The 59877-nt window shown below is 41.0% G+C and overlaps 1 protein-coding gene and 1 long non-coding RNA gene across 2 annotated transcripts; both read right to left on the bottom strand.

Annotated features, from left to right (window-relative positions):
- Positions 1 to 7999: 7999 nt before the first annotated feature.
- On the bottom strand, positions 8000 to 21549 carry LOC109205483. The gene is made up of 11 exons (XM_019368201.1): positions 21498 to 21549; positions 21296 to 21420; positions 20074 to 20157; positions 14311 to 14533; positions 14034 to 14094; positions 12721 to 12869; positions 12539 to 12609; positions 12287 to 12453; positions 12131 to 12202; positions 10280 to 10384; positions 8000 to 8471 (listed from the first exon to the last, which is right to left on the bottom strand). The coding sequence occupies exons 1-8, from the start codon at positions 21547 to 21549 to the stop codon at positions 12322 to 12324; spliced, it is 897 nt and encodes a 298-aa protein (XP_019223746.1). The 3' UTR covers positions 8000 to 8471; positions 10280 to 10384; positions 12131 to 12202; positions 12287 to 12321.
- A 9776-nt stretch (positions 21550 to 31325) lies between these two features.
- On the bottom strand, positions 31326 to 39669 carry LOC109205486. Its single transcript, XR_002064684.1, has 3 exons — positions 39587 to 39669; positions 32883 to 33030; positions 31326 to 32549 (listed from the first exon to the last, which is right to left on the bottom strand). It is a non-coding gene; the product is annotated as an uncharacterized LOC109205486 (long non-coding RNA).
- Positions 39670 to 59877: the final 20208 nt, after the last annotated feature.

Raw genomic sequence — 59877 nt, 5'->3', positions numbered from 1 at the left:
TCATGATTACGACCGTTAATCTTTCTAGTTGTGCAAAGTATAGAAAACATACCTGAGCTTTCATATGAGCCTATACTGATGAACCAGGTTCTTCATTTAGAATTCTCTTGAACATGCCTCAAATACCATAATAGAGAAAATTTTGTAAGAGATCAGTGAGTCATATAAACACATGTCATAGGAGTATACTAGTTAAAGTACGAAGCTGAGTAAAAATTAATCTAGATATTTACACAAGTTCAGAATTCCTAGCCAAATTTTTTTTTTCATTTTTCAATTTTTTTTTCATTGTGCATTCTGAACTGGACCTATTAGGTGATCTTAATCATCCCTAATTCCAACCTGTTCCTCTCAAAGTTTTCTCTACTTAGTGCTTTAGTGAAGATGTCAGCAATTTGTTTATCAGTAGCACAGAATTCTATGGAGATCAATCCTTTCTCATAGTTATCTCTTAAGAAGTGGTGCCTAACATCTATGTGCTTAGTCCTCTTATGATGAACAGGGTTCTTTGTCATATTTATAGCACCAGTGTTATCATAGAATATAGGAATGCAACCAACTTCAATACCAAAATCTACCAGCTGCTGTTTGATCCATAGCAATTGAGCACAACAAGAAGCAGCAGCAACATATTCAGCTTCAGCAGTAGACAAGGCCACTGAATTTTGCTTTTTAGTAGCCCATGACACAAGACATGAACCAAGGAAGTGTGCCATACCTGAGGTGCTCTTCCTATCCACTAGAAAACCTGCATAATCAGCATCAGCATATCCTACTAGATTGAAATTGCTACCTTTGGGATACCAAAGACATAGATCAGTGGTTCCTTTCAAATATCTTAGTATCCTCTTGACAGCAATCAGGTGAGACTCTTTAGGATTAGCCTTAAAGCGAGCACAAAGCCCTCTTTTGTAGCCATGTTCAAGCAGGAATTTGGACATTCGTTCAGACCATGCTCTTGGGGCCTGCTTGAGTCCATAGAGAGCCTTGTCTAGCTTGTACACATGCTCAGGACATTCCTTGCTCTCAAACCCTGGAGGTTGTTTCACAAACACTTCTTCTTTCAGGTAGCCATTCAGGAAGGCACTTTTGACATCCATCTGATGAAGAGTGAATTCCATGTGTACTGCAAAGGCTATGAGAAGTCTGATTGCCTCTAGTCTTGCAACTTGAGCAAAAGTCTCATCATAATTTATGCCCTCCTCTTCGCTGTAACCTTGGACCACCAGTCTTGCCTTGTTTCTTGTAACAGTTCCATCTTCATCAAGTTTGTTTCTAAAGACCCATTTTGTACCAATAACTGATCTATCCTTGGGCCTTGGAACTAGATGCCAAACTTGACTTCTCTCAAATTGATTGAGTTCATCTTGCATTGCATTGACCCAATCTGCATCCTGCAAAGCTTCAACAACATTTTTAGGTTCAATAAGAGATAAAAAGGCATCAAAGGCACACAGATTCTTCAGTTGTGATCTAGTTTTGATTCCAGATGTTGGATCAGTGATAATGTTCTCAATGGGATGAGAACTTTGATACTTGTGAGGTTTTACAACCAGCTGGTTTTTACTCTATGCTTCTCCCATGATCTGTTGCTGAGGAACAGGGTCATGAACAGGTTCTTTTAGGGGATTTATTTCAATTCCTCTTTGACAAGTTCCCCCTGTCAGGTTGCCCTGGATGGAAGAACATGTTCCATCACCTGTTCCTTCTTTTGGAGCCACTTTGACTTGTGCTGAGGCTTTAGTCAAATCCTTTACCAATCCAATGGCTTCATCTTCATGTTCCTGTCTCTCAGAAAGAATGTTAGTTTCATCAAATACTACATGTACACTTTCTTCTACACACAAAGTTCTTTTATTGAACACTTTATATGCTTTGCTATGTGAAGAATATCCCAAGAATACTCCCTCATCACTTCTGGGATCAAACTTATCTAGGGAGTCTTTTCCATTATTGTGCATAAAGCACTTGCATCCAAATGCCCTAAGATGGGATATATTTGGTTTTCTCCTTTAAGTAACTCATAGGGAGTCTTCTCTACAAGAGGTCTAGTCATGCATCTATTGATAATGTAACATGCAGTGTTTACAGCCTCTGCCTAGAAGCTATGGGGCAGCTTACTAGAAAGAAGCATAGTCCTAGCCATGTCTTCAAGAGTCTTGTTCTTTCTTTCAACTACTCCATTTTGTTGAGGAGTCCTAGGGGCAGAGAAATTATGATCTATACCATTTTCAAATTCAGTTCCATGATCAGACCTAATGGATGCAAGTTGATTTCCTAATTGTTTCTGAATTTTTCTAACAAAGGCAGTAAACATGTCAAATGCTTCATCTTTAGATGTTAGAAATAGAACCCAGGTAAATTTAGAATAATCATCAACAAGCACCATTACATATTTCTTTCCACCTCTGCTCATGGTTCTCATTGGACCACAGAGATCCATATGGACCAGTTCCAACGACTTGGTTGTGCTTACCATTTTCTTGCTTTTGAAGGATGATCTTACCTGCTTCCCCCTTGCACAGGCCTCACAAACTTTGTCTTCCTTGAACTTGATGTTGGGTAACCCTATCACCAAGTCCTTAGAGACTAATTTGTTTAGCTGATTCAGACTGTCATGACCAAGTCTTTTGTGCCACAGGAGGGGATCATTAACCAACACACTTAGGCAAGTGAGTTCATTTTCTGTGAGAGTGGACAAATCTACAATGTAAATATTGTTAACTCTCTTTCCCTGCAAAACAATCTTGTCAGTGGTAAGATTAATCACAAAGCATTTAGTAGAGGTGAATGCTACAAGGTTACCTCTGTCACATAGTTGTGACACACTGATCAGGCCATATTTCAAGCCATCTATCAAGTAGACATTCTAAATGGAGTGAGAGTCTATCTTACCTACCTTTCCAACCCCAATGATCTCACCTTTCTTTCCATTACCAAAGGAGACATTACCTCATTTTAAGTCCTCAAGTGAAAGGACTGGTCCTTGCTCCCAGTCATATGTTTTGAGCAGCCACTATCCATATACCATATTTGGCTACTTCCTTTCACTTGGACCTGCAAAAAGAAATCAGGGGTTAGTCTTAGGAACCCAAACTAGTTTGGGTCCCTTTCTATGGGCAAAAGGATGAATCAAATTCCTTCTTGCCCACCCAGGCAGCTTACTTTTCTCTTGAACAAAGGCTTTGTTCTTTTGACTGGCCTTTACTTTTGCATTACATTCATTTTTGTAATGACCTGTCTTGCCACAGTGTGTGCAGATTTTGTTCTCGGGAAGAGTGAGGTACTTGATTTTAGGGTCCCACTTTGGTGCTTGAGTCCCATAGCCAAGTCCTCTTTTGTTGCTACTATGATGTTCTTGTAGCCAGGATAGTGCATCAGAAGCCTTGTTCCATTTGCAAGTTCTGTCTAGTTCATATTTCACTTTTCCTAGATCTTCTTTTAGGACTTTAATCAATTCATCCTTCTTATACAACTCATCCTTCATTTTTCCTAAGTTTTCCTCTAGAGTGAGATATGTGTGATCAGCTTTCTTCTTTCCTGTTCCTAGTTTCAATTTTAAGTTTTCAGATCTAAGTTCTAGGACACTGGTGTCAAGTTCAAGAACCTGGTTCTTCAACTCGGCATTTTTGCTATCACTCTCATTAGCCCTAGACTCTAGACTTTTGCATTTTGCTTTTAGGATCACACATTCCCTGGACAGATCGTCCTTCTCATTGTTAATTATCTCAGACTCATCAATGAAGTCTAGTAATAGCTCAGCCAGCCTTCCTTTAGACAGAAATTTAATCTTGTCTTTGGGATGAAGAATACTTACCTCTTGTTCATCATCTGATTCTCCGATGGCCATAAGGGCATGTTCATCTCCAGCTTCATCCTCTGAGTCCTCGTCTGATATTTCTCCCCAGGCAGAAACCATAGCCTTTGTTGATCCTTTGTTCTTTTTTGGTGGAACCTGTTCCTTCTTCATGTTCCTTCGTTCAGCCCTTTCTTTCTTCCACTCAATTTCCCATTGAGGGCAGTTCTTGATCATGTGATCAGTCTTACCATACTTGTAGCAACCCTCATTGGTCTGTTTCTCAGGAGCCCTGGGTTTGTTGAAGGTTGTACCTCTTGAAGAACCCTTTCCTCTCATCAGGTACTTTTTGAAATCTCTTGTGATCATAGCCATTTCATCATCCTCCAGATCTGAACCTTCACCAATTCTGAGAGCCAGACTTCTTTCCTTTTTGGGTGTATCCATCATCATGGTTTGCCTTCTCAGTTCATAGGCAGTAAGATTTCCAATTAGTTCATCCAGCTTGAGAGTAGCAACATTCTTAGATTCCTGAATAGCAGTGATTTTGCTTTCCCATGATACTGGTAGAACCCTTGTCAAGATTTTCTCAACCTATTCTTCTTCAAGAATAATCCTTCCAAGAGACTTAAGTTCATTTGTCAGTGTAGTGAACCTAGTATACATCTCTTGGATAGTTTCTCCTTCCTCATAGTAAAATTCTCATATTGAGAATACAACAGTGTTCCTCTAGACCTCTTCACTTGAGGTGTTCCTTCATAAGCCACTTGCAAAGTATCCCAGATTTCCTTAGCAGTGGTACAGCTTTGGATCCTGCTGTACTCATCTGGACCTAGTCCACACACAAGCCATTTCTTGGCCTTAGCATTTTTCTCCCACTTCTTCAGGTCTTCAGCAGTGCAGTCGGCCCTTGTCTTTGGCACATCCACTCCTTCAGCATTCTTCTTTGTAGTTGCTAGAGGACCATCAGTGACTATGTCCCAGAGTTCATAATCTTCTCCTATGATGTGATCCCTCATCCTGTTCTTCCACCAAGAATAGTATTGTCCATTGAAGAGTGGAGGCCTAGCAGTGGATTGCCCTTCCCAGTTCCCAGGTGGTGCACTCATGTTGATCTTTTCCTAAGGTGTTATCCTCTTCAAGGATAACCTGCTCTGATACCAATTGATGTTTTATACGTCAATATCACACAAGAGGGGGGGTGATTTGTGTGGTACCCAATTTTCGCTCTAGAAGAATCAGGTTCTTCTAGGTGTACTTACTACTACTGTTTGCGTAATTAAAAGTACATGAAATAAAGAACACAGAGATTTTTACGTGGAAAACACCTGGCTCAAAAGGTAAAAAAACCACGACCTACTACTCAGTAGGATTTCCCAAACTTCCACTAAAATCACTGAGCCAAAACAGCATTTACAAAACTCTTGTAAACCTAAGGATTAAACTCTAATCCCGTTGTGGCACACAGCCTCAACTGTTGCGACAACTTCAAGTTAACTCTAACTTGAATACTCAAAGTACCTAATACAATTGCTTCTGTACAAGTTTAAATCACCTACTACAATTGAACTAAAATAAAAGAAAGACACAATGGAATTGGTTCTTCTATCTCGTCCAAGTAGCTTCAGGAATGCACACTCAAATCTCACATAAATTGCTTGCAAAATTGCCTCGCTCTTTTGCTCTCAATTTAGTTTTACTTCTGCGTTTGTGCAATGCCTGTAAAAGAGAAAAATCACTGTTATTTAATGAGTTAGTAATTAGAGTTTGATTGAGACTCAATTGCTAATCTTCCATCGAAGTTGAGTCCTTGAACAACACAAACTCCAACCCTATCCTTTATCCGGATTGTGTTCTCTTCTCATAAGGAGACTTTTTCTCCTTAACCCATATGCAACCTTTTCGATCAGTTCAGGAGATATTGCTGCTGGATCAATGGAACTTATCTCCTTCACGTGCATCTCACATGTATAGGTTGACAAGCACTGTGCTTCACATGATGGACCTGGTCCATGACTGAGTTCATTTGTCATTCTTCAAAACTTCACTTGTTCTTGGGCCAACAAAACACTATAATTATTTCACACAAGTAATTTTAATGTAGAATATAGAACTTCGTGGAAATATTTCGATTGGTCAACCCCTTTATTACAGGCAGATTTTGTGGTTGTATTTAACCGATTTTTAAGTCACGTTAGGAAGGAGATGTACGCATTTGCTTAATATTATCTTAGAAAATAATTTTTAGAGACTTTGATTAAGTTTTTCAGTTTTACTTAATTAAAATATTTCATCTTTTATTTGAGATTTGATATGATTAGCACAAAAAAAGAGTTGAAGAGATAATGAAAAAAAACGCATACAATGAAAGAGGAAGAGACCAAATTTAATGGTTGATTTTCTTGTTGAAAAGAAGAGGTACTTTTGTAAATGAAAGTTATAGATAAGAATATTTTTTATTTTGAAGAATAAATTTTTTACTTCTGCTTCTAGCTTTTTTCAACGACAGAATAACTACAGTTCAAAAATACTTTTTTGTTGGCCAAATAACCTCAAATTTTCACAAAAAATATTTTCTTGTTTGTTTTTCATTTGGTGTCTAGTATCCGTATTGACTGGCATCCAATAAAATGCAAATATGCACCGAAATGTTCCACATTCTGAGTAAAGCGCAACCTATCAAAGATAAACTCCATGCTTAGGCCGAAACTCGAGATTCTAGTTAAGGATAAAATATATTTATCACTCCACCACAATCCTTATTCGATCACAAACAAGTGCTTTTAGCTTGCCAAAAACTTGGTCAAACAACTCTATTATGACCTACGTGAAAGGAAATAGACACAAACTCTGGTAATTTCTTCTTATCCCAAAAAAATTAACCGTCGTGGCATTACTCCGCAATAGAAATATGAAGAATTAACCTCAAATAGTAGTCCACCTAATTTCTTAAACTAAAAATAATCCGGCAGATATATAATATATGTAAAATTCATATATAATATGTGTACAATCTTTGTACACCGAAAAAGTAAACAGTAAATCTGGCCTGCTATTTGTGTAATGCCAAGAGGTATTCTACTTCATCAGACAAATTAACCTAAAAGCCCTTGGGAGTTGAGAAAAGTCAGGTGGCTAAATACAACAATTACAACTATACTGGTAATCACAAGTTGTAACCTAAAGGTCCTTTTGCTCACTGCTAAATCAGGTTGGCATAAAGGCCAAATTTCAGACTCGACTTTAGTCCTCTTCTTCGACCGCACTGAATCATCTTAGTTTGTGACTTGTGAAGTTTTGTACTTTTCTTTTACTTTCCCCATTGTTTACTTAGTTTCCAATACGATTTCTAATTTCTGTTTAGCTCCGCCATGATCGTTGAGATCTTTATTCATCTATAAGTAGTGAATATGGCATCAAGAAAACTATACACTTTAGAAAACAGAGAATACTTTCCCTTGAAATATCAACATTTTCCGTACTTTATGCAAACATTGGTGCTGAAGACATTACTAAGTAATTAAATTGCACCCTCTAATAACCAAAGCTTTTAAATGAAGTAGTCACAAAATTCTAACAAGATATAAAACTTAACTGCAAGCTCTCTAATTGCTTACACTGATAACCTTGGAAAATTTAAGTAGAATTACAATTGTCAACAGTAACATTAAGAAAGGAAGAGGAAAAGCTACACAAATATAACAAAAAAATATAATAAAAACAGCATTAAATAAGCGTAGCTTAAGATCTATTGGTCAAAGCAGAGAGCTAGCTGATACTGATACAACAAAATGAAACCACGCAAATCCAGCTAGACAATGTCAGTTTGACTGTGACAAGTCAGTATCAGTTATGAAATTTATGGTCATGACAACCACCAAGAGGAGAAACAATGACCAAAAACAATGACCAACTGGGAATGAGTGGGGAACCATAATAAAATCCCACCTAACAATTAATAGGAGAGAGTTTCACACAGGCTCCTAAATAGTTGTCCCAGTAATACAAACACAAATTAACTTAAGCACTAGCTTTAGTCCATGGATGTCGATGACCTTATGCCAAGACGTGACCACAATTCGCAGATGAAAGCATTTGCGGGCAATCCCGTGAGAGAGACTAGTTATTGAGGTGGTGGAAGTACTCAACAAAGCCAAAATATTATCCAGAGTAAATAAAAACATTCAACGGAACAGACATATGGAGGCCAATAAAATAGTCTGTATTTACTCCTCCAGTTAACCCCAACAAGTTTGCCCGCTTCATCATAAGAATTCATACTATACAATATTCAATACAGAAAAAGAATATTAGAATACGGTTATTGAATTAGTCAACTCGTATATACAGAGAAGAGACCTACACAGGAGAAAATTGGATAAGACAAGATTTGAGAGATTCACTAAGACTAGCAATTGCTAAGATAAAATCCTATGAACTAATATGATACACAAGGGCCTTAGGGGAACCTGAAATGGATTATCCATGCAGGGACCACTGCCATCTCGGGCTGCAGAACAGGAAAATAAATAAACCAATGGTATATAGTTACATATCTCCTCTACATGAAGTAGCTGAGAGATGTTTTCTTCCTTGATCCACCTTCTCCATATAAGTCATTCCACTGGAGAAGCTCATTCATGTTTGAAGATTCCGAGGATACACTAGCACATACCTGCATTCATTGACACATAAACAAGTCATGAATCAACTAAATGCGCACACACTTACACACTATACCAAACTATACTCCACAGTGATGATAAAGCAAGAAAAACACACAAGGGCCCAAGAATGTAGTAGTACTTAAACATTTTTCCCCACGCTAACAAGAAACAATTTCATTTGCACAAATTGGTACAAAACCATCAAAGATTCCTGGTTGGTCATCCAGGTAGGTCAAATACAAAAGCTTGCAATAAGAATATGATATCTACATCGCCTATGCAGCAACATTTCAAGGACATGATATTTAGATTGAGGTTATCAATTTAGCTGCTATCTATTCCATCTGAAATAAAGTAGCTGCTATATATGGAGTCACCAATTGTGATGGTCATCTCATAGCATGAACTCAACTTTAGTTCTTCATTACAGATACAGGGTCTACTGAAGTGTGCAAGCATAACAACAAAGATAAGAGATGATCATAGATTTATGTAAGTGGACCCGCTAGAATTTACTGAAATGAGGCACCAAACAAGATCAGCTGCCTAAAGACTGGAATTTGAGCTCACAAGACTAAGAGCCCAAGTTCCTCGGACCCCCAACAGTGGCTTTACCCAGTGGACATCCTCCTACCACATTATTAGCAGTCATGCACCACCGTGGAGATGGTGTTTTTTCTGTATATGGGCCAAAGCAATTAGCTGATGAACTAAGACACTCACCGCATATAATTAGGCACCGTAAAATTTAAAAAACCACTGTGTATACCAGACTAGAAGAGAAGACTAGTAGAATTTGAGACTATATTTGATCATCAGATTGAAGCTTGGTGGCTTAAAAGCAAAGGCCAGCCAGTGAAGGTACAAGTACCTATACTAGTGGCTGACTAGGAGATACCAGCATAAATAGAGAATCATTTCTCCATGAAACAGGGACGAAAGAAAGCCACTCGCTAAGAGAGGATTATATCAGTTTGAGGAGCTATTGATCTTTCAAGTTACATATATAGACTAGCTGATCGAAACCCCGAAATGTTGTGGTGGTCTCTTGTGCAATCACATGAACAAAATTCCTTTTTGAACTACTTCACAGTAGCATATAGAAGACATGAGAGGCCGACAACATTCAACCAGTCAATGTGATTTGTTGTGTTAACTGGTTGAATGTTGTTGATCTCTCATGTCTTCTGCATGCTGATGAGAAGTAGTTCAACAAACCAGTCAACATGATTTACCCCATAATTTTATGACAACAGCTCTCAAATCACAAATCTGTATCTCGCACCATCGAATAAATAAATAAAAACTAATCACTTGAGTACATATATATCTGACGTTACGAGAGATGTTCGATTCCTCCCTCTATGATCCCTGCATTCTCTTTCTTTGTTGTGAAGTGGATGTGGATTTGGAGCCCAAGTCCACTGAAGGAACTGGATGAAAGAGCTACCTTCCTGGAGCTGCCTCCTTATTGTAGATTGTTAGTTCACCAATTCAAACTCAGATTAGTTGGCTAGTGGATTTGTGCCTGGGTACGAACTACAAACTAGAAATTCGATCTTGAAAGTGTATCTAAGGCGGATTAGTTGTTTATTTTCAAAAGAGAATTTGATTAGAAAATCTGCAACAGTGTGATATCAGAAAGATCCATGAGAAAGTCCCAAACTTTTCTTGACAGTAAATAAAGCCTACTAAAAACTTTTCTTGGCAGTAAATAAAGCCTACTAACATTTCTCCTGAACCCCAAATACTCTGCAGAGAAAGTAGAATGCATGGCACAAAAATCAGATTAACCACAGTACGTGCAATTGTGTACCTGTTCATGTGCATACTTAAAATCATCCATGTTAAGTGGACGGATGTCTACACTACTATGCAACGCCGGAGTTGGCCTGTTCTCTGCAACTGCCGATGTTTTCTCCTGAAATCATGCCCCAAAAATAAAGAATAATAAGTCAATAAATATGAGATTTGATAATAATGAAAAGGTATATCTAGTACAAGATGAATAAGATAGAGATATTTGTGTAGTATAAGAAGAAAGAATACGGATATGGGTTAAATGAGCGTGGGTAGGTTGGGTAAGGCCTGTGTAGATTACTTTCGACAAGCATACATTCAGATAACTAATGTGTACACATCATACACACATTAGTTTTGGTGGGTGATAGTAGTTTTGGTGATTGAAATATATGAGATTTGGTAATAGTGGAAACAGGGGTGGATCTGTGTAGACAAGAAGGGGTGGTCCGCCACCCGGTTGCTCGGGTAAAATTTCCTGTGTATACTGACATTTCATGCAAAAGAACATAGATAAACAACAAGTGGCACCCGGATTAACAAAAGTTGTTGTGGGTGCCATGGTTTGAGGGCCAGCTTTTCAGCCAAAATACCTGTGATCGACACTCATTTCACGCTTTTAGCATTCCAATTCTACTTACCCCTTTTTATCTTCCTTTTTCTTGTCTTTTTCTTAATTTCTTTTACTTTTTTCACCTTTGTAACTCTCTTTGTGCAATTATATTTTTATTATTTTCTTAAATTATAAGTTATATCTGTTTTTTTTCTAGTATCTAGATCACAAAAATTTTATTTGTATTTAATTTTAGTTATTTTTCTTTTTTATCCATCTAATTTATTTTTCCTTGATAAAAAAAGACAAACTTTTTTAGTATGGTTACCATCTAGGTATTTATGCATCAAAATTTTTGTAAAGAAAACCGAAGTAATTTCAAAATGGATCGAATCGAAAGGAAGTGAATTAATACAAAATGAGTCGATCAAATTTACATCCCAATTTAATCCCTTTGATTAGTGATAAGTTTACATTAAATCCGGTGGCACCCGCAGCCATCAAATTCTGGATCCGCCTCTGTGGAAAGGTATATCTGGTACAAAATGAATAAGATAGAGATATTTGTGTAGTATAAGAAGAAAGAATAAGGATATGGGTTAAATGAGCGTGGGTAGGTTGGGTAAGGCCTGTGTAGATTACTTCCGACAAGTATACATTCAGATAACTAATGTGTACACATCATACACACACACACAAAAAAAAATTGCCATCAGAAAGTTATTTTTCAGACACACACACACAAATATAAGAGACATGGATGGGTAAAAGTAGTTTGGGAAATTAAAAGATGAGAAAAATGGATAGGAATAGGACCCCCGGGGTAAGAACACAAGAACACAACATGTGATGTGTGGGTTAGGCGCATGTTACAGGTTCAAACCAACCGCAAACAAAAGCCTAGTATTTAAGTGGACAAGGGTAGAGGGATAGCCCCATCATCCACCATGTTTCGAGCCACGCATTAGCTGGCCCTTGGGGACATTGTATAAGAACAAAGTATGAGGAAATCAATTAAATGGGTTTTGGTAGGTTGGGTAAGTCCGGTAGCCATTTTCTGAAAACCCAATTGACACCCACCTTTGAAACCCTAGACCATAACATATTATATCATGAGGAAAAAAGTTTGTTTTGTATTGTATGCTCCCAAACTATACAATTCTTAATGACCAATTGGAAAGACTTAGGGAATCCATAGTGTCAGCCCCCTCAGACGTGGATATTTACATTCCATCGAAATTCTTAGGTACAACACCGAGAACAAGAAATAGAAAAACCAAAAGAAAAGGCAATGGGAAAGAAAGTTGTACATACTGGGAAGGCAAGGTCAAGCAATGCCGTTTGGTTACTTCCAAATTTCGTAAATAGCAGGCCACCAGGATGCGACTGTAAAGCATAAGGTAAGGCAATCAGAATCACAAGCCAATTTCTTTATCCTGAAGGAATGCGAAAATAACCGTCACTACATACTTTCTCCTTTCGGTTGTCGGACTGGGTAAGGGATGCTATGGCAACAACATTATCTGGCAAATGTTCGAGCTTAATCTTGAAAGCAGCATAGGGTTTCCCACCATAGACTTCTCAATGTCTTTGATGAACAAAACTAGAGGACTGCTTTTACTTTCATTTGAAACAACCTACATATATAAAACATAGTAAATAAACTAAGGACACTCGACTCTGAAATGGAATAGTATCACCGAGAGGTATATTAGCAAATACCTCAAAGAGTTCATTGATAGCAAGTTTATCAATTTCATCAGTACTTGAGCTATCAAGGCGGAGCAAGTTAGCTGTGGAAGAAAAAAAGATCAGGCCACCGAAAAGACATGCTCTGTTATTCGTCATAACTGAGCCGGGCAACAAAAGCGGACCATGAGTTAAATGAGGCAGTAGAGTATTACCAGCACATAAGAACCCATGATCTTCATCGCACAGACCACCAAGATCATTACCCTCTGGGATTGATTTATCAAATCTGACACCAATTTTAGAGGACCCATTTTCCTCAAATGCAAGAACCACTTTGCCCCTATAACCATATGTTGGACCCCTGCAATCATGTGTGTTGATGACGTGATTTTGAAAATAAAGGAGTTACTGACAAATCCAATAGAGACATAGAGCATTCTGTTCACAATGAATAAAGGGAATATTAACTAAACAAGTCAATCCATTATGTGCACAAAGAATAACAAGAAAAAACCATTTTAATCCCTATAGTAGTATTGCCATATAAAGCACAAAGGAGTCATAATTAAGAATCCTTGGTGCAGAAAAAAACCTCATTAAAGAAATACAGCATTAAGTGCTCATATATACCGATATTATCCAAAACATTTAAATTTTATTGTTTTTCAATAAGGTACTTTCAAAACTATTTATAAGCCTTTCATGACTAAAATGTTTATACCCATGTTCCTATTTTATTTTCACATTTAGAGAAAGGATAAGGCTAAGGTAAGGAATCAAAAGATTTCAAATGTTTTAACCTGTTCACAGCACTTTAAATTACATAAATCAAACAGAAATTATGATTTAAGCGTGTTATAAGAGAAGTTCAAATTTTTATCTCTAATTGGACCTTCTGAATAAAATTTGGCCCATAATGGTTCCATGAAACTTTTGAAGATATTACAGATTATACAGAGTCGTAATTTCAGAAAGTGGACTATGGAAGATCTTTCATAGGCACATAAGACCACTTAATTCATACAAATAAATAGATAGAGTACTAGGGCTAATAAGCAACCACTAACTCAATTACAAAATTGACTAAATTAAAACCAGCAATAATAATGCCTTACCAGTTGCAGAACTTATGATCTTTTTTGCTAAAACTCGCCCTTCTTTAATAACTGACAATCAGTATGTAATCATCTCATATCCTTATTTCTGAAATTTGTAGATATCATGCCTATAGGGTTTTTCGTCTAACACTTAGGCAAGCCATAGGATAAACTTATAAACTGAATCAGATTTTATCAGCTACAACCAGCAGGCAGGCCTGATTCGAGCTTCTATCTAAACTATGTATTAAATCAGTCTACCTCAANTCCATATGAAGACTTGAATAAGACATCACAATTAAACAGTAAGTTAACAGATGGAAATGATTCAAAATGCAACCTCAAGCATAGCATATATAAGAATCAATGAGAGAACTGAACTAACATCTCACAGGAAAAAGATTTTTAACAGAACTTATTGCACTTACCTTAAAGGTGTTTGCAGCAGAGAAAAGCCTGATGAAGATCCAACATACTTCACTCTGTCACCTCTCAAAATGACAGGTCCTAGCATTAACTTCCACCACAACAGGATATTTTCTAACCCAACATATATAAAATATGAAATGATGTTTTGTGTCATTGTCAAAGGGAGGGAGGGAGGGAGGGAGAGAGAGAGAGAGAGAGAGAGAGAGAGAGAGAGAGAGAGAGAGAGAGAGAGAGAGAGACCTTAAAAAGCATTCTCGCTATGAGAGCAACAATTACCTTTTCTGAAAGTGTAGTTTTTTGACGAGGCAGTAGATGCCTCCTGCTTGGGCTGAGCATGAGAACTAATCGTTGAACCGCCAGTTATATCGGCCTCAACACTTGAAGCTGGCTTCTTATTAAGATGCAGTGCCGCTGCTTGTGCACCACGTTTAGCAAATACACTAGATCTCCCTGGCTTTGAACTTTCTTTGACAGGGTCGACATCTTTGGCAATTGAACCCTAGATGGTATATTAAAGAGGAAAAAATTTACTGCAGGATAAAGAAAGTTCAATTACATTAACCTCGTACATCAACAATAACAAAAATGTTCTGAGTACTCGTCCCTCCCATTTCACATAATACTGCAAAGTCACTCTCAGGTGACTATAGCCAGCAGTGAAGTTGATAGATTACTCTTTAAATATTCTGACCACCCTCCATATGATGATTGAAAATTTTGCAAAAGTTTAGATTGGATTCCCCTGAGCGGCTGAGCCTGCCATCAAGCACCTCCCTATTTACTTCTGATTTGGCTTGCGGTAGGTCTACACAAGCAAACTAACAAAATCCCTAAGGAACGAGGTAAAGGGTAGAGGGACATCCCAGCTAAGATTGAAAATTTGCAACCAAGTTTCCATCCCATTCTCTATTTCCCCATCGAAATGATATCTCTGTTGTTCTTGAGGTCGAGGCTCAACCAAAAATGTTTTCCTTTCTGTCACCCACCTCGAGTCATATCTTCAGTTTGACATAGGCGGGGTTATTTAGACTTCATTTCTTCCTCCGCTTCCCATGTCATCTCTTCCACATTCTTGCTTCTCCATAAGACCTTCATGGAAGCTACCTCTTTATTCTGTAGCTTGCCGATTTGTCGGTCTAGGATTGCAATCGGAATTTCCTTGTATGATAAGTCCTCTGTAATCTGTACATCATCCGTGGGCACCACTCGGGTAGGATCGCCAATGCACTTTCGTAACATAGATATGTGAAAAACGGATGGACAGATTCCAATTTCGAGGGCAATTATAACTTATAAGCTACTTGGCCCACTCTCCGAATGATCCTATAAGGCCCAATACATGGGCTAAGTTTGCATTTCTTACAAAACCTCATCACACCCTTCCTAGGTGACACCTTTAAGAATACCCAATTATTAACCCCGAACTCTAAATACGACTTCTGAAAAGCAGATTTGGTTATAACCACTGAAAACTTGTTTAAATGTCAATGTTTTCTATATGGAAAGATTGACCATTGGGAAGTAATTAAGACGGGATTGGAAAATGTGGGAGAGAGGGAAGGAAGAATGAATACAACAAAGAGGCAACAGAGCGGTAAGACAAATTCATAAATAATTATGAAAGGACCGTAACAAAAATTCATAAATAATTCGTATCAAAACTCATAAAATATTCATGAAAGGACCGTAAAATTGACATTTAAACAAGTTTTCATCCCGTCTTGATTGAGCTCTGGAAATTCGTATTAGAATTTGGACTTTTGGGGTATGGGCTTAAGGTTATTGGGCTAAAAAAAAAAGTTGGGCTTGGAGTAAACTATTTCGGTATTTCGGTATACCAAAATACCGAAATATCAAAAAACCAATACCGTATACCGAACCGAATTAACAAAATACCGAAATTTCTGTACCGAAATAAATTGAAATATCGAAATACCAAATTAATTCGGTTCGGTTCGTAATTCGATTTTTCGGATTTTATGCCCACCCCTATGTCTAAGCCAGGATTTCACAGCCACAATCTTCTGAGTGTCTGCCTTTATACCTCCATCGGATACAACGTGCCCTAAGAATGTTACAAACTTCAACCAGAACTCACACTTAGAAAACTTAGCATATAATTTACTATCACGGAGGGTTTGGAGTACCGCTTGCAGGTGGTCCACATGCTCATCCTCTTAACGTGAATAAACCAGAATATCATCAATAAAGACTATCACGAACAGATCTAAATATGGCCGGAATAGGCTATTCATCAAGTCCATAAATATGGCAGGTTCATTCGTCAACCCAAAGGACATGACAAGGAACTCGAAGTGGCCATATCGGGTCCTGAAAGCTGTCTTGGAATATTTTTCTCCCGAACTCTGACCTGGTGGTAACCCGACCTCAGATCTATCTTTGAAAAGCATCTAGCTCCCTGCAACTGCTCAAACAAGTCGTCTATCCTTGGAAGTGGATACTTATTCTTAATAGTTACCTTGTTCAGTTGCCTATAATCGATACACATCCTCAGCAAGCCGTCTTTCTTCCGTACAAATAGTACCGGTGCACCCCAAGATGAGGTACTGGGTCTCATGAAACCTTTCTCCAGCAAATCTTTTAATTGCTCCTTCAACTCCTATTCGGCAGATGCCATTCTATACAGAGGGATGGATATTGGTTGCATTCCCGGAAGCAAATCGATGCCAAAATCAATTTCTCGCTCTGGAGGAATACCTGGAAGTTCATCTGGAAATACATCTGTGTACTCTTTGACTGCTGTAATTGACTGAAGTGTAGGTATCTCAGCATCTGCATCTTTAACTCGCACAATATGATAAATGCACACTTTTGCGATCATTTTCCTCGCCTTCAGATAGGAAATAAACCTACCTCTAGGTGTCGCTGTATTACCTACCCATTCAAGGACGGGCTCACCTGGAAAATGAAATCTAGCTATCTTTGCTCGACAATCAACTGTGGCATAGCAAGCTGCCAACTAGTCCATGCCCATGATAACACCAAAATCCAACATCTCTAGCTCAACTAGGTCGGCCGAGGTCTGACGACCACAAACTGACACCGTACAACCTCGGTAAACCCGTCTAGCAATAATAGATTCTCCGACCCCAGAATGACTTCATTGACTGATCACCGAGCAAGAAAGACGCTTTACGCAGCATTTCAGGTCGTAAAACTCTATAAGTGTGTAATCAAGTTAGGTTAGGCCAACCTCGAAACTAGATGTGGTCACCTTTCTGATCTAACACCACAGGTGATGGCCAGGGATCATCCTCTCAATAGGATAGAAAGAAGGAATCTTCCTAGGAAGAACCTAGACGGTTTCTGGAAGCATCCTTTACTTTGGAACCAACCACTAGAGATTGGACATATATATAATCTTTCTTCTAAAAAAGGGATTCTTATATATATATATATATATATATATATATATATATATATATATATATATTTTAAAAATAGCTGCAAGACCAAAACGGGGTGCAAAAAACCGAAAGCCCTTCTTTTATTTAAGTTCCTCCCAGATACATGGCTTACATACCCGGCTCAGCATTCTTGGAAAACAATCGAATCGAGCGGGGATTCGAATTCCCCTAGGGGTATGGGTACTACGAAAGGAAGTTGATCACGGAGAGAAGGGCCTTTGTCTGGTTCATTTTCACTCTGAAGAATGCCCTTTTATCTTCGTGCACCTGTCCCCAATGGAAGAATGAGTGATCTGTTCCCCTGCGGATCATGGCGGCGAAGGTTTTTCTATGCTACATGCCCTAGAATAAGGCAGCATTGACATTGAATGAGAATGCTTGAATGGGAATCATCTTAGCAACTGACTATAGACATGAGGCTTTTTTCATTCGCTATGTGCTGACTGGATGCGTACTCCGCCTTATGAGCCACAACTCAAAATGAGCCTTGCGACAAGACGCGGACATTCCCCATGCTGCGGTTCCCTCCGGTTCGTTCCCGGGTTGGGCTAGGGGTATAGATACCGCAAAAGGATCACTTAGTATTTCACGCACTATGCCAAATTTCCTCGCGACAAATGGGGTAATACACGATAAAGTAGATGCTGGGTCTAACAAGGTATAAGCATCAAGAGATCAAATGGTCAACGTACCTGTCACAACGTCTGGTGAAGACTCATGGTCCTGTCGACCCGCTAACGCATAGCTACGATTCTGGTTACCACCTGAACTGGAACCTCTACCTCTGCCTCAACCTCTACCAGTCGAAGACTGAGACTCGCGCCCTGAAGGATGCACTGACATAGATGATCCTATTGCTGAATTCGCTGGTTGCGACACCCCCCAAAATCTCTATTTGGGCAATCTCGCATCAAATGCACCGGACGTCCACATGTATAACAAGCATCTAAACCAGCTCGACATTGGCCCAAGTGTCCTCTACCGCAGATGGCACACCGCGGAGAAAATGGCCATATCTACCCCGAACCTCGTTATCGCTGCAAACTTGATGCCTGGGAGCTCTCACCTGGTCCTGACTGAATATAACGGCCATACCTGTAACCCTGTGACTGGGGTGGCGGAGGCCTAGGTGGCCGTTCGAAGTACTGGGGCCTATAACTACCCTGAGACTGCTCCTGAGATCTGGCAAATCTCATCCTGTTACATTGCGCTGACTCAATCCTCTCCGTACTCTACTGCCGACGCCTACCCCTTTCTACATTCTAGGAAAATGCATGAATCCGGGAGATATGCATACTATCCTGTAATGCAGCGGTGGCATATGCCTCGGTCAAATCTGGGGCCAACCCTGCTATAAACCTGTGGATCCTGTCCCGCATAGTAGCAACTATGGATGGTGCATATCTGGCCAATGAGTCAAAACGGAGACTATACTCTCGAACACTCATATTGCCCGGCTTGAGGGCTAGAAACTGATCGACTCGGGCCTGTTGGATCTCCCACGGTAAGTACTGGTCAAGGAAGGCATCTGAAAAATTCTCCCAAATAGCGAGAGGTGCATCACGTCCCCTGGATCTTTCCCATCCCTCGTACCAAAGGATGGCTATATCTTTGAGTCAAAAAACTGCTAGCTCAACTGCCTCTTTCTCCGTAACATGCATAACCCGAAAGATCCTGTGAAGCTGATCTATGAAATCCTGCGAGTCATACCTCTGATCTGTCCCAGTGAACTCTGGGCGACCCAAAGCAATAAACTCTCGGACCCTTGAACTCTCAGATCCCTCAGAAGGTCCTGCACTAGCGGATGCCCTAGCCTGTTGCTGGGTAGCTACCAACCGTGCCAACAAATACACCGCTCTCCTCAAGTCCTGATCTGATAGAAGCGAAGGGAGAACTGGATGTACGGTCTCCCTAGGAATCTCCTCAGGTGACGGAGGAGCCGGTATTGTTGTCTCTCTCCTCTGGCCAGACGTAGCCTTCCTAGTTATCGTCATTTGTGCATGCAAACGCCAACACGTAAGTTTAACTCAAATTTCCAATAACTCAGTTCTACAACACGATTTAGATTTGAAAGAAGGGTAACCAAGCCTAAATGCCTTGTAGTCCCCTACTTATATAATGTGGTGCACCACACATCTATAAACAAGACCCTACAAGACACGGCTTGTAAACTCCCTAGGAAAGAACTGCTCTGATACCACTTTTGTCACGCCCCGAGCTTGGGGGGCAAAACCGGCACCCGGTGCCTCATCTATCCTTGCGTACCAACTTGCGACTCAAGAATTCTGGACATATAATGTCATACTTTGGCCAGGGGCCACATTGCAAGACAATTTGCGAAGCAAAATATAAAACTGAATAGAGACTAACGCTAACTATTAACATAAAGCTGGGTCGGTAACTACTATAACTGACAAGCCAACAAAATATACGTACAGGGCCTACAAGCCCAATATACTGCACTAACTGACAGGATATGTCTACAAGCCTCTACTGATGGATGTACGGTGACCGGAACAGGGCCCCGACCTACCCATAACCTATCTACATACATAAACAAGATATACACAAAACTTATAGACCCGACAACTCCGAAGGACGGGGAGCTTACCAATAAAGTTGAACTCCGGAAACACCTACTGAGGAGGTCTACCCGTCTGTCTGTCTGAACCTGCACGCATGAAATGCGGTGCCCCTAGAAAGGGATGCCAGTACAAAATAATGTACCGAGTATGTAAGGCAATATATAGAAAGCTGAAACTGAACTGATAATTTGAACATATGCTTACCTGGTGATACTGACTCAACTCTCTCAATATAGCAAGCAAAATAGTTGTCCGGCCCTATAAGGCTCGGGATATATATATATATATATAACTGCTCTGTCGTAGTAGGCTCGCTCATAGGCACTCGGCCATATTAGGCTATGTATCTCGACCAACTGGGCTCGCTCATAGGCGCTCAGCCACAGTAGGCTCGGTATATAACTTACCATCTGATCAAAGGTTGCCCAATAGGGGCCTGCCCATCGATTATAGCTTGATGGTAATGAAAATACTGTAATACTGTATAAATAAATTCTCTGCTCTCATGACTGAAAAAAAAAAAGAAATACTCAATTGAATATGAAGTCCCGATAAGGAGAATATTATAACTTACAAGACTAGGAAAATATACGTAAATTTCGGGATATGAATTTTTCTTTATGCGTCATTATCAAACTCGTGTAATTACGAGATCATGCCAAAATGAAGAAAGGGCTTAGCCTTAACATACTTGGAGGAGGGAAAAATCCGTATGATATTCTTGAAAAAGGTTGCACTGTACTCCTTTAGAACCGCAAAATTTTACGTTGCTATTATTTCAATAATTCTTGTTGGAATTGTTTTGTTGCAAGAAATTTTGTTGAAACTTGCTAGATTATTGCGTCTGCTTGAATGTTTGAATTAGGAAGGTGTTATAAGATTTCTTACAGAAACTTGCTAGATTGAGGGACGTCAGCTTGAAATGTTTGAATTAGGAAAAATGTTATAAGATCTCTTACTTTGTTTCTTTAAGTCCAATGAAGCCAAATACTACATGACTTACTTTGTTACTTATGATGCCACCTTTCAATTAAGATCATTAGTCACTTACTTTAAATGGAGGGGCTGCCACATTTAGTCACTATCACATATACCCCTAATTAATTAGTAATATCCCATTACCCAATAATTAACCAATTACCCACATAATTAAGAATTGTCTCAACTTACTTAAAATACTACTCATTTTTAATACACCTTATTTTTTTATTTTTTTTAACCATGGTTTCCGGGCATCGCTTTGCGAACCTGACTAGCTGTACCCACCGGGTCCCGCTGTTTCAATGCGGGTGCACGGTTAGTTCCACGGGGCCTTGGAGACGCGGCCGATTTGTAATGCCTCCAGTGGCCCTGCGGGGGCTCGAACTGGCGACCTGAAGGACTTTGTTCTCAGGCCTTTACCAGCTAAGCTATCCCTAATCTTCTATATTAACCTCCCACTACTCCTTACCATTATGGTTGTAACTCCCACCTCCATAACCTCCTCCATCATCTTTCCCCATTATCTCAAAATTTACCATGACATCCCTTTGTATTACCTAAATATCATCCTATAAATAGAGGGTTTGGGCATCACATTGTACATATTTCAATAAGAATCTCTCATCTCCTGCTCCCTACATTCTTGTCTATTTTCTTGTTTTATATTATTATCTTAACAGATTTTAATTAATTTAAGATCAAGGCTTTGGTTCATTGACTCTTCATATGACTGTTGACGCAATAAATTCTCTTTCTGGCAAGAATTTTGGCACAGTATTTCAGCCTTCCATACTCGCGCATTTCAAGGAAGTGTAACTTGAGAATCCACTCAATCAGTTAATTAAACCTCCTGCTCATTGTGGAAATGGAGAAAATCGAACAAACAAAGAAATAAACACCGTTAAAGGAACAAGATAAAGTGTTTGCAAGAAAGGTAAGTAATAAAGATCGTTCTTTAAACAAAAACGAAAAAAGGAATGTATAAAACTGTTAGATAATGAATGTAGACATAATCTGAATATAGACATAATCTTATGTAATATACATAGCTAGTATAATTATAGGGATTCACGGCAGATTTATAGGATTTCCTTTTTGATTCTTTCCATAGTTAAGGCTCTATGTACTTGTATATATACTTGTTACTTCTTGAATACAACACAAGAGAGATTTCTCTATTGTCTCTATACTTTACATGGTATCAGAGCCGAGCTTGTAGCTCGCCGGAATTTGTCCGCTGCCTAGCCGGAGTTTGTCTGGCGCTTTACCGGAACTTGTTCACTGCCACGCCGAAATTTCTGCAAACTTTTGAAGTAACAGTTCACGCGCCACTGATAACTTTCTGGCAGAATTTCGTCGGCAAACACGTGGAGTCAAATTTTTTGTCCAGCTGATTTCGTTGGCCAAACCTGGTTAGACCATTCCTTTCTACTTCCTTTCTTTGACTAGTTGTCTGATTTGGTAAGTGCTGTTGTTTGGAGAGTTTCCTCTTGGATCAGACTACTTCTCTGATTTGTTGGAGCATATTTTTGGGTCTGTTTAGTTATCTGAGTAATTGACTGGTGAGAAGCTTGCATAATAGATTGTTGATTTCGTATCTACCAGGATCTGTTTGAGTATCTTTTAGCTTCGGGAACCTCTGTTAGTTTAGTCAGTTTGTTATTGAAAGAAAAAAAATGATGGTAAAGAATAATAATGAAACAACTCCTAGTCCAACAATCTTGGTTTCGGATGAGTTTCTAAAATTCCTTCAATATCATAAATCAGTTAAGGAATCTTCTTCAGTTACTGCCTTTGCTGGGTCAGATAAAACATATCTTATCACCTCTTCCAATAAATGGGTGATCGATTCTAGTGCTACAAATCACATGACAGGTAATCCAAATATTTTTTCTAGCTTTCGCTCACATAAAGCACCCTCTCCGGTTACTGTAGCTGATGGATCAACTTGTAGCAGTGTTGGATCTGGGACTATTAAACCAACTTCCTCCTGTCATCTGTATTAAGTCTACCAAGCTTGGCCTTTAACTTGATTTCTGTTAGTAAAATTACCAAAGACCTTAATTATTGTGTTGCATTCTTTCCCGATCATTGTTTGTTTTTAGATCTTAAGACGATGCAGGTTATTGGTAAAGGATATATATCTGGTGATCTCTACATTCTTGATGAATGGGAGCCATGGTCTGTTGCATGCTCTAGTATTGTGTCTCCTTTTGAAGCACATTGTCGACTTGGACATCCCTCTTTGCCTTTGTTAAAGAAGCTCTGTCCTTAGTTTTAGAATATTTCATCATTGGATTGTGAGTCATGTCGATTTGCAAAACACCATCGCATCTCGTTAAGTCCAAGGGTTAATAAGCGAGCTGAGTCAGCTTTTGAGTTGGTCCATTCTGATGTTTGGGGACCATGTCCGGTCGTTTCTAAAACTGGGCATAAGTATTTTGTCACTTTTATAGATGATTTTTCTCGAATGACTTGGATTTACTTTATGAAGAGCCGCTCTGAAGTGTTTACTCATTTTTCTGCCTTTTGTGCTGAAGTCAAAACTCAATTCAATGCTTCAGTACGTACTCTAAGGAGTGATAACGCTAAAGAATACATGTCAGAGTTATTTCAGTCCTACATGAGACAACATGGTATATTACATCAGTCTTCATGTGTTGATACACCCTCTCAAAATGTAGTTGCTGAGAGCAAGAATAGGCATCTACTTGAGACAGCTCGAGCACTTTTGTTCCAAATGAAGGTTCCTAAACAGTTCTGGGCTGATGCGGTTTCTACGGCTTGTTTTCTGAATAATCGCATGCAATCTAGTATACTCGATGGTAATGTGCCTTATAGTGTTCTTTTTCCGAATAAGTCATTATTTTCGGTGGAACCTAAGGTGTTTGGAAGCACATGTTATGTTCGAGATGTTCGACCATCTCTTACCAAGTTGGATCCCAAGGCTGTGAAGTGTGTTTTCCTGGGCTATTCTCGCCTTCAGAAGGGGTATCGATGTTATTCTACTGAGCTTGAAAATATTTAGTGTCAACTGATGTGGTATTTTCAAAGACTACACCATTCTTCTATGCACCTCCCATTTCTACAAGCCAGGGGGAGGAAGATGAGTGGCTAGTATATCAGGTTACCCGTACTTTGACAGAACAATCAGATGATACTCTTCGATCTCCCAGTTCTTCTATTGAGCACCAATCCACTATTATTCCTTTAGTACCTGCTCCAACAAGACCTCCAATTGTTCAAGTTTATTCGCGGAGGCGAGAGACAAATGATACATGTCCCGTACCAGTTCCTGCATCATCTGATTCTTCTTTGTCTGATCCTCCAAATAACCTTGATCTTCCTATTTCTCTTCGCAAAGGTACACGTACTTGCAAATCGACATATTCTGTTGCTAACTTTGTTTCCTATGACCACTTATCCTCTACGTCTAGATCTATGATTGCTTCTCTAGACTCCATCTCCGTACCCAAAACAGTGCATGAGGCTTTGAATCATCCCGGATGGTCTGATGCAATGCTTGAGGAAATACATGCTTTAGAGGACAACCACACATGGGATTTGGTAGATTTACCAAAGGGAAAGAAACCAGTGGGATGCAAGTGGGTCTTTACAGTTAAAGTTAATCCAGATGGTTCTGTAGCAAGACTTAAGGCCAGACTTGTGGCGAAAGGGTATGCTCAGACTTATGGGGTGGATTATTCTGACACCTTCTCCCCGGTTGCCAAACTCACTTCTGTCCGCTTATTTATTTCTCTAGCTGCGTCCGAGAATTGACCTTTACATCAGTTGGATATCAAGAATGCGTTCCTTCATGGTGATCTTCAGGAGGAAGTGTATATGGAGCAACCACCCGGTTTTGTTGCTCAGGGGGAGTATGGGAAAGTCTATCATTTGAAGAAGTCCTTGTATGGATTGAAGCAGAGTCCACGAGCTTGGTTTGGCAAGTTCAGTGAGGTAGTTCAGGAGTTTGGGTTGAAAATGAGTAAGTGCGATCACTCAGTCTTCTGTCGGAAATCAGTAACTGCCACTATTCTCCTTGTTGTATATGTTGATGATATTGTTATCACAGGAAGTGACTATGCGGGGATTTTTTCTCTCAAGTCTTTTCTGCATACTAGGTTTCATACAAAGGACTTGGGCCAGTTAAAATACTTTTTGGGAGTAGAAGTAAATAGAAGCAAGAAGGGAATTCTTTTGTCTCAGAGAAAGTACATTCTTCACTTGCTTGCAGAAACTGGAAAGTTGGCAGCTAAACCTTGCAGTACTCCAATGGTTCCTAGTGTGCATCTTATGAAAGATGATGGTGATCCTTTTGACGATCCAGAGAGATACAGGAGGTTAGTTGGGAAATTAAACTACCTCACTGTGACTCGTCCAGATATTGCTTTTGCGGTAAGTGTTGTTAGCCAGTTCATGTCTGCACAAACGGTCAAACATTGGGCAGCTTTGGAACAGATTTTGTGTTACTTGAAAGGAGCTCCTGGACTTGGCATATTATATAGCAATCACAATCATACTCGTATTGAGTGTTTTGCAGATGCTGACTGGGCTGGATCGAAAATTGATAGAAGATCTACTACAGGTTATTGTGTCTTTGTTGGAGGAAACCTGGTATNTCTCACCGAATGTGAGATACGTAGGCAACCCTCATCGGGTCCAACCACCCTTTTGCAAAAATAGCCAAAATGTCAAATCTTTAATTTTTGTCATAAATAAGTCGGGTGATGCCATTCTTGTCTAAACTAAGCCGAATGTCCCTAAAAGGACGCCGGAAGGCTGTTTTTGCAAGAACAGCCACCCTGAGTCATTTTTAAATGGTTTGCGGGCACAGCCTTAAAATCTTCCTCCCAGAAGTGCTGAAAGGCTGTATTTAAAAATCCAAGTCCTTGTTTTCTAAATAAAGAATTTTTGCACAAATAGCCATTTTTCAAAATAAATCATTAAATTCCCCTAAATAAATGTGCAGGATGAATTCAAGTAACATCGAAACCTTCTCAGTCCTGAGCGAGATCCCTTTGAAACTCCATATGTGGTGGCATGATTTGGGAAAAGGAAGCAAAGATACTGTGGTCAAAAGTTTGGGCGGCCTCGTAGATTTATTGAACATCAAACCGAGGAAGGATATCATTGAGGCACTAATACCATTTTGGGACCCGACCCCTAATGTATTCCGGTTTTCAGATTTTGAACTCACACCTACATTAGAAGAGATTGCGAGATACGCGGGTCTTAACGGGAACCTCCGAGGTAGATACCCATTGGCCCCACGACCGGTAACCCTTCATAGGTTCTTGGATTTGTTGAACATCAGCCGGGATATTCAAGACCCGCACCTGGCGGAAGGGTGTTGTACATTGCATTTCTTATATCACCGGTATGGTAACCCCAAAGGTTTCGAGGAACCCAACACAGGATTGACACATGCCGGAAATAAAGACAAATGGGAAGACCGACGGGGATTAGCCTTCATGGTAGCCTTTTTGGGAGTGGTGATTTGTCCGAGAAAAGATGGTCACATAGACCTCGGCCTAGTAGGGAAGCTAGACGTTGCCATGAAAAAACCTACTAGCACAGTGGTTCCCCTGATTGTAGCAGAAATGTACCGAGCTTTGACCAAATGTCGGGAAGGTGTGAAATTCTTTCAAGGTTGCAATTTGCTCTTACAGTTGTCGATGCAGGAACACCTCTGTCACCGCACAGGCTATATGAACTACGGTTTAACCGGGTTGAGTTGTATTGCAGAATTCGAGACTCGGGTGACGGGTATTGAGTTCCCTGAGGGTACTGAGGCCTGGTCGTCATGCTTAAGATCCCTGACCGCAGACAAAGTTGAATGGGCTTATGGATGGCTTCCTGCTACTGAAGCTGTATACACATCAGCAGAGGTCTCTTATATTCTTTTGATGGGTATTCGAAGCATACAACCTTATGCTCCTTACCGAGTCTTGCGATAATTTGGAAGATTCCAAACAGTGCACAATGATGAAGACCTGAGTGGGCAAGTCATCGAGTTAGGCCCGAAGGCTGTATTCCCTGAAGGCAGCATCCGAAAGATATGGAATGAGTGCAGGTACCTTGAGCCTAAGACTATAGTACAGGACCGAGCCAGAGGCGAGGTAGATACCAAATACTTGCTCTAATTTGGTAAAAGATTTCAAATTCCTGAGAGACCTGCCAAAAGGTCACATGTACAACAATTCACTAACGACGCCCAGGTGCAATGGGATTGGTTAGCCAAAGAAAAGGAGTACAGGGCCCGAATAGGAGCATTGGAAAAACAGGTTCAGGAGCTTCGGTTTGAAAACAGCTTGCAAGCCGCAACCGATGAAGGTGATAAAAGAAATTGGCCAGGAGAATGAAGCTCTCAAGGCCCAAATTCAACAAATGAAAATAGATGCCAGGAATCAAGAAAGAAGTCTATCCGACGAGAGATTGATAAAAGGGTTAAAGAAGCAAGTCTTGGACTGTCAGGAAGAATTGGAGAAATCCGAGGGGAACATGGAAAAACTTCGAGCACAATGGGCAAAGAAGACTGAGGAAAAAGCCCAGTTTGTACAACAAATGAAGAGAAACTACGAGGGAACCATTGCTAAAATGAAAAGAAAAATGAATACTCTTGAAGAAAAGGCAGCCCGGCGGGACAAAGAATTTCAGGCCGAGAGGGAACAATGCTATGGGTTAATCGCTGAGATGGAAAAGGAAATAAAATTGTTACAAGACCTTCACTTCCAGGATTCTCAGGTGCTAGAGGCTCATACCCAACAGATAAGTCGACTACTCCAAGAAAAGGGCCAAATCAGGGAAAGAATCAGAGCATTGCCAACTATATTGTCGTGAAGTGTCAGGCCGGTGAGCGGATGGGTCGTACCACGTTCTTTGCCTCTGTGATGATATTTGTTCACCGGGTCATGAATGATTTAGATCGGTTGCAAAAAGGTCTTGCACGCAGGCCCGCGGCTATGCCGAGTGATGCCCCGCGGGCCCCAGGATTTGAAGCTTTGATGTATTCTTAGTTAATCGAGTCTGTATTTTTGCTTTTGAGTCTGGTTTTTGTAATTTCCTTTTTCCAAGAAAAGAAAAACAAATATTCTAGTAGCTTTGTAATCTCAGTTGTTATTAATGAAAATTGAAAATCCCAAAATTTGTTTTCTTACTTTTTGCATTTATTTTCAAGAACTACGCTTGGTCTGATTCATGCGGGGTCATGATACATAGGCAATCTACATAAGATTCGAGCGTAATCCTAAGAAAAAGAGAAAAAGAGAAACGCGAGGGAAATAAATGAAAGAAAAACAAGAGAAAAAAGAAACGCAAAAGAAGAAATAAGGCATTGAGAGAAAAACCATGGCCAAAGAGAAGAAAAGCAGAAAATGAAAACAAAGAGAGATGAGGAAAAGAAAAGGAGAGAAAATAAAAAAAAGAGAAAGAAAAGAAACAAGAGAAAAGCCGGGATGACGCATGCAACCGAAGCTAACATGTAGATATTCATTTAACTATATAGGTGCATCACACTCCAATGTGCGGTTACCTATCTGTTATTTGTTTCAAAACTAACCGTTGTTGCTGTCCATTTCCAGCTGAGCATTTTAGAAACAGTGGTTGGTTTGTGGTAAGCTGGCCTCGCATCGCTATTTCACCAGATCCAAAGGAAATACAGAGATGTCGTCCGAAATGACTCTGCCTGCAATCCCCATACCCGAAGACAGCCCCATCTCGGGGGTCCCGGCTTCTGAGTCTTTTACTGCTGAAGAAAACCGGATCTTGCGCCTGCGATTGATGGAAACGTGGGATGCTTGGAACAACGGAAAAGAACCTCCAAGTACCATTCCCGGATTCCCGGAGTTATTCCCTAGATCTGGAGGTGCTACTACTGTCCCCATCAGCCACCCAAACACTCATTTGCGGCAACCTACCATAACTGCTCATTTCTTCGGAACACCATCTGAGGTTCGCCCCCAGGTGTTCCCGTCTGGACCTGCTCCTAAAATCTTCACGGCTCCACCCTGCTCAGTAACCACACAACCATCACTACCCAAGCATAATGTTAACTCTTCAGTCTTCACATTCCAAAATCCCGTCTTTCAGGCTGACCTTACTCATTATACTCAATATACCTACTCTCAGCAGCCACCATACGAGGTTACACCGGGGCGGGACAAAACCCCCAAAGCCCTGGAGCAGGATGAGATGGCAAATAGAATGAGAAGCCTCGAGCAGAGCTTAAAAAATATGCAAGGCTTGAGTGGGCAAAAGAGTGTCTCCTATACAGACCTTTGTATGTTCCAGCATGTACATTTGCCGTCAGGGTTCAAAACACCAAAATTTGAGAAGTATGACGGACACGGCGACCCCATTGCTCACCTGAAGAAGTACTGCAATCAGTTACGGTGAGCTGGTGGCAAAGAAGAATTGTTGATGGCATATTTCGGGGAAAGCTTAATTGGCATCGCTTCAGAGTGGTATATGGACCAAGATGTCTCGCGTTGGCATATTTGGGACGATCTGGCCCGAGACTTTGTTCGACAATTTCAGTACAACATAGACATCGCGCCAGACAGGAACTCCTTGGCGAATCTAAAGAAAAAGCCCTCAGAAAGTTTCCGTGAATATGCAATTAAGTGGCGCGAACAGGCGTCAAGAGTGAAGCCACTGATGGATGAGGTAGAGATGGTCACTGTTTTCCTTCAAGCCCAGGAAGCAGACTACTTTAAGAATATGATGTCAGCCATGGGCAAGCCTTTCGCAGAGGCAATAANAAACAGTTCTGGGCTGATGCGGTTTCTACGGCTTGTTTTCTGATTAATCGCATGCCATCTAGTGTACTCGATGGTAATGTGCCTTATAGTGTTCTTTTTCCGAATAAGTCATTATTTCCGGTGGAACCTAAGGTGTTTGGAAGCACATGTTATGTTCGAGATGTTCGACCATCTCTTACCAAGTTGGATCCCAAGGCTGTGAAGTGTGTTTTCCTGGGCTATTCTCGCCTTCAGAAGGGGTATCGATGTTATTCTACTGAGCTTGGCAAATATTTAGTGTCAACTGATGTGGTATTTTTAGAGACTACACCATTCTTCTATGCACCTCCCATTTCTACAAGCCAGGGGGAGGAAGATGAGTGGCTAGTATATCAGGTTACCCGTACTTTGACAGAACAATCAGATGATACTCTTCGATCTCCCAGTTCTTCTATTGAGCACCAATCGACTATTATGCCTTCAGTACCTGCTCCAGCAAGACCTCCAATTGTTCAAGTTTATTCGCGGAGGCGAGAGACAAATGATACATGTCCCGCACCAGTTCCTGCATCATCTGATTCTTCTTTGCCTGATCCTCCAGATAACCTTGATCTTCCTATTGCTCTTCGCAAAGGTACACGTACTTGCAAATCGACATATTCTGTTGCTAACTTTGTTTCCTATGACCACTTATCCTCTACGTCTAGATCTATGATTGCTTCTCTAGACTCCATCTCCGTACCCAAAACAGTGAAGGAGGCTTTGAATCATCCCGGATGGTCTGATGCAATGCTTGAGGAAATACATGCTTTAGAGGACAACCACACATGGGATTTGGTAGATTTACCAACGGGAAAGAAACCAGTGGGATGCAAGTGGGTCTTTACAGTTAAAGTTAATCCAGATGGTTCTGTAGCAAGACTTAAGGCCAGACTTGTGGCGAAAGGGTATGATCAGACTTATGGGGTGGATTATTCTGACACCTTCTCCCCGGTTGCCAAACTCACTTCTGTCCGCTTATTTATTTCTCTAGCTGCGTCCGAGAATTGGCCTTTACATCAGTTGGATATCAAGAATGCGTTCCTTCATGGTGATCTTCAGGAGGAAGTGTATATGGAGCAACCACCCGGTTTTGTTGCTCAGGGGGAGTATGGGAAAGTCTGTCATTTGAAGAAGTCCTTGTATGGCTTGAAGCAGAGTCCACGAGCTTGGTTTGGCAAGTTCAGTGAGGTAGTTCAGGAGTTTGGGTTGAAAATGAGTAAGTGCGATCACTCAGTCTTCTATCGGAAATCAGTAGCTGGCACTATTCTCCTCGTTGTATATGTTGATGATATTGTTATCACCGGAAGTGACTATGCTGGGATTTCTTCCCTCAAGTCTTTTCTGCATACTAGGTTTCATACAAAGGACTTGGGCCAGTTGAAATATTTTTTGGGAGTAGAAGTAAATAGAAGCAAGAAGGGAATTCTTTTGTCTCAGAGAAAGTACATTCTTGACTTGCTTGCAGAAACTGGAAAGTTGGCAGCTAAACCTTGCAGTACTCCCATGGTTCCTAATGTGCATCTTATGAAAGATGATGGTGATCCTTTTGACGATTCAGAGAGATACAGGAGGTTAGTTGGGAAATTAAACTACTTTACTGTGACTCGTCCAGATATTGCTTTTGCAGTAAGTGTTGTTAGCCAGTTCATGTCTGCACCAACGGTCAAACATTGGGCAGCTTTGGAAAAGATTTTGTGTTACTTGAAAGGAGCTCCTGGACTTGGCATATTATATAGCAATCACAATCATACTTATATTGAGTGTTTTGCAGATGCTGACTGGGCTGGATCGAAAATTGATAGAAGATCTACTACAGGTTATTGTGTCTTGTTGGAGGAAACTTGGTATCATGGAGGAGTAAGAAGCAAAGTGTTGTATCTCGATCTAGTGCAGAATCCGAGTATAGAGCTATGTCACAGTCTACATGTGAGATTATGTGGATACATCATCTGTTGACTGAAATTGGGTTAGAGCATCCAATACCAGCAAAACTCTGGTGTGACCATCAAGCTGCCCTCCATATTGCGTCAAATCCGGTGTATCATGAAAGAACTAAGCATATTGAGGTTGACTGCCATTTTATTCGTGAGAAGATTCAGGAGAACTTGATCTCCACTGGCTACGTGAAGACAGGAGAGCAACCGGCTGATTTGTTCACAAAGGCGTTGAATGGAATTCGAGTTGAGTACCTTTGTAACAAGCTGGGCATGATCAATATCTATGCTCCAGCTTGAGGGGGAGTGTTAGATAATGAATGTAGACATAATCTGAATATAGACATAATCTTATGTAATATACATAGCTAGCATAATTATAGGGATTCACAGCAGATTTATAGGATTTCCTTTTTGATTCTTTCCATAGTTAAGGCTCTATGTACTTGTATATATACTCTTTACTTCTTGAATACAACACAAGAGAGATTTCTCTATTGTCTCTATACTTTACAAAGTAGATGGAAAGCAAAAGACCCCTTTCTGTGTTCTCAATTAATTCCTCGACATTTTGATAATTCTAGGCAAAATGCAGCCTTGATTAACATGTTTCCAATAATTTACAGAAAGAAGTACCCGCTTCAGTTTGGTGGCTGTGTTACCAACTGGAGTTTATAAGGCGGTCTCATTCTCAGCCGCTTCTATTCTTCTATGTACAGTCCTCAGATCAACCAAGTGACGCATTGTTGGTCTACCATGTGGACAATTCCACGGAGACTTTAGTCGTGATAGATTGTCAAGTATCTGAAACAATGAATTTTATATCTCGGGTCATGAAACAACCAGAGGGAAGAAGAACAATTTTTGGCCAAAAACTCCTGATAGCTGTTCTCAACCAAGTTTTCAGAAATATGAAATGTTTTTCAGAGTTTTGGAGAAAAAATATAGCTTTTTTGGCATAAACTATCAAACAAACACTTCGAAACTAGAAATAGTATTTGGCCAAAATTCTTTTTACCTTTTTTCCCTTCTATATTAAGCTAGACAATTGCAGAAGTGCAACGCAGAGAGGATGATACCAAAGATACTATGATATGAGCATAAATTTTAAGACCACGGTAAAATGGACAAAAATACCTTTTGCATCTCATTTCTCCCAAGTGGATCTCCAATAACAATAGATGATTTGCAGGCACGTGATGCCAACATTGCACGAACTCTAGGAGGACATAGTGAATTGGCGGTATCATCCTTATAAGTACCCATCATGGAACATTCTTCCTGACTATCGACAAAAATCGCAATGAGTTCTTTCACATCCGCAAGGACAATAAAGTATTTTAAAAAAAGATGAGCCAAAGTTTCTTAATGCAATAAAGCAGATGCAGGAGATAACACGACTTGTCCCCCCTTACATTCTGTAGATTACATCAGGCCCAACTGTCAATAGAATGACCAAAGGAAATTTGTCCAGTAATGCAAAGCGCATTCCAGATTATGAAGTTCTCTCTTTAATTATTTTTTTTTGATGAAGTAATATGTTTCATTAAGAAGGCATCAAGAAGATGCAAAGTTACAAGAAGCATAAGAGCTACATAAACAAAAAATTACAGGAGAACATTGTTTGCCCCAAATCAAAAACTCAATCTAGGACAAGAGAGCTAATATAGTCCAAAAGTTGTCCTGTATTATTTATTGGGGACAACTTTGTCCAGGAAAAAAGGTTGAGCAGGCATTTAGATTTGAGTAAGTGGTTTGGAGTTGAGGTGTCATCAAAGCATCTTCTATTCCTCTCGTTCCATAAACACCAAAAAATGGTTGCAGGGATCATAAGCCAGATTTTCTTAATGATCTTATCAACCTCCCAAAGACTCCAGCTCATATGTGCCTCTCTCAGGGTCCGTGGCATTACTCAACTTAGACCAAAAATACAAAAGAACATGTTCCAGAGGTCTGTGGCTACAGTGTAGAAGTAGGTGATTAACTGTTTCCAGGTGTCCCTTGCACAGGTAGCATCTATTGACTAGCTGAAATCCCCTTCTGCATACGTTATCTTGCGTTAGGCATGCTTCGTGAAGTGCAATCCAGTTGAAGCATGCCACCTTCACAGGTAGCTTTGTCTTCCATATCAGTTTCCAAGGCCATGAATGCAGTACCTGATTCTGATTGTTAAGTTGTATGTAGCATTCTTTAACAGTATAGATACCTTTAGGTCCCCATCTCATACTGTCTGGAGCATTCTCATCAATGTTGTAGGCCTCTAATCTTGCTAGCATTTCCATCAAATCTTCTATCTCCCAATCTTGAACAGATCTTCCGAGTTGCACATCCCAATGACCATTTGCTCTGTTATGAGCAATAGAAGAATTCTTGTCCAAGGCGATGTTGAATAAGTTAGGATAGTCCTCCATGAGAGCATTGTTGTTTAGCCATTTATCTTTCCAAAACTTAATATGACATCCACTGCCTGATTTGAAATGAATATTCTGAAAGAATTCGTTCCCCAGGTTGCTAATATACTTCCAGGGCCCTACTCCATGAGATGCACTGACAGTTTTGGCGCTCCAATTGTCTTTAATCCCATGTTTTTCATTAATCACCTCTTTCCATAGACTTGGTTCACATGTGACATATCTCCAGAGCCATTTCATTAGCAAACCTTTGTTGTGCTTGTCTAGATCTCTGACCCCCAATCCACCTTTGCATTTAGGTAGCAATACCTTATCCCATTTAATCAAATGATACTTGTGAGAACTGCTGTTTCCTTCCCACAGAAAGTCCCTTCTGATCTTGTCCAGCCTTTTAAGTACCTTTTTAGGGATGGGAAACAGTGACATGACATAGGTGGGTAAACTGTCAAGCACACTACTGATGAGGGTGAGTCTTCCTCCCATAGAGAGGTATTGTTGTTGCCATGAAGCCAGTCTTTTCTCAAAATTCTCCACTGCACCATTCCAGATATTACTGCTTTTGAATTTGGCTCCCAGTGGAAGCCCCAAATAGGTGGTAGGCAATGACCTTATACTACAACCGATGATCCCTGCCAGCTCCTCAATGTTGCTCACCCGATTGACTGGATATATAATACTTTTCTGCTTGTTGATGTGAAGTACTGACAATGTTTCGAATAGCTGGAGTGTAAGATTCAAGTACAAGATTTGGGCTCTATCTGCCTCACAGAAGATCAGTGTGTCATCAGCATATAATAAATGGGAGATAGTGACTGAGTATCCAGTGTTTGTGCCTACACTGAATCCTCGGATCCATTGCATTTGCCTGGCTTTTTCCATCATTTTACTTAAACCCTCCATGGCTAGAATGAATAGGAAAGGGGAAAGAGGATCCCCTTGCCTAATTCCTTTCTGAGGTGAAAAGAAACCAACAGGACCTCTATTGATTAAGACTGAGTACTTGACCGTCGAGATACCGTATCTGATCCACTTTAACCATTTGTCTCCAAACCCCATCTTCCTCAAAATAGATAGCAAGTAAGACCAGTTTAATTGATCAAATGCCTTTTCTATATCCAGTTTACACATAACACCAGGTGTGTTAGCTTTAAGCCTCCAATCCAAGACTTCATTAGCAATGAGAGCTGCATCAGTAATCTGTCTGTGTTTAATGAAAGCATTTTGATGGGAAGAAGCCAGCTTTCCAATAACCTTTTTCAGTCTTTCTGCCAACACCTTGGCCACAATCTTATAAATACTACCAATAAGGCATATTGGTCTGTAATCCCTAAGCTCAATAACTCCTTTTTTCTTTTTTGGTATCAAGGCAAAGAAAGAGGCATTGCATGATCTCTCCATGTAAAAGTGCTGATGAAAGTGATTCAGTGCTGCCAAAATCTCTGGTTTAATGAAATCCCAAGTCTTCTGAAAGAAGGCCATGGTAAATCCATCTGGACCTGGGGCTTTATCTGGGGCACATGATTGAATGATAGCATACACTTCATCTTCCTCAAAACCTTTTTCAAGCATTTCACTTTCCTCCTCTGATAGTCTGGCAACATCTTCAAAGTTGGAAGATGGTCTCCACTCTTCCTTCTCTGTGTATAGTGATTGGTAATAGTTTAATATTTCCCCTTTGATCAATTCTTTATCAACTGTAATCTCATTGTTTATCTTGAGCTTGTCTATTGAGTTGCATCTCCTATGAGAGTTGGCCAACGTTTGAAAGTATTTAGTGTTCCTATCCCCTTCTTTTAACCATAAACATCTAGACTTTTGCCTCCATGAAATTTCTTTAGCTTTGGCAATCTCTTCAATTCCAGTCTTAGAGACAGAAACCTTTGTTTTTCTGCTTGAGTTGGAGCTCTGCTTTCGGTTGCTTGTTCTAAGGCTAAGAGTTCATCAAGGGCCCTGCTTCTCTTAGTGTCTAACATGCCATAAACTTCTTTGTTCCACTTGGAGAGGTCCTTCTTCAAGCTCCTCAACTTCTGAACTAGCACAAAGTCTGGGTTGCCACTTATTGTGTAATTTTGCCACCACCCTTTCACCATGTCAATGAATCCTTCTCTTTGAAGCCACATGTTTTCAAATTTAAAGTAAGATGATGTTGAATCCCATTCTCCACTTTCTAGCAATAAAGGTTTGTGATCTGAGATGACTCTTGGAAGTGCTAGTTGTTTGATGGCTCTAAAACTTCCATTCCATTCTGTGGAGACCAAGAACCTGTCAATTCTTGAGGATTGGAAAATATCCTCCCCTCTTGACCAGGTGTATTGTGCTCCATGCAATGGAAAATCCATTAGTTGTAGGTCCTCAATTGCTTCAGAGAAATATCTCATAGCTTTGGTCCTTCTATAACAATTCAATCTTTCAGATTCATACATACATACGTTGAAATCCCCTCCAACAACCCATTGTTCCTCCCAAATACCTCTGATTGATCCCAATTCCTGCCAAAATTCTTCCCTTTCAGCATTGGAGTGAGGACCATAGACACCCGTAAACCCCCATCTGACGTCCTCATGGAGGCTTTCAAGAAAGCATGTATTAGTGAAGCACCCCTAGTGTGAGTCAATACACCTCCACGATCTCTTATCCCATAGAATAAGAATGCCACCCCTAGTGCCAGTAGCCTTCAACTCTGTCCATTCAGCCCACCTATTTCCCCAAATCTGGTAAATCATATTGGTTGGGATATTCTCCATTTTGGTTTCTTGAAAACACAGAATATCAGGTTTCCACTTCCTAACTAGTGATGTGATAGTGCTCCGTTTATCCCTGTCATTGAGGCCCCTAATGTTCCAGCTGAGAATTTTAACTTTCATCTGGAAAGAGTCTTGTCTTGCCTGCCCCTTACCTTTTTATTCCTTCCCTCATATTAAGTTTTGGATCTCAGTTTCCCCATTTTCCTCCCTTTCCCCTTCTTACTAGTTGAAGAGGATGATCCCTTTTGTTGTAGTTGAACCTGTCTTTTCTGATCCATTCTCATGATTAAGTCAAAAATTTCATGCTCAAATCCAGCACCGTTGATCCCGACGCCTTGCATACTTTACCGAACACCAATTTGGTCCATTTCGAGGTTTCTACTGTTGTAGGTTGTTGAATTCCTTGTTGGAATCCCTGTAATTCCAGATGTTCATCATCGTGCCATGGTAGATAAAGTGACTCTGTGTATGAATCTGTTTCTGAGCAAAGTAATGCAGTAGAGGCAGCATCGGACCAGCCCAATTATTGAGGAAGACCACTAACATCAGAAAGAAAGTTTTCCGATTCGTCATCAGCTTCTAAGTGTGTCACAGGTGTTTCATGCGTGACTGCTTCATAGAATGACACTAAGGATTGGGACTGCTGACAAAAAGTTGAAGAAGAAGAAGAAGGAATAGAAATGCTGGAATTAATTCGTAGATCCTGCAGAGGCCCTTTAGCACGCCATTCCTGAATGATTGTGGGTTTAGTTGCCTTCATCTTTTGTTGGAACTTCTTTTTTGGGGCTTTGTAATAATTAAAAGATTGGCCGACCATCTTCTCTTTAATGACTCCTGAGGTGTTTTCTTTATTGGGCCTGCATAGGCTAATATTATTATTAGCCCGTGTATGGAGAAGGGATGGCAGAGGGCCCAAAAGGTGACCCTTTGATGGCTGTCCCTCCACGTTCTCTGAATTGACTGCAACACTATCATTTTCCCCCAAACACATCGCCTTAGTTTTGGTCGTTGTTTTTGCATCTGCTGGCGGGAAAGGTTTTGGCGACGCTGCTACTTCCTTCAGAATTGAAATTTCGAAACTCCAGCACTCCACATCGAGCTCTATCTTATCTGGACATTCAATATTACCATTGTTGACACAGATTCTTGCCCAGAGGTAGTGATTCTGGTGCCTCATATCTTCATCAATGTCTATGAAGCCACCACACATATCGCCAATGATTCTAAATGTCTCGAGGTGCCAAGCATTAATGGGAATTCCTAAAGCCTTAATCCATTTTTGATCAGATCCCTGCGAGGCTAACTCAGTGCCCGCCACCGGCGACCACCACTCCAATGAAAGTCGTCGACCGTTCCAGAACCAATCTCCAGCATGGACTCTCACTGCTTCTTTCGTTGATGGGAATTCAAAGAGAAACTGATTGTGAGACATTGGAGTTACTTTCAGACCCTCGCAAACCTTCCACCTATTCAGAAATCATTTTTGTATCACCTCATGGTTGGGGCTATAGTTGAAGGGATCGTTGAACGTGCCGACTAAGTACCTTGAGAGGAAATAGTGATTCCCGTCATCTGCGTGTGGGTTAACTGCTTTGACAGTGTTAACCATCCTTGCCGGAAGCTTCGTCACAGGCACACGAGGAATTTTTGCTGTTTCTGCATAGGACCGAAGAGTAGGAGGCAGCCTAGATCTACTTGTACTTTGTTTCCCCAAAAAGTGTAAAATTTTGTTTGCTATATCTGCCCATCCCAAGTTGTAATCTACCTCAGGAATAATCACTGCTTTCTTCCTGCTCCCCAACCATGCTTCAATATGTATGAATCTACCACAACTGTTGAAATTTACAAAGGCTCTGTAATAGTAAGACTGTGAACTCCACCCCCAACGTCTGTAATAATTCCCTTCCCTTTCAGTTGCTTGTCTGAATGCTGTGCAAACTCGCCTGAGACTTTCATCATCTATGTTAATATGACACGAAAATCTTCTTCCCCTTTCAATTATAGTAAACCACCCCTCGCCGGAGTCGATGATCTCAAAAGATTTCTCACCTAAAATAAAAAATATCTTGGCTTCCATGGTAAAGAAATTTAGAGGGGAGTAACAACTAACATTGAATCTGCAATCTTAAGAAGAAGGAGGAAGAGTTTTTTTTTTCTTCTGACTGGGTAGTGAGTGAAAACTGGCCGGAATAGTGCTTCTGTCGCCGGAAAAAAGAAAAATGGTATCAATCTAGATCTGCATGGATGGGTGTGGTCGGAAATGAGGCTCGAACAGGCTGTCCAAAAGAAAAAAGTTGAAATCTGGCCCGGAAGATGTGTCACGCGCCGGCGCGTAGTGGTGGCCTCGCCGGAGCTTGGCCGCGCGTGGCGGCGCGTGTGTGGTTGTTCATCGGAGATCTTTTCAGGGGTTGGCTCGCGATTCCGGGGGATCTCTGGTGGTGTTGGTAGAAACTCAAGATTTCGGGTTCTCAGGCTCCTCGGGGAGTGTGCCTGAGAGCATCAAAGCCTATACATTAAAAGACTAGATATATTTGGTTGAGAATTGAGCTTTTTTTGCATTCATCTATTCTTGTATTGATGAATACAAGAAATAGCACAAGAAATAGCAGCAAGTACAGAAAACCACCCAAACAAGGCAACTTGTGTGGTTGTTTGTGAAGTTGCAACACAAAGATAAAACACTAACCAATGTCCTGCAGACCTTCAAGTTCATGGAAGGTATGGAATGCATCTGAGTGATTACGTGCGACTCCAAAAGTTATATTTTTGCTGAAGGGAACTACTTTTAGCTTAAATCGATGCCCTGGAGGAGCATGCAGATCCTTTTCCAATAGAAATCCATTTCTCCTGCGAGCCCAAAGACAGAAATGATATTGTCATCACTCTAAGAGAGGACATATCGCACCAAATAGTTTTTAAGCTAATATGATTAGTAGTTTATCAAACAGAGAAGTGCCAGATGCCAAGATCATTCTGTGGACTGCATTTTGACTGCTATATTACAATATCTATTTATTTCGTTGACCTCTATTTGATTAAGTAGATAAAGAACCTTCCAACTGTTAATTTTTGGCACTTCTATCTGACTTAAACCTAAAAGGCTTTTCTTACTCTTATTCTCATTTGAAATGTTTTCTTTTTCTTTTCTTTTTTTAGTTTCTTCACCAAATTAGATATATCTGAAAATAGGTAAAAGGGAAACAATAATAATATCTCTCTCTCTTTGTACGCGTGTGTGTGTTAGGTGAAAGAGTGAAGACAACAGACATTTTTTTTTTCTTTTTTGACAAGGTAAAGTTTTATCGATAAAAAGTACCAAGTACAGAAACATTAAAGCACCAGACAACATCTACACAAACCTCCAATTACATCTTCCCTAGCAAATCCAAAAATTCCATATATTGATCCATGTTTTCTAATATACACCTCTTACACAAAAAAAAATAAGTTATACAGACAATAGTTTTGATTCTAGAAATCTGATTTCTTATGTTCTCAAAACAAACATAGTTCTTCTCACTCCAGATGGTCCAAAATTACATAATGGGATAGTTCTCCAAATCTGCCTCATTTCCTTTCTTATCTTCTGTCCTTGCCAGCTAGCCAATAGATTTCTATGCTTGAAGGCATAACCCAAGTAACTCCACAAAGGTTCAAGAATAGCTCCAAACATTGCTTTGCAATTTTACAATGGATAAACAGATGGTTGACTGATTCCAAACCTTCTTCACACAGATAACACCTATTGCTTAAATGGAAACCTCTTTTCTGCAAATTGTCTCGAGTTAAGCAGGCCTCTCTGATAACTAACCACTCAAAGCAGGCTACTTTAATAGGTGCCTTTGTACTCCATAGCATTTTTCATGGCCAATTAGATACGTAATGGTATGCTTGTTTTTGAAGAAGTTTATAGTCACTATTGACAGAAACTTCATATCTGCGCTTGTTGTCCGAGCCATGGTGTCCTCCTTATTTTTCTCTATCATAACTATGTCCATTAATTGAAAAAAATTGACGAACTTCTTCTATCTCCCAATCATTAAAATCTCTTCTAGAATTTATCTGCCAGTCATTGGAAGAATAATGCTCAGCCACACTTCCTTCTTTAGTGAGGGAGCAGTTGTATAAGGACAGAAATCTGTCTTTCAAGCTCATATCCCCACCCATACTTAGACCGGAATTTGATTTTTGCCCCCTTTTCCCAATTTCAATTTAGCATGTTGCTGAAATTCATTCCACAGTTTACTTATGCTGCTCCAGGTGCTCCCTTTGAGGAAATAATGACAACTGGAGGGCTCCATACTTCCTTCTTCTCATACTTGGCATTTATAAGATTCTTCCAGATGCTCTGTTTTCAATCATTATATCTCCATAACCATTTATAAGCAAGCTTTTATTATGGAATCTCAAGTTTCTAACTCCCAGTCCACCTCCTTTCTTAACAATCATCACCTTTGCCATTTGACCAGATGTAACTTCCTTTTTTCTGTATTACCTTCCCACAGAAAATTGCTCCTCATAGTATTCAGTTTATTCTCCACACTCACAGGTATCTGAAATAAAGACATAAAATAAGTTGGAATCTCATCCATTACACTACTAACCAAGGTGAGTCTGCCTTTAAGGAATAAGTATTGCTTTTTCCATGGAATCAATTTTTTGCAACATCTATCAACTACCCCTTGCCAGATCCTCTGTTCGTTTTTTCCTAGCACCCAATGGAAGCCCCAAATAAGATGTTGATAACTGCTCCACTTCACAACCCATTAACTCGGCAAGATCACCTATACAATATTCTGCATTAGTGCTAAACATGCTACTCTTTGCCAAATTCACCTTCAAACCCGTTACTGCTTCAAAGACTAGTAGGACCCCTTTGAGATAAAAGACTTGTTCTTCTTTAGCTTCACAAATCAGTAAGGAATCATCTGCATATAAAATATGTGAGACGACACAACTTGCATCACCCCTTCTTTGAATATTTAAGCCTTTAATCCACCCCAATTGTTCAGCTTTCTTTAGCATCTTGTGGGCTTCCATTAATAAGTACTAAAAATCTTACGGTAGAGATGCAATATTCAATCCATTTTATCCGTTTCTCACCAAAATTCATCCGCCTCATGATATCCAATACACATGCCCAATTAATATGATCATATGTCTTTTCTAGGTCTAATTTATAGAGTACTCCTTGCTTTTTGTTTCTGATCAAATACTCCACCCACTCATTTACAACCATAGAAGCATCAACTATTTGCCTCCCCTTTATAAAAGCATTCTGACTATCAGAGATCAAATTTTCCATCAGCACCTTGATCCTTTTTGCCAGCAGTTTAGCAATTATTTTATATACACTTCCCAGGAGGCTAATTGGCTTGTAGTCTTTTATTTTCCAACATCTTTCTTTTTTGGTATCAAGGCAATAAATATAGCATTAAAACTTTTAGTGAAATTACCTTCTTGAAAAAATAAAAAAAATTACGGTGTTCCATACATTATTTTTTACTGTACTTCAACATTTTTGAAAGAAGTGGAGATTAAAACCATTTGGACCTGGAGCTCTCCCTTAAAATAAGTCGTTTCCACTTCTTCCATTATAACAGGTCTTTATACCCATTTTTTCTCCTCCTCCTCCGTCAGCTTGCTTAGATCGTCTCCTAATCATTTTTGCCTTCATGCTTCAGGTTCTCTAAACAAACTTTTATAAAATCCCAGAATATGTTCCTTTATTAATATGTCATCTTCAGTCAATTCACCTTCTATAACACTCTTGTCAATGCAGTTTACCTTTTATGCACATTTGCCTGTTTATGAAAGAAACTGCTATTTCTATATCCACGATCAATCCATAAACATCTGGACTTTTGTCTCCAAGACATTTCCTCTGCTTTGGCAATATTTCCTAGCTCACTTTGGATAGCACACCTTTTAGCCTCAACTTGATCAGAACTTTGAGCCAAAATTGCTCTTTGATCCAAGACTTCTATTTTTTGCCGAAGCCTTAATTTTCCTTTCTATCAGATTGCCAAAGAACTGTTCCACTTTTTCAAGTCTTCTTTCAATAATTTCAGCTTTTTAGCCAGGACTTCATTAGCTCTGCCAAGTACATTGTATGAGTTCCACCAATAATTAACCAAATCACTGAAATCTTTATATTCAAGCCACATGTCCTCGAATTTAAAATAACCAGTTCCCTTACTCCAATCCCCACATTCTAGCAGAATAGGACAATTGTCTGAAGTAACCCTGGCAATACTCTTTATTTTAAGAGTTTAAATTGCTCATCCCATCATCCAGCAAAAGAGGATTCTGTCTATTCTAGAGGCACATGTACTATTTCCCCCCCTAAACCAAGTGTATTTGCCACCATGAAGTGGAGGATCCAGTAAAGCTAAATCATCAATTAATCTGGAAAATTCCCTCATAGCTCTAGTGTTTCTCGCATTCCCTTTCTTTTCTGCTTCAAATCTCACCACATTAAAATCTCCAACAATAACCCATGGCTGTGAAATCAAGCCATAGATTGCACCCATCTCTTTCCACAAGCTCCTCCGTATCTTCCGATCACAAGGTGCATATACCCCTTTGAATGTGCAGTCAAAGCCAATATTTTCCTCCTCCATACAAGTAGTAACAGAATGTTGTCCGACAATTTCTCCTTGTATTTCCATCTCTTTTTGTCCCAATACACTACAATTCTCCCACTATTTCCTTGAGCCTCCAATTCAACCCCAACTTGTTTAATACCTTCCTGAGTTAGACCACTTATCTTTGTTTCAAAAAGACAAACAATGTCTGCGTTCCAATTTCTGAAAAGCAAATCTACCAAGTTTCTTTTCTTTTTATCATTCATGCCCCTAACATTCCAACGTATAATTCTCAAATTCATTAAGAAATAGCCAAAGCCCTCCTACCCTTGCCTCTACCAACCCCCCCCCCCACCCCCCCAAAATAGATTTCCCTTTGAACTTCACCACAAATTCCAGCAAATCTTTTTCTGTCATATTTTTTGCCAGGAGAAATATGCGTTAGAGTGCAAAGAATGGGAGGAAAAGATAATCATAACGGTAGACCAACCAAATGAAGAAGAGAGTGTGATGTGACAAACTAGATAAAAGAATTAAACAACAAATGACATATTTATTTATTCTGATTTAAGTTAAAAAGTAAAGGACTGCTTATCCCTGACAACTGACTGATTGGCTTAAGCATCAGTGCAGTCATGCTTTTGACTTTTCAAACAGGTTGATAAATTAAGGATAGCATGCAAAGGTTGAAATCATGTCATCTTAACCTCAGAAGTTGAACATAACCATACTGCAGATCTTTCAGGCAGAAACACAACCAAATGATGAAAAGAAATGCCAATAAGAATTCACCATAAACAAGAGCAATAAGGATTCTCAATCACCTGAAAGTATCATTGTGGATGGAAATAACTATTTCTTCTTCAGGCGATAACTCCATTGTAACGACCCGACTGATCGTTTTGAGCCCTAGCGCGTCGTTCAACAGTCCGAGGCCATGAGTAGCTTCATTTAAGGTATTATGACTTGTACGCATGGTCAAAATTAAATTTCGGGAAGTTCGAAGTTGATTTGGAAAGAGAATTCTCATTTCGGAAGCTTAAAGTTGAAAGAATGAACTAGGATTGGAATTTTTAAGTAAACGCCTCGGAATCGGGATCAGAAGGTTCCAGCAGGTTCGTATGATGATTTCGGACCTGGGCGTATGCCTGGGTTCGGGCTTCGGATAACCCGGGAGCATTTTGGCGCCTATTGTGGAAGTTAGCATTTTAGAAGAAATTTCATAAGTTTGGCTTGAAGTGTATTTCAGTGTTATCGATGTCCGTTTGGGATTCCGAGTCTGTGAATAGCTCCGTATGGTGATTCTGGAGTTGGGAGCGCGATCGGAAGCGAATTCGGAGGTCCGTAGGTCATTTTGGAGCCATTTGGCTAAAGATAGAAATTTGAAGGTTTTTGAGAAGTTTGACCGAAGGTAGACTTTCTAATATCGGGGTCGGAATCCAATTCCGGAAGTTTCAGTAGGTCCATAATGTCGAATATGACTTGTGTGAAAAATTTAAAGTCAATCGGACGGGATTTGATAGGTGTAAACGTCGATAGTAGAAGTTGAAGTTCTAAAGTTCATAAAGCTTGGATTGGAGGTCGATTCATGATTCTAGCATTGTTTGATGTGATTTGAGGCCTCGAGCAAGTCCGTAATGTGTTTTAGGATTGGTTGGTATGTTTGGTTGGGGTCCCGGGGGGCCTCTGGTGGATTCCGGGTGGTTAAAGGATCGAAATTTGGATCTTTGGACAGCTGAAGGAATCTGGTTGCTGGTATTTTCGCTTCTGCGGTGGGTTGACCGCAGAAGCGTGTTACACTCTGTGTTTTCGTATGTAAGAGTACATCATAAGTTAATTAATGTGATCTCAGAAAGGGAATCATCCTTTAAAAGTTTACAAAGTTAGTTCATCATGTTAATGTGGAGGTTACAAATATTTAAGATCATTAGTACCAAGTAGCAAGAGGGTTTGAAGGCTTAGAAGCTAAACGAATTGAAGAAAATAAGTTTCGTCGAAAGTCGACAAGTTGGAATATTTTACCATGTACTTTTGGGGTGATACTAGGGTTATTAACATTATAAGGAGATTATATTATGAGTTATTTTAGTCGTACGATAGTTGGTGTTATGTTTTGAAGTCAAGCGAGTTGTGGAACAAAAGTTGGAAAAGGTCATCACAAGTTCCATTTATAATATGCTGAAATTTAGGTCAAATGTAGATGCACTTTTCTCCCAATATACTTGGAATCAATGGATGATCTACATATCAAATTGAAGATCTACGAGTCTAGTTTCCAACGGATTAAACCGTTTGTCGATACGATATTGGAGTAGAGAGATATTTGCATTTTCGCGAGACAGCGCAGACTGGTAGGTGACAAGTAGGTGCATCACCTACTTGCCAAAATGAGAGGACTTAATTAAAAGCCCCAAAGTCGGCCAAGAGGGGTCTTTTAAGGGAATACAAACTGAGTTATTTTACCTGTATTTCAGACCAAGAAAACCTAATTGAAACCCTGCAACTCCTCCCCCAAAATCCCACACAAACCCTAGGGTATTCCGGGTGTTACGACGCGATTCTAGTGCTGAAAAGTCCGGACAGCATGCTAGTTTCTCTTTCTCCTTCTTGTATCCGCGTTGAGGAACTTATTTTTGATGAAAAAGGACCAGGTTTCGTGTGTGATACTCAGTACAAGGTAAGTTTATGCTTCTCCTTCTATTATCTATGCGTTTGCGAGTTGTAACTCGATCGTAAAGAATAGACCTAGCTAGTTTCGGAAGAATGGTATGTTGTTTGATCTTGTGCAATGGTTGGCTGGTTGTGAACTTATTTTTAAGTTATATTCATGGCTGGTTTATTGGACAAGAGGTGTAATGATGTACTTTTGGTTGTATTTCTCAATTTGAAAGAAAAGACAAGTCGAAACGTGTTTAAGTAAACCGAAAAATTATGTTTGAGTTGATGAACTTGTGAGACTGTTTTGGGGCTATTTCGTGTTGGTATTGGGTTGTCTCTTTTACTACTGTTTTTATGGAGTTGAGAGGAGGAAGGGTGTGGAGAAACACCACATAATGGAAAGGTTGTTTGTTGGTCGTTCGTCATAACATTTTCGGATTGTTTGACACTATTATGGTTGTCGTGTTGTGTATGAAGTGATAGGGGTATGTTGGGCTGTTTGTGATTGTTTTGACTAGTGCGAAGTCATATATATAGGGGAGGTGCTGTCCGTTTTATTGTAAAATAGGTTGTGGTCGATACATAATAGTTACGACGCTTAAACGATAACGAGAGTGTCATTTCTCTTATTGTAGACTAAGGAGCCGTGAAATTGCATAGCTTGAGGTTGGGAAGAATATACAAGGTATGTTAAGGCTCTTCCTTCATTCTTTTGGCATGATCTAAAGTGAAACGAACATAAACGATACGCTATTTCATAATGAATCTACTCCTAGCAACTAAGGTTGTCCATGTTATTCTTTCTTTACAAAGTTATTCCAAGAAAGCATATATGATCCTTGAGTCCTAGTGAAGTTCATATTGATGGTATGATGTCCATAATGTTAATCGATGGTGCAATGACCTTATGTCACTCCAAAAGGTTTAGAACGTGACTCCATGAGTCCAGCATGCATTACATACGTATCTACGTTACTCTACCGAGCCGGGCTATAGTCGGCCGGGTATGGCACCTATTGTGCAACCACTGATCAGTTGGGTTTACCGAGCTCCACGTGGCCGGGTACGTTTTTACCGAGTCCTCTTTGAGGCCGGGTATGATATGATGATGATGATGCCCACAGAGGCGTATGTTTTTAAAAGTTTATGTATATATATGTATTATGCATTTCATGTCAGTAGCCCCCAGAGGCACTCAGATGTTACAGGTTGTATCTCCTCTATCTCTCTTTACATTACTGTTCTTATTTATGCTTTCCTGCCTTACATACTCGGTACTTTATTCGTACTGACGTCTCTTTTGCCTGGGGATGCTGCGTTTCATGCCCGCAGGTCCCGATAGACAGGTTGACATTCCTCCTAATAGGCTATCAGCTCAGCGAAGGTGTTGGTGTACTCCACTTGCTGCGGAGTTGCCTATTTGGTCAGTATGCTTTGGATATGTATTGATTGGTATGACGTGCCCTGTCCCGACCTTTATGATTTTATGTACTCTTAGAGGCTTGTAGACAGATGTCAGGTGTATGGATACTTGTATGGCCTTGCCGGCCTATGTTTTGAGTTTACAAATGGTCATGTCGGCCTTATAGGCCCGTATGTCACATGTATAAGTTTGTATATCATGTTGGGTCATCATACGTTAAGTATTCCCTTATGTTTTATTCTTGTTATCTCATAAAGGGTTTTCTAGCTCATTTACCCATGATAGTATGATAAGAAAGATATGTTACGTTGGTACTCGGTTGAGTAAGGCACCGGGTGCCCGTCGCGGCCCTTCGGTTTGGGTCGTGACATATATGGACCAAGATGTCTCCCGTTGGCATATTTGGGACGATCTGGCCCGAGACTTTGTTCGACAATTTCAGTATAACATAGACATCGCGCCAGACAGGAACTCCTTGGCAAATCTAAAGAAAAAGCCCTCAGAAAGTTTCCGTGAATATGCAATTAAGTGGCGCGAACAGGCGTCAAGAGTGAAGCCTCTGATGGATGAGGTAGAGATGGTCACTGTTTTCCTTCAAGCCCAGGAAGCAGACTACTTTAAGAATATGATGTCAGCCATGGGCAAGCCTTTCGCAGAGGCAATAAAAATCGGAGAGATGGTAGAGAATGGGCTAAAAACGGGTAGAATTTTGAGCCAGTCAGCCATAAGAGCAACCTCCCAAGCCATCCAAGGCGGGTCTGGAGGAATGGCCAAAGGCAAAAAGAAAGAAGAAACAGTGATGGCAGCATCGGGAGGAAGACGATACCGGGCTCCTAGACCGGTGTTCTCTGAAAGAACCTCTCAACACTACTATCCTCACACTGATATGGCTTACGCTCCCCCAACTTATGCGGTCATGAATGCTCAATCTTTCTGCCGACCGCAACCACAAGCTAACCGAAATCCACCTCCATTCCAAAGAAATCAACCTCCTCAGCAGAACCAATATAATCCCCGTCCACCGCAAAATAACTTCCGCCCTCGGGAACCACCCAGACGACCAAATTTTACGCCGATTGGTGAACTCTACTCCATTCTGTTCCCGAAGCTCGTTCAGATGAATCTGCTGCAGCCTATCCCCCAAAACAGGCAGAACCCGGAATCTCCAGCTTATCAACGAGGGGTCCATTGTGCCTACCATTCAGGAGCTGAAGGGCATAGTACTGATAACTGCTGGACATTGAAGAAAGCTGTGGAGGATTTGATCGAACAAGGGAAAATAGTGTTGAGGGATGAAGAAGCCTCGAATGTGACCAATAATCCGTTGCCCGCTCACAACAATGGGCCGGTGATCGGGATAATCTGTGAAGATAGAGAATTTGATCCAACATTAAAAGCTATAATTCCTATCGCCGACGCAGAAAAGAAGCCCAAGGTACCCCCGAAGCAAAAGAAAGGGGAGAAGAAGAATGAAAGTGTCAAAACTGAGCCTGAGAAGAAACCTGAAACAAAAGCAGAGACGGAACCTCCTAAGAATGGAATTCTCTATGTTCCGCGAGGACGCCAAGAAAAACCATTAGTTGTCAGTGCTCCAAGGAAGTTTGAAGTAAAATGGGAAACGCAAATGTATGCGCCAAAAGGAGCTTATGTGGTACGACGGACAATTAAGCCGCCTCGGCTGAATGAGCCAGTGGTTATTGGACGCGTACCACAGAAGCCAATGATAGACCCCTCTGCAGTGCCCTGGAACTATCAGCAAACAGTGGTTACATACAAGGGCAAAGAAATTTCGGGGGAACTTCCAGGGAAAACCTCTGTTGAGAAATATTCAAATGTACAGAAGGTAAACAATGCCGCTCGAAAGCGCTTTCCGTCCAAGAAGCCAGTGAGTGCTGAGGAAGCAGAAGCCTTTTTCCAGAAAATGAAGATGCCTGATTATGAGACAGTGGATTAATTGAGGAAATATCCTGAACAGGTGTCCCTGGTATCTTTAGTGACGAAATCCTCCGAACATCAGAAGATCTTAATGAAAACTCTGAATGAGGCGTATGTGCCAATTGAAACTTCAGTCGAACAGCTCGAAAGGATGGCAGAAAGGTTCTTCGCCGTCAATCAACTCTCTTTTAGTAAAAATGACTTGCCTCCGGAAGGCGCAGCTCACAACAAAGCCTTGCATCTGACTGTCAAGTGTGAAGGTTATTATGTCAAGCGAGTCATGGTGGATGGAGGCTCGGGGGTTGACATCTGCCCACTCTCCACATTGCAAAGAATGGAAATCGGGACGGGAAGGATTCGTCCTAATAACGTTTGTGTGAGAGCTTTTGATGGCATTAAGAGGGATACCATCGGTGAAATTGATTTGATATTAACCATAGGCTCGGTGGATTTTGAGGTGACTTTCTAGGTATTGGACATGGATACATCTTACAATTTTCTTCTGGGAAGGCCTTGGATACATGCTGCGGGAGCCGTGCCCTCCACCCTCCACCAAATGGTGAAATTCGAATATGAAGATTAGGAAATCGTGGTCCACAGAGAAGACGAGCAGTCCATTTATCGTGACCCATCTATCCCATGCTTGGAGGCGAGGGAAGGAAGTGAGCATATTGTTTATCAAGCCTTTGAAATTGTGGTGGCAGATCAGCACGAGGAGGGAAATCCTTATCCTCAGCCTTTCCTGTCTAATGCTTCAATCATGGTGATCCGAGCCGGTAACTCTACCCACAGCAGAAAAGTTTTTCGGGATAGGCTTCCACCCTACCCCAGAAGATGAGAAATGGGCCGAGGAAAGAAAGAAAGAAGGATGGGTTCTGCCATAACCATTGCCACATCTCTATGATACCTTTGTTAAGCCTAAGTATGGCGAAGAAGAAGATGATGAGGTGTTCACGGCTGAGGAAATAGAAGATATATGTGGAGCTATGAGACAAATGCTTTATGAAACCAACATGGTTCAGCCAGGGGAAGGGACTAGCACCGCTGAGGTGCTCTATATGGGACCAGATGCTAAACTCCAAAACTGGAAGGCTACGCCATTCCCGATCAGGCGGGAGTCCCGGTAGACTAGCCCTGTCACCTTTTCTGCATCCCGAGTTATTTCAGGGTGTAACTCGGATGTTTCTTTTAGTTTCTTGTCTTTAAATTCCTGAATGTAAACCCTGTTATCTTTCCAATTCCAAGAAATAAAATTAATGTTTCATCGTCCATTTTTCTTTTTATTCTTTCTAATTTTGTTATTTTTCCCTTCTCTTTTCAGTCCTAATAATGCGGCTTTAAATAACATGACATGCTTGCGGACTTCATGCCCAGACTCAAACACGCTGTCTAATTGTGAAATAATGAATCAAGAACCGGAATATGATGAAGAAGAGTCTTTTAGGGAAATAAATCGAGAATTGGAACAATTTGAGAANCTGCCTTACATACTCGGTACTTTATTCGTACTGACGTCCCTTTTGCCTGGGGACGCTGCGTTTCATGCCCGCAGGTCCCGATAGACGGGTTGACATTCCTCCTAGTAGGCTATCAGCTCAGCGAAGGTGTTGGTGTACTCCACTTGCTCCGGAGTTGCCTATTTGGTCAGTATGCTTTGGATATGTATTGATTGGTATGGCACGGCCCTGTCCCGACCTTTATGATTTTATGTACTCTTAGAGGCTTGTAGACAGATGTCAGGTGTATGGATACTTGTATGGCCTTGTCGGCCTATGTTTTGAGTTTACAAATGGTCATGTCGGCCTTATAGGCCCGTATGTCACATGTATAAGTTTGTATATCATGCTGGGTCATCATACGTTAAGTATTCCCTTATGTTTTATTCTTGTTATCTCATGAAGGGTTTTCTAGCTCATTTACCCATGATAGTATGATAAGAAAGATATGTTACGTTGGTACTCGGTTGAGTAAGGCACCGGGTGCCCGTCGCGGCCCTTTGGTTTGGGTCGTGACATACCCTCGCTGGACACCACGTGCCCCAAGAAGCTACTGAACTGAGCCAAAACTCACGTTTGGGGAACTTTGCATATAGCTTCTCCTCTCTCAATCTCTGCAACACCACTCTCAAATGCTCCGCGTGCTCCTCCTGACTACGCGAGTATACCAGAATATCATCAATGAAAACTATGACAAAGGAGTCGAGATACGGCCGGAACACGCTGTTCGTCAAATGCATGAACGCTGCTGGGGCATTGGTCAGCCCAAAAGACATCACCAAGAACTCATAATGACCATATCGGGTCCTGAAGGCTGTCTTAAGAATATCCGAGTCCCTGATCTTCAACTGGTGATAACCTGAACGGAGATCAATCTTGGAGAACACTCTCGCTCCCTGAAGCTGGTAAAATAAATCATCGATACGAGGCAAATGATACTTGTTCTTAATTGCTACTTTGTTCAACTATCTGTAATCAATGCACATCCTCATTATGCCATCCTTCTTCTTCAGAAAAAGAACCGGCGCACCCCAAGGTGACACACTAGGCCGAATGAAACCTTTGTCAAGGAGTTCCTGAAGGTGCTCCTTTAACTCTTTCAACTCCGCTGGTGCCATACGAGGTGGAACAGAAATGGGCTGAGTGCCCGACACCAGATCAATACCAAAATCAATATCCCTGTCCGGTGGCATGTTCGGCAGGTCTGCAGGAAACACATTGGGGAAATCCCTCACGACCGGAACAGAATCAATACTGGGAGTCTCTGCACTGACATCCCTCATAAATGCTAAGTATGAAAGACAACCTTTCCCAGCCATACGCTAGGCCTTCAAGAAAGAAATTACCCTGCTGGGGATATAATCGGTCGAACCTCGCCACTCAATCCGTGGCACACCCGGCAGAGCCAATGTCACTGTCTTGGCATGACAGTCCAGAATAGCCCGGCACGGAGATAACAAATCCATGCCCAATATAACATCAAAGTCCACCATACATAACAACAATAGATCCACTCGGGTCTCCAGACTCCCAATAGACACAACACACGACCGGTACACACGGTCTACCACAACAGTATCGCCTACCGGAGTAGAGACATGAACAGAAGAAACGAGAGACTCGCAGGGCGTATCCAAATAATGGGCAAAATAAGATGACACATAAGAGAAAGTAAAACCAGGGTCAAATAACACAGAGGCATCTCTGCAGCAGACTGAGATAATACTTATAATAACCGCATTCGAAGCAATCACATAGGCCTAGCTGGAAGTGCATAGAAACGGGCCTGACCACCACCGAATCAACCTCCCCCTCTTAGGCGACCCCTAGATGACTGTCCCCCACCCCTAGCTGGCTGGGTGGATGGTGAAGTAACTAGCGCTGGAGCTGATGAATGACCCCTCTGCTGAGATGAACCCCCAAGACGACGAGGACACTGCCTCCACATGTGACCCATCTCTCCACACTCATAGCAACTCCCGGGTGCTGGAGGCGGGGACTGAAGGGAATCCCTAGCACCGGAATGACTAGCAGACGCACTTGGCGCAGAAGAATCCTGAACTGATGGGGCACAGGACGAACCCTGGGCTGGAAGGGCACTGAGTGAAGAATGACCCTGCTGAGAACCGTGAGAACCATGGCCCGATGACGCCCCATGATAACCTGGGCGAGCTGACTGAGCATGCCTGTACTGGCAGCCTCTGCCATGCTGAAACTGACCCCTCGAAGGAGCACCCCCAAAACTACCATGACCTCGAGGCCTCTTGGCCTCCCTCTCCTCACGCTCTTGACGACGAACTGCCTCAATCTCACGAGCGATATCAACAACCTCCTCAAACGTAGCACCTGCCACTCTCTCCCTAGTCATGAGAACCCGAAGCTGATATGTGAGGCCATCAACAAACCTCCTGATCCTCTCTCTCTTCGTAGCAACCAGCCAAATAGCATGACGAGCTAACTCTGAGAACCTCATCTCGTACTGAGTAACAATCATATCCCCCTGTCGCAACTGCTCGAACTGCCAACGCAGCTCCTCCCTGCGGGACTGTGGGATATACTTCTCCAAAAATAGAGCGGAGAATTGTTGCCAAGTAAGAGGTGCCGAACCAACAGGCCTACGCCTCTCATATGCCTCCCACCAAGTGAAGGCAACTCCCATAAACTGAAAAGTCGTGAATGCAACCCCGCTGGTCTCCAGAATACCCGTGGTGCGAAGAATCCTCTGACATCTATCCAAGAAACCTTGGGCATCCTCGCCCTCAGCACCACTGAAAGTAGGAGGTTGGAGTCTACCAAGCCTCTCCAATCTGCGCTACTCGTCCTCTGGCATAACTGGAGCTACGTAACCCTGAGAAACTGCCACCGGCTAGGCTAGTGGTGCCTCCGGTGTCTGCAATCCCTGAACAACCTGATCGGGTGTGCGGGCGGCGGGAGTCTGAGAACCTCCCCCGGCCTGAGAAGTGGCTACGGCAGTAGAAACCGCGACCGCCTGAGCAAGACTCGTACATACTGTCAGGATCTGGGCCAAAGTCTCCTGAAGATCTGGAATCACAATGGGCACAGCTGGTGCCTGAGATGGTGCTGCTGGAGCGTCCACAACTAGGACATGATCCTGAACTGGGGCAGCTGGTGGATCCGCAGGTGCTGCCCCAGCTGCTGTGCGGGCTGCACCTCTGCCCATACCATGGCCTCGACCGCGTCCTCGGCCTCTAGTGGCCCCAACTGGTGGTACTGGTGGTCGTCTATCCTGACCGGTCGCTCGTGTCCTCACCATCTGTGAGAGAATAAAATAGCAGAAGTTTAGTACTCGGATCAACAGATTCGCACGACAAGAATTTCAAAAATATGGAGTTTTCCTAAAGGTTCTGCAGCCTCTCGAGGATAAATACAGATGTCTCCATACCGATCCGCGAGACTCTACTAAACCCGCTCATGACTCGTGAGACCTATGTAACCTAGGCTCTGATACCAACTTGTCACGACCCTAAACCCACACCCGGTCGTGATGGTGCCTCTCGTGAAGAAAAGGCCAGCCGACACAACTCCCAATTCATATTAAACAATTATAATAACACAATTTAAGCTATTAACATGCTAATAATCCCGAAATATAAGTGAAACAGTATAATTTGCGGAAAAACAACCAACACAGCCCGACATCGGGGTGTCACCAGTCATGAGCATCTAACATAAGTCTCGAAATAGGGAAAAAGGACCACATAGTCTATTACAAAATCCAGTACTAGGGAAAAGAAACAATGATAAGAGGGAGAAACGCTGGGCTGCGAATGCCGTGCAGCTACCTAGTGGACTCCGAAAATCTGTTGGAAGCTATCAACCCTCGCTAGCAGGACCTGAAGCGCCTGAATCTGCACACAGGGTGTAGGGAGTAAAGTGAGTACTCCAACTCAGTAAGTAATAACAATAAATGAAGACTGAGCGATAAGAAATCTCGTAAAACACAACAATATGCTACAAAGAAGCAGAATAAAACCAGTAGAGTACAATAAAAATGTGAAATCTCATAAAACACCTTTTAGCAGTTAAACACGTAAATGAAAGGCAGCTAGAAAAGATAAACACATAAAAACCGCCCCTCGGGCACAGTAACAACAGAATCAGCCCCTCGGGCATTAACAATAGAACAACACCAGCCCCTCGGGCTATATCTCATATCACAATGGGTACCCGCAATCACTGGGGGTGTACAGACTCCGGGAGGGGCCCCTTACGGCCCAAACGCAATATCAAGCCATCTCGTGGCATAATCATTAGGCTCTCGGCCTCATATCATCAAGCCACCTCGTGGCGTACAATCTTAGGCCCTCGACCTCATAATCATAATCAGTGTATCACTGCTGCGGAGTGCAGCCCGACCCAAAAGTGTCCTCACAACATAGGCCCTCGGCCTTACTCAGTCAGAACCTCATAAGCCACTCGGGCAACAGTAAAACATAATGTTCAGCCCAAAAAATGATTTAAAATATCATTTAAGGTGTTAAAACAGAGTAAACATGGCTGAGTTATGAAAACAGTAGAATATAACATGACTGAGTACAAGTATAAAGTCAAAACAGTGAGGGAATGGCAATAAAAATCCCCTAAGGGTCCATATAGTTGGCACTAGGCCCAAATACGGCATTCGGCCCAAAACATGATGATAGCAAATAGTTTTCAATCAAATACGCGATAAAACAGTCATTCAGGATGGACTAAGTCACAATGGTGCACGGCCCCATGCTCGTCATCTAGCGTGTGCGCCACCTCAATATAGCACAACGATGTGAAATCCGGGGTTTCATACCCTCAGGACAACATTTACAATCATTACTCACCTCAATCCGGCCCAAACTCTAGCTCGCGATGCCTTTGCCCCTCGAATCGGCCTCCGAAAGCTCCACATCTAGGCAGAATCAGAACATAACCATCAAAATGTGCTAAGGGAACAAAGCCCACTCGGAAACAATCGAAAAACAACGCGAATCCCAAAATTAAGCAAAGCCGACCCCCGGTCCCACATCTCGGAATTCGATAAATTTTACATCATTAGACTCCTTATCTCCCCACGATTTCATACATATCAAAAGTTCTGAAATCCGACCACAAGTGGTCCTTCAAATCCTTAATCAAAGGCCTAAGTTTCCAAGCCCTAGTTTCCTCCATATTTAACCCTTAATTTCCATAATTACAGCCCTAATCCGTGAAATAATACCATAGAAATGAGTTTTTATCTCCTTGAATTCTGTCTTCAAAATCGCCCAAAAACTCCAGAAATCGCGTTTAAAAATGGTGAAAACCTCTGAAAATCGCGAAGGAAGAATTATATACCTTCTGACCCAGGCTTTTCGCACCTGCGGTTCAAATCCGGCTCCTGCGGTCCCGCTTCTGCGGCCAAGACCACCGCATCTGTGGTTTTCACTTAAATGACCAATACCGCATCTGCGATTAAAATCTTGCACCTGCGCTACCGCAGGTGCGCCCTCTTCACCGCTTCTGCGGTTCCAGATGCTCGCCTACTTGGCCGCATCTGCGGCTGCCTTCCGCTTCTGCGGGCATCGCACCTGCGGCCTCCTAATCGCAGGTGCGGTTATGACAGCAGCAAAAATACTTCAGCTATCAAACTCAACTCCTAACCTTCCGTCAACCATCCGAAATCACCCCGAGGCCCCCGGGACCTCAACCAAAGGCACCAACAAGTCTTATACTACCATCCAAAGTTATACCAATTTTCAAAACACCTCAAACACCATCAAATCAATCAAAACATATCGGATTCAAGCCTAAGGTTCTCAAAATCTTCCGAATTACGCTTTTGATAAAAAAGTCTACCAAACCACGTCCGAATGACCAGAATTTTTTTTGCACACATCACAAATGACACAACGGTCCTACTGCAACTCCCGAAACTCCATTCCGACCCCTATATCAAAATCTCGCCTATCAACCGGAAAACGGCAAAATTTCCCTTTCGCCAATTCAAGCCTAAATCTACTACGGACCTCCAAAACACATTCCGATCACGCTCCTAAGTCTCAAATCACCTCCCGAAGCTATCCGAACCATCGGAACTCACATCCGAGCCCTCTAACACATAAGTCAACATCCAGTTGACTTTTCCAACTTAAGCTCCCTCAAAAGAGACTAAGTATCTCAGACCTTACCAAAACCTTTCCAAACCTGAGCCAACCAACCCGATCATACATAGAACCGATAAACAAAGCAATAAGAAGCAGAAATGGGAAAAACGGAGCGGTAACTCATGAAACGACTGGCCGGGTCGTTACACCTAGCACTTGTGTTTAACTAAATCAAAAGTTTTGGGTTTCACTTGTTTAAAATACTTAATGTACTGAAAAGGTATTTTGGTTCAGTAAGGAAATAGTTGGGTTTTGAGATTAGGTATAAATTTATTTTGATCATTTAGCTCTTGATGTGAATAATTAATGCATGCAAATATTTTGTTCTTAAGCTAATTATCAATTACTTGAAGCATGAATTTAGGTTGTTAAACAAAGTGATTAGAAAGAATTGTTGGTAAACATCCGTTGAGGTCTTGGTATGAATTATGAAATAGGCGCATAGACCACCTGAAAGAAGTAAGCAGTGGTGTTTTATTTGTTTGGAATTGAGAAGAATTGGGCGAACAATTTCTTTTGGGTTTTGGAGATTAGTGGGTAACGATCTCTTCACGTGTTGGGTCGTAAAAGAATCCGATTGGGGCCAATGAACATTGTTGGCCCAGTAGTAACAGTCTGAGGCACGCCCTTTTTATTCCTGAATAAGTTAGCTCATCTTTCCATAATTAATCTACTTTATCCCTTGAACATACAATCATTTCAAAGTTTAGGAAAATACGTAACTTATGAATAATTGATGAACACCGTTAGAGTGCTTTAGGAGCGCTTATAAATAAATTATCGTAATTATGTATACGTTTGCGTGACATAGTTATGATTTCCAAAATTAAAACCAAGATATGCGTTCGCGCAACTTTGGGCGAAACAATCTTAATAATAACTAAGTGTTAGGATTTGAGTATACGTACGCGTAACTCATCTTAAGTTAATTCTTTAAATACGGATTATCAAGTGATTAATAGCGGTAAAAGGTAAAACAAACGTAGGTCCTAAAATGAGTGATTAGACAAAATAGGCCAGGTATAAATTGCTATGCGAGCGTGCTAAAACCACGGAACCCGGGAATGCCTAGCACCTTCTCCCGGGTTAACAGAATTCCTTACCTAGTCTTTCTGGTTTCGCAAACTTTAAACGAAGTCAAATTTTTCTCGATTTGAGATTTAAATAAACCGGTGACTTGGACACCATAAATTATTCCAAGTGGCGACTCTGAAATTAAATAAATAATTCCATATCAAATAATGTCACTTAAATTGAAAAAACTCCCTTATATCTCCTCGGGTAAAAAAGAAGGTGTGACATTACTTGGTAGAGCATTTTTTGTTGTAGATTCTTTGCGTTTATTTTCAACGGGTTCTCTTGTTCTTTGGTTTCTCCGCCTGTTGAAGGTCACAACTTGCCATTGATCCTCTGGTAGGGGAAGTGGATTTGTCGCGTTAGTGTCATTGTTCAATCGTGTATATTAATTGGCACAAACCTTCAACAACTGGCGTATTATAATAATAATCAGTGTATATACACGTTAAATCGCTATAAAAAATAGTAGTTTGCTTGATTTGACTCTTTCTTCATCTAATCCATGAATTAAAAAAGGAGTGCTCCAATCTCTTAGCCGTGTTGACTGCATAATGTATCCAAACATATGACCCTTCCTTGGGTACGTACTTGACAACACTGTCCATATATATCATCGCAATCCGATCAAAAGCACATTATTGGTCTTGCTTAGTCCTAAATTAGGTGAATATATAGGGTTTATTTAATTTGTCTCAATGGAATCTACATATCTCGTATTTCGCCGCAAACCTAATTCGGGTTTGGTTGCATGCTCTAATAAATAATCACAATGTTTGTCACGACCCCAGTTTGCCCTCCGTGAACTATCGTGACGGCACTTAGTCACTACGACTAGATAAGCCTAACAATTTGCGGAAAAAGGAAACAACCGATAAAAACTAGTAGAAATTGCGGATAAACATAATGAAAACGTTTAAGATGTCGCCCGGCATATACAAATACGCACTCTTAACTGAAAGATCTCCCAAGACCCGGAATCTCTTGAATCACAAGCTATGGATACTACATAGTGTTCTAACTCCAGAATGTCTAAATCAAAAGAAATACAGAAGGGCTATAACTACAAGAGAGAATGGAGAGGGACTCCTCGGTCTGCGAACGCGGCAGATATACCTCGAAGTATCTGAAGAATCGCCTCGCCTCAAGGATAGTAGGGCTGAGTAGAATAACCTGGATCTGCACACGAAAAACATGTGCAGGAAAGGGCATGAGTACACCACAACAGTACCCAGTAAGTGCCAAGCCTAACCTCGATCGAGTTGTGACGAGGAAGGTCAGGGCCCTACCAGTCATATACAAATATATATATATATATATATATATATATATATATATATATATATATATATAACGCCATCTGGTCATGTATCAATGTGCATGTATAACTGAATGCAATGCATAAGAAGTGAGTTAATAAGATTTCTCGATGTGTCATAAGATCATTACGCCTTTGATTAATGTCATGAAATAAACTTTATCAATGTACGTATTTTCTGAGACCCATGAACAGATGATAGAATAATAGGACACATGGGGAATCAAGAACATAGGCACCTCTAGTACTTCTATGAATAGAGTCATTTATGAAAGTTGTGCATTTGCTCGTTTCATTTGTATCGTATGGATCATGCCAAAAGGAAAGAAGGGATAGCCTTAACATACCT

Source organism: Nicotiana attenuata, unplaced genomic scaffold (assembly GCF_001879085.1).
Source record: "Nicotiana attenuata strain UT unplaced genomic scaffold, NIATTr2, whole genome shotgun sequence".
Lineage (NCBI taxonomy): Eukaryota > Viridiplantae > Streptophyta > Magnoliopsida > Solanales > Solanaceae > Nicotiana > Nicotiana attenuata.
Note: the sequence above shows the minus strand (reverse complement) of the source record. Positions and strands in the feature narration are given on the sequence as shown.

Coding starts and splice junctions, on each gene's coding strand:
- LOC109205483 (XM_019368201.1), bottom strand. CDS start 21,549: ATGGGGAAAGATGATGGAGGAGGTTATGGAGGTGGGAGTTACAACCAT. Junction 14,534..20,073: donor TCCGGAGTTCAACTTTATTG/GTAAGCTCCCCG, acceptor TATACCATCTAG/GGTTCAATTGCCAAAGATGT. Junction 12,610..12,720: donor TCATGGGTTCTTATGTGCTG/GTAATACTCTAC, acceptor TTTCTTCCACAG/CTAACTTGCTCCGCCTTGAT.